The sequence below is a fragment of the Haemaphysalis longicornis genome, unplaced genomic scaffold (genome assembly GCF_048455015.1).
Source record: "Haemaphysalis longicornis isolate Haplotype H1 unplaced genomic scaffold, Haemaphysalis longicornis Haplotype H1 scaffold_9, whole genome shotgun sequence".
NCBI lineage: Eukaryota > Metazoa > Arthropoda > Arachnida > Ixodida > Ixodidae > Haemaphysalis > Haemaphysalis longicornis.
Window position 1 is genome coordinate 114,035,294 of NW_027526460.1, and position 72,089 is coordinate 114,107,382.

The 72,089-nt window shown below is 48.0% G+C and overlaps 1 long non-coding RNA gene across 2 annotated transcripts; it reads right to left on the reverse strand.

Moving 5' to 3' along the window:
* Positions 1-10,625: 10,625 nt before the first annotated feature.
* Positions 10,626-28,790, reverse strand: LOC144152162 (uncharacterized). 2 transcript variants are annotated; one of them, XR_013319079.1, is made up of 6 exons: positions 28,734-28,790; positions 26,076-26,214; positions 21,688-21,839; positions 17,472-17,539; positions 14,015-14,095; positions 10,626-10,955 (listed from the first exon to the last, which is right to left on the reverse strand). It is a non-coding gene; the product is annotated as an uncharacterized LOC144152162 (long non-coding RNA). The 2 variants fall into 2 exon arrangements; XR_013319080.1 differs by having other exon boundaries at positions 26,076-26,229; positions 28,734-28,781.
* Positions 28,791-72,089: the final 43,299 nt, after the last annotated feature.

Consider the following 72,089-nt stretch of genomic DNA (forward strand, 5'->3'; position numbering starts at 1 on the left):
GGTTCGGAGTGTAGTCACCGATTCCCAGCAAGCCTACTGGAATTACCAGTCGGGTTGGGTGTCCGGACCTGCACTGCGCGTGCTAAAAAACCACTCCCCAAATGGTTCCATTCATGTCATCTGGACAGCCCCTCACGCTTCAATGGAGGGCAACAAATACGTTCACCCAACAAGCCTGCGCTTTTACCTCCCGTGTTATGGAGCTGCACGAGGACAGTCACCCGCTTGTCACGTTCAGGGAGATAACCCAGCACTATCGCCATGTGAGACAGACCGTACCTTCGGCTTACCCTGACCTTTCCAGAGAACAACAAACTACCCTACGGCTCATACACTCCTTCCCACAGTCTACACGTCTTCACCTAATGTATCCGAATCGCTACGACGCTGAATGTAAATTTTGATTGATTGATTGATTGATTGATTGATTGTGGGGTTTAACGCGCCGACGCAACGCAGGCGATGAGGCGCGCCGTAGTGGAGGGCTCCGGATTAGTTTTGACCACCTGGGGATCTTTATCGTGCGCCGAAATCTCGTACACACGGGCGTTTTTGCTTTTCGCCTCCATCAGAAAAGCGGCCGCCGCGACCGGGAATCGAACCCGCGACCTCGTGCTCAGCAGCGCAACGTCTTAGCCACTGAGCCACCGCGGCGGGTGAATGTAAATTTTTTTTTTGCTCAGAAGTAGGAACACTCCGCCCCGTAATCAGGGTGTGCGACTTTAGCTCTGAGCCCCCTCCTCTCTTTCCCTCAACTACCCAACAAGAGCAATGGGAGATGCTGCTGTCCAGGCCCTCTCTCCCTACCCAGCTTGAGCGGGTGGACAGAACACAGGCCGCACGGACTGCATATGGCCCCACAGAAGAAGGAATCACTCCCCAGGGCTGCACTCTGGGCCGTTCATAAAACTAAACAGAAGTATTTCTTACTCGTCCTCCTCCTTCTCTGCCGCAAATCTCGTCGCCTCCGTCCGCGGCACAGAGACGGAGAAGTCAGATCGTATAACACCGGGTTGGAGCTTACTTTGATTTTATAAAAAAAGTTTCCAATCATGCGCTACACCAATACAACTCAACCAAACACCGTTCATGCATCATGCATTAATTTAACCTTACCAAGAATATCTCTTTAAAGTAATAAATGGTGTGGTTAAGTGCATTTCACTTATCTCTGGTTTTACTATTTGTAGAGCGATGTGAGTGAATTTAAGTGACGTCGCATGGGTAATCGTTATGGGTGCCGTTTACAGGTTTGCTTTCCAACCACATTCACGGGGTGGATTAGACCGATTTTTTTCCTTTGGCCCAGTGAAGCGCGTGCGGCATAAAGGGAGCGACTGGTATGGGTAGGGCGACGGCGACCGGTTGAAACGGGGTGGGCCACGGTTGGTTTGAGATAAATACTCGTCGATGTCACGTGGTCCTTGGCCAGGCAGAAGGCGAGGTGCGTTGACGGAGGAGTAAAAGCGTTTATTTATATTGGGCGGCACTCCACCGATGGCTAGTGCCACGTGCGACAGTTCCGGATGGGGTCAGCAGGGTGGTACGCTTGGTCCAAGGCTCCAACGGCCTCTGCTGCTTTGCGTGCCCGCTGAATCAGACCGATCTAGTCTTCACAGCAGGCGCTGCCAGCAGTGCCTCCCATTGCTCCGCATTAGGGTTGTGCTTTGGCATTCCCATGTGGTGTGGTAGAGGTTGTGTTTTTCTTCATGGCACAACGGGAATGCGTCTGCATATCGAGTTGGGTAAATTTTACTCAACACGTTTAGGTTTGGGGAGTGCCTGTCTGCAGCTGTCTCCAGTCGGTGGCTTCTGCTCGCGTCAGGGATTCGTGTGCCAATACTCAGCCATTATTGGCATACTACAGGGGTATCAGGACAAGGTACCCTCTGCGTCGACGGAGAAACCACGCATTCCGAGCCACTTGTAGGGGCAGCGACAGTTGATGTGGTCGGCCTCTCCGAAGTCGTAGCAAAGCGGACGATCATCGGGAGTTCGCCACACGTCGGTCTTCCTCGGCGTCTGGTATTGTACAACTGGGGGTCGGATGGGCGACAGTGGGCGGCGGTACGGCGGCGCCTCTTGATGACGGGTTGGAGCAGGGCGGGGTTGTCGAACAGCTGTGGAGTAGGTCATAGCCTGTGGCTCGCGGGGTGCATCGGATGGCGTAGAAGTCCCCAGTGCCTTTTGAACCTCTTCCGGGATGACGTCAGTCAGGGGAGCCACTAATAGCCCGTCACCGATCGACTCGGAAACCGGCGGAGTGATGGAGAGGTCGTACTGCCTGGTACGAATTTCCCCGCAGCGTCTTCTCCAATGCGGCAGCCTCTGACGTGAATTCGGCCACCGTTTCATGGGGTTGCGGATAAGGCAAGCTAAGAATTCTTGCTTCACTACTCGAGTCAGAAACCTGAGTTTTTTTTTCTTCCGCCATTTCGGTGTCCGCCCGGCGAAATAGTAGCTTCATGTCCTCAACGATCACCACCCTCCGTTATGTTGTTCCGTGCGCGTTTCCAGCAAAAGTGCAGCTCGTCCGGTGGCGAATGTTTTTAGGAACTCGCTTTAAAAAGAGAGTCCAGTCGGTTAGGGAGCTTTCATGGTTCTCGAACCACGTTCGGGCTGTATCTTCTAAATAGATGAAAACGGCAGAACGTTTCTTCTTCATCTCACCTGTTAAAAACGTTGCGCTGCTGAGCACAAGGTCGCGGGTTCGATTCCCGGCCGCGGCGGCCGCTTTTCTGATGGAGGCGAAAAGCAAAAACGCCCGTGTGTACGAGATTTCGGCGCACGATAAATATCTCCAGGTGGTCAAAATTAATCCGGAGCCCTCCACTACGGCGCGCCTCATCGCCTGCGTTGCTTCGGCGCGTTAAACCCCACAATCAATCAATCACCTGTTAAAAATGCGGACCCCTACACTTTCACCAACCAGTCCTCAGGGTCGTCACCGGGGAATCCGCGCAACGATGGTGGTTCGCGGGGCTGTTGCAGGACGATGGGAGCAGTGGCTTGTTGGAGAATGTTGTCGGTTGCAGCGGTGTTTCTCTTGGTTCGTTCCGGTAGGCGACCGAACTCGGCCGGTAAACCTTTCAGCTGGCGGCTGGCTCGGCTTGGGCTGGCTTGTCGGCTTCCAGAAGGCGTAGGGAGCATAAAGGGCACGTACCCAGCAACTACAACAAATGCCACGAAGCCAAAAATGACGCAGTTGCCTTGAAGGAAAAACACGTTTATTGGAGCGAACTTGTGCTCCCCTTACAATTCAACGAATACACAGGCGGTGAAGCAGCAGTCTTCAAAGTGACGTTCGCAGGCGAGTGTCGGCTAATAGAATACCGCGGTGTCGGGCGCTTCGACGCACCAACTGGCGGGGGCCGTGGGACGAGCGGCGCACAAATGAAATGCACGTGCCGGGCGGCGCCTTGGAACGCCGCGCATTTCGAACGCCTGCGCGCACCGGATCTCTTAACCACCACCATATGCGATGGCCACCGACGGAGACGACATCGGGACGCCGCAGCTCGCGGGTCGTCGTCTTTGGGCTCCGCCCGAGCACTGTTTCCGAGCCGCCCGCCGGGCTGTAAATAAATGTATAGTTTTTGCATCGGAAGCTGAGTTTGTCGGTTGGGGATACCCGGGGTCAGATCTTCAGCGCTACTGCTGCTTGGAGGAGAAGCCCCGGGGAAAAGAACACCACGAAGATAACTGGCGCAGTCGACAGGATCTTCAACAGCGATGACTCAGCCAGCCGGCGGGCGAGACGGCTCCTCGACGGACGGAGCGCGCGGAGAAATCGCGGTCTGCTGAACGAGATCGAGAGGAGCAGCGAGCTTCCCAGCCAGGTGGAGAAGCGGCTCGATCGGCGCTCAGCAGACTTCTCAACGGCCACCGAGGGAATCTCTGCGGCCTGCTGAGCGGCGGAGAGGCAGCTTGACCAGCGGTCAGTGGAGGCATCAGCAGCCCATTGAGCGTGGAGCGGCAGGAGCAGCGAGCTGTCGGCAGGCGAGAAGTCAGCGGGATTTCTTTGGTGGACACCTCGGCGGAAGGAGCCGCGCATAAATGGATACCCCATCTGCACCGGTGCGGCATCTCTACAGGCACCGAGCTATGCAGGTCAGCGCCTCACTTGATCCTGGGTGCGTGGCTCACCATGACATGTAGGGGGTGCTGCATGAGTAGCCCTGAGATAATGGGGGCCGGTTAGCTAGGTATGGTGAGATGGAGCTGACTGTGAGGGCTGACGAGGCAGCGAGCGTCAGAATTAGGTCAGCCATGTCTTTCGCTGACGAGATGGCCCTACTGCAGGCGAAATTAAAGGTCGCTGAGGCGGAGTTAGCAGCGGAACGTCTAAGGAGTGAGCGTTTGAGAAGCGCTAACAACGCCACCGCCTCACCGATCGGGCAGCGAGCACAAGGGTGCAGCGAGATGGATGAGAGATTAGATTGCATGAGCATGCTGCAAGGGGTGCTCGTAGATATGCCCTCCCAGGAAGCGCTTGTGCTTGATTGGTTCGCTGGTGCTGAGGCCAGGCTAGACTCCTACTGTGTTCCGCCAAAATGGCGAGCAGGGGTAATTCTTCCCTACTTGAGCGTGAGGGCTAGAGGGTGCCTAGCTGGACTCTCGGGGGAGCAGCGGAAGAACTACGCAGTTCTTAAAGCAGCAGTACTGAAGGGGCTGAGGCTGGCTTCAGTTGAGCGTGAGCCCGTCGTCGCATCGTGCGGAGACGCAGAACATTCCGGTAGCGTGGCCGAGCGGCCAGTAGCTTTGCAGGATGCGGCAGCACGGGAATCGCGCGAGGAATCGGGTGCGATTGGTGTCGCGCAAAGTGCATCTTGTGCTTCTGGAGATACCCAAATCTCGAGTCGCGAAAATGTGATCGCCATGGGGAGCTCCAGCGAATTTAGAGAGGAAAGTCTACATCAGGGTACGGCCGCGCATGTAATGCCGCCCAAGGAAGTTGCAGGTAGGACAGTAGGAGTGGCTGAAGACATAGCCTCTCCAGCATTGCATGTCACCGTTTATGCGGCCGCTGAGCAGCCCTCTGCTGCTTACGCTGACCAACGCTTTGTCGTGGAGAACGGCGTTCCGAGCGCAGAAGCGGCCGAACCCGAGGGTTCGCCTAGGAAGAGGCGACAGTGTCGGTCAGCTTTACCTCAGTGCAGCGTGGCTGCAACGCATGCTGACGAGCCAGCAGCGGTCCCTCCTTGAGCGAGAAAACGGGGAGGAGAGGGGTTCCCGATACTGTTGCGTAAGTCAGCTTTACCTGAGTGCAGCGTGGCTGCAACGCATACTGACGAGCCGGCAGCGGTCCCTACTCGAGCGAGGAAGCGCAGAGGAGAGGGGCCCCTGATACTGTTGTGTGAGGGTGCGCGGCGCATGGCAAGGGCGTTTTCGGACGACGACGGCCGGTGCGTACCGCCTTCTAAAGGCCGCTCGCTCTGAATGAGCTATGTGAGGATTCTGGCTACTTTGTCATGGTGATCTGCAGCCAGGGTCAAGGGGCACTGACCGTGCTCATTGTCGTCGCCAAATGAAGGAACGATGGAGGAGCACGCGCGAAAAGTGTGTGTGGTGTGTGTGCGTTTCGTGTGTGAAACATTCCTGAAGTTATGTTTCACAGTGGCGGTGGAGGTGTCGGGCGCTTCGACGCACCAACTGGCGGGGGCCGTGGGACGAGCGGCGCACAAATGAAATACACGTGCCGGGCGGCGCCTTGGAACGCCGCGCATTTCGAACGCCTGCGCGCACCGGATCTCTTAACCACCACCACATGCGATGGCCACCGACGGAGACGACATCGGGACGCCGCAGCTCGCGGGTCGTCGTCTTTGGGCTCCGCCCGAGCACTGTTTCCGAGCCGCCCGCCGGGCTGTAAATAAATGTATAGTTTTTGCATCGGAAGCTGAGTTTGTCGGTTGGGGATACCCGGGGTCAGATCTTCAGCGCTACTGCTTGGAGGAGAAGCCCCGGGGAAAAGGACATCACGAAGATAACTCGCGGCGTATGCTTTGTGGGCATTTATATCTCGGCGCAAGTGGTTATCGAACCATCGAAATGCATCCAGAACGCTATCGATCAAAGAAAATTATTCGAGGCTGGTGACGTTAGTTCGAAACACTCTCCCTATCAAATGAAATAACACGTGCGTCATAAAGAATGGGACACGTGTTTCACTTGGCCCACTGATAACACGGATAACAGTCCTGCACAGCCGATCGTCAAAAACAAAACATAAATAAACAAACGCAATGCAAGGTTCGCTGGAATATTTTAAGCTCTCTCGATATCGTATGTGAAAGCGGTCGAGTTCCAGAATAGGAAAACAGACACACGTTCTTGCATTCGCAAACTTCGACCTTGCATAGCCTCAATTCTCCAAGTTAGCGTTGCTACGTGATCATGACTGGAAAATGGGGTCTCACAGCATTGGCAGCATTGTCCTAGCTTTTGTACGCGATGCAGTTGTGTACAGAGAGTAAAGCTAACCTCAATACCCTTAGCCATAGCACCCATTCTTAATTTGTAGATGTCTTCATCAAGTAATGCGTTTCGTCGTCTATAAAACACATACATATTCATTACGCGTAGCGAGCAAAGTTTGCTATTTTCACTCACACCTGTCTTACTTTGTGACACGTTTGAAATCTTTATTTGGCCTTTATTCCACTGCCCCAATTCTATGCAACACAGCGTAATAACAAGGCTTCTCCGAAAATAGTTTGTATCCGCCGGCATGGCTCACTGGCTAAGGCTCTGTGCTGCTGAGCCCAAGGACGCGGGTTCGATTGCTTGCCGAGGCGGCCGTTTTTTTGCTGGAGGCGAAAAGCGAACACAGCCGTGTATTGGAGATTTCAGCGCAAGTTTTAAATCCCCAAGTAGTTTTAATTAATCCAGATCCAGTGCCCCCCACTTCGGCGCGCCTCATCGCCTGAGCAGTGTCGGCACGTTCAACCTAACAGAAACTACAAAAGTTGTTCGTGGTGTTTCACCACTCATTGCCATGACACACCGCTTGATTTAGCCGAGGCACTCTTCGTGTCGTTCAAATAGGTATTTTGTTACATAGCTTTTTATAAAAGAATGAATTATAGATATTTTTATGATTATGTCAATTATACAACAGGCTGGATTAGAAGCACGTACTTGTTTGTAGATTATGACATTTCCACTGCATGGTTGTGATTGCTCGTGCGCAACATATGGGTTATTTATGTAAGCTATTGACAAGCCGGGAATCCAGTTCAAGACACGACGGAGGGTCGTTGTATTTTTAGTAGTACCTCTATCGATCATTTTACGTGCACTAGGATAAGAGAGATTATATGAATAAATGTAATATCTTCGTGTGCACTGGTAACCAGATGAGTAAAAAAAGGAAACATCTGATAACAAATATTTTCCGCATATCTTCTCACTCTCTTAATGATTATCTGGTTACCCTCAATCTCACCTGTGACGCATTTCCACTACGGCCTCATTCGCCCCGCAATAAACACTTTGGGGGTTTCCTCAAGCAGAATGAAATTTTCCACGTTCTATTACTCTCGAAATCGGAACACTGCCATAAGAAGGCATCATGCGCGCTTTTTGTATTTCTAGGACAGAACATCTTTTTCGAGGCGCTTGTCTTTAAATTCTTCCAGAAAAACCACGCCCCCACTTATATTTTATTTAAAAGAACAATTCAAAAAACACTTCTGCATTGACGTCTTGCGTAAAATATGCCTACATTTTCTATTTAGTTAACATTGTTGATAGCTGCAAACATTTCCACTAGATTTACTAGTTTGGAAGTTTTGCCTATACATAAACGGTTCGTTGAAGACTTCTCTAATCTTTGGTAGGGCGATTGAATGCAGGGACGGACAAACCGACATATCGACCGAAAGTTTCGCGTTTAAGTAGACGAAGGACTATCGTCTGTCAAACGCGCAAACGTCGAGCCTCCATAGCCATTCACTTTGTTTATTGGTGTCTATTACTTTACGCCTGTCCTTTTAGCGTGGCCTATCTTAGGGCACTGTGCACTGAATGCTGTGCTAAACAGATTTGGGTACAGGGGGTATTAAAAGAAATACGAACAACGGAGCACACAACCACCGCCACATGCGTCACCGTCTGGCTACACTGTCAGTAAACTGCGCGCATGCGCAGTTCTGTCAGAGCGTTTGAGAGCATGGCCTGCTGTTCGGGGAAATGCTTGATATAGAAGCCAAGCCGGTCATTTTTTAGGCGTCTTTTTACGCTCTGTCGCCACTGAGAATCCTGTTATTTACTAAATTCGGGAGCCAAGCGCGCAGCAGGCTGATTACAGCTAGCATAATGCCCTTCAACGATCATCCTGCTCAGTGGCCACGCAGCGTGAAAATGCGCATCGAAATAAATGACCGGCGTCGCTTCTTGATCAAGCATTTACGATAAATGTCGACCACTGTCTCAAACGCTCTCGAAGAAGTGCGCATGCGCGCAGTTTACAGACTTTGCAACCACATGGTGCAGCATGAGTCGGAGGCTGTGCGCTCCGTTGTTCGCATTCTTTTTGATCCCCCCTATACCTATAGCAACCATGGCGGCAGCTGAAACCATGTATGTACATTTAAGAGCAATTTGAAAGGCAACACACGAACGCCGATAAAACACCCTCGGACCCAGCTATGGGTGATACGCAGCAGCCGCCATCGGAAACAAAGCGGAAAGGGGGTCGCTGTTTGCATTACCGTCGTACATTGGCAAAGTGGGGAACTTCGCATCGCCAGTAGACAGTGATAACACTTTTAGATACTACAGAACTGATAACATTTTGCGCCGAATCGTTACAAAAGGTAGCACTGTTCTTGACTTCGATATTGATTTATGGCAAACCTTCTAAAGCGGGAAAAAATGGGCTGTAAGGGTAAGTTGAAAATAAATTTATTGGCGCTTGCCGAATATAAAAATAAATCTGATGAAATAAAGCAATAGCGTCATCCCACCTCATGCTCGTCCTTTGTTTTGTTCGTTGGAGGCCTAATAACGCGGCATCGGTTTGAAATACAGGACGACCCTGGCCTAAGAGTACTATAAAATGGTTGTGCGAAGAAAAAAAAAGAATGAAAGAAAGGAAAGAAAATGAACCGGCGTAAGCCGCTGCAACAATTACCGTCTTATCGGCTGATGAACGATGCCGTGTTATCGGCGAAATGGCGGAAGCTGCTGCTTTGTAGAACTTCCAGCGTGGTGGGAGTGCCAAAAGTTAGTGGAAGAGCGCCCTGCTTTCCCTTTTTGTTTTTAACGGCACAACCCGCCCATCACTCCGTGTCTGGTTCGAGGATGTTTGCCACGCGTTCCAGTGTTACCTTTCATATTGCTCATATAGTACTCGAATGATTGTCATTGCGGTTGCCGTCGTAGAAGAATGCCGCATACGTATTTTGTAAAAGCAAAAAAAAAGGTGCCTGAAAGATTGTATAAATATCTTATATGTAGTTGCAGGCAATGTATTCAGCCACGTTGTCAGATTTCTTTTTTTGGAAAATGAGGGCTACAAATTCGATTGATGTTCCTGAGCGGGATTTCCCCTCGTGAATTCGTTGACACTCATTTAGGGGTAAACTCATGCTGTGACAAACATAAGAATATGACACATAAGAATATGACACAAATATGGTCCCCTTCTATTTTTAATTTATGTTAACGACCTACCTAGCAATATATCTTCCCAAATCCGTCTATTCGCTGACGATTGCGTGATCTATCGCCCGATTAACTGCCCTAGTGACTCTCAGATCCTTCAAAATGACCTAATAACTATTGAAACCTGGTGCAAAAATTGGCTCATGACTCTGAACATTAGGAAAACATCCGTAATTTCTTTTCATCGCAGGAAATCCCACCCGGCTCCTTCATACATTTTTTCTGGTTGCGAAATATCCCTCGTGAATTCCTACAAAAAATTAGGTGTAAACATTACTCCAGATCTTACTTGGTCCTCCCACATAATAAACATTTCTAACGAAGCAAACAAAGTCCTTGGATACCTAAGAAGAAATTTACGACTTGCTCCCCCTTCTGTTAAACTTTTAGCATATCAAACACTAGTCCGTCCGAAACTTGAATACACTTGCGCCGTCTGGGATCCCCACCAATCTAATCTATCGAAAACATTAGAATCTGTCCAAAATAGAGCATCTAGGTTTATATATTCCGATTACTCGCGCCACTCAAGCGTTACTAACTTAAAGATCAAAGCCCATCTTCCCAACCTTGAACTTCGACGCAAAGCCGCTAGATTAGCTCTTTTTCATAAATTTTTTCACTCACTGTCAGACGCATCTGTTATCATGCCCGCGCATCGCATATCTTGCCGCACGAACCACAACATCCCAGTTTACCCTGCGCATGCCCGTACAACTGCTCACCTTCGGTCATTCTTTGTTCAGACAGCGAAGGATTGGAATGACCTTCCGCCCCACGTCGTGCGCCACTCCAGCCCCATACTTTTCAAAACGCACATCGAAGAAACCCTGTATGAAATGCCCACCCCTCATGTAACACCCCGCCCTGGGGTTTTTGAGGTATAATAAATAAATAAACATATCACCGGGAGAGGAACAGTGAAATAATAAGCAAAGCATTAGATTTTAGCTTGTTCAGAAGTACGATTTTATTTTATGCAGAAGTTGGATTTTTACTTTCACAATTTCTGACAGCTTGGGAATACTCTTGAAGCACTCGCAAACACTTTTCAGGGACTTCGCCACAACGTTAGATGCATTGCAAATTTTACGTGTAAAAGACCGGGAATACTGCGGCGTTCATGGAAAATGCTTTTCCACACGAAGACTAATAGTCTCCTTCGCCGTCAAAACACAGGTCTCGGCTGTACAGTGGAACAACAGCGCCACAGTAGGCAACAAACTGGTCGATGCAGTGCTGCGGGACAGAGTCCTTCAGTTCTTTTTGAACCCAGAGTGTGCATTCTGGAAGAAGAGAAAAGCCAGGAAACACAACTGTTGGGAATATTTTATGCGTGTCTTGTCATCAGCTTCCTAATAGTTACTTCCGGGAGATAAATTTTAAGCATACCAATTATATTGGCAGATGGAGTTGGTAGAGTTTCATAAAGAAATCTTCTGAGAATCCTCAAAACTAACAGTCAATCAAGCCAGATGGAGAATGTTTTGTCCCAGTCGTCTAGGCAACTATTCAGTCACAACAGTTTGCCTACTACATGCGCTGATCAAAAGCAGTACAAGAAAGGGAAATATTCAATGGCTTTGTTTTTATGTGCGCTAGCAGCTGATTTCTCTGCTTCGCGAACGCCAGGATCACTGCGACGAGCATGCGGTGGGTTGGCTATATGGCGGCAATTGGACGTTTTACGACGTTATTCTAAAGTCACGCGCACCACCTGTTCCAACAGTGGCTTGCACTCTACTGGTGCCACAATCGTCACCCCTTGGTTACCCGGAGCGGCGTTCGCTGCCTGGAACTCTTACCATTGCTCAAAAGTTTAGGCCTTCTACCTCTGCCGTTCCCATTTCACCTCCCCCCCCCCCCCCTTTGGCTACTGCTTGGCCATGCACCCGCTTCACGCTCTTATTACTCTACGAATCAGCGGGAACAAGTGGGTGCGAGACGCTTCCGAGGGGGCGAAAAATTTAGGCCACCTGTGAGACAGTGATAGAGAATACCACTCCCCCTCTTTCACCCCCACCTCAGGTGAACGTCACCGTTTCCGAGGGGTGGCTCGTTGGCGTCATTCGCCCCATTTTGGGCCCGGGCGCTTGAATTGCGCTTCTCCAGCTCATTCCTTGTACCAAGACTCGCATCTGCTGCTTGGCGACCCGTACTGCTGTTACTTTGTGCACACTTGACACTTCTACACCTAACGCTGCATAAAACAAGAGTACAAATATTGTTGAAATGGACTTTCGGGAGTGTAATCAAGTAATGGGCATAGGTTTGCTTCTCGGACTAGAAATAATGGCGTGCAATTACAGCATTGTTTTTGGGCTAATTTGTGCGGCAGGAAGTTGGTGTACAATAACCACCTAAAACAAAAAAAAAACACATAGGGGAACAAAACGTGCTATTTCCAAAATATTTGTTGGGGGAAAGTAGACGCATGAGAACGAAAGTCGTGGATTTGGGAATTTTTACAGCCGATTCAGAAGCCGTAAAAAAAAAGGTATTACGAACCTGCTGCGCATCAAGTAGCTCTGAAACAAACCACGCGAGCGAAATATTTCTTTCTTGTGGAATGCCAAAGAGCTCAACAAATCAAATACAGCTGAAGGAATCTTGAATCCGCTCTTAGTGTTAAAATAAATGCTCAGCATTTGTTTTCGTAAGATTCGCCGCAGCGAGGCGAGAATTAACAGGGGTATTTCACCTTACACAGAGCTATTACGTTATGCTCCAATAGGCCGTGTTGTTCAGCCATGTCTTCAAGGCTTTGGAAACTACCACTAGCTTCAGGCATCGGCAGCCACAGTAGTACCCGCAAACATTGCTGCTTTACTACAGCTTGTCAATCTCAGTTTTGCTTCTACATTGAAAGTGATCTGTATATCAACGACGGGGGTTCAATGCAGTGATTCCAAGCTGATTACGTTATGATCAAGAAACAAGCATTACGGGGAAGATGTATGGCCACCGTTTCTTCCCACTAATGTGCAAGCATTTGCAGTATTTTGGGCAGCTCCCCCCCCCCCCCCCCTCTCCCGCTGCGTGTCATTGTTTCCATCGGTCTTGCACTATGTCAGTTCTTGCCCGTGCAAAGACAGCTGAAATCTTGAAATGCGGAATTGAGGCTGCACTGCGGTAGCAGAAAGAAAGCAGGTTTTATGGCTTTGACAGTTGGAGCTGTGCGCTGCCACAGTTTCAAGCTAAACATCGAAAAAGCGTGCGGAAAAAGATGGAAAGCAATAGCTCAAGTATAAAATAAAAGGAAAAGGTTTAACGTTACACGTACGGTTGACGATCTACTGTAGCGAAAAAAAAAATCACCCTGCCCAACCCAAGAAAAAAATGTCGGTTTGTGAGTAGCGATGTCCAGGCGATTCGGAGGGACGGCGTCGAGTCAAATTTAGCAAGCAGAACAGTCAAATTTAGCAGTAGATTCGTAAAACTTGTAAACGAAATGTGAGATATTTAACGAAGGAACAATATGAGATAAATACTGTTCTACGAACCCGTCAAGGGGAAACAAGAGAGAAGTGTGCTTAAGTGTATGTGAAACGTCTGCTATCGGCGGGGGTCAGCAGGGGGACAGCGATTAGTGGCTAACAAAACTAGTAAACCTTTTTTTCAAATTTCTGGCACTTAAAAGTGACGCACACAATACGCCTTACAAGATAAAAAAGCAACGTAGGTATTCCTCGCCGGTATTTTATTGTAGGTAACAAAACTGCGTCAGTTTCCGGTCCATATAAGAACACTTTTCGCCGTGGTACCAAAACCACAGCCTACTATTTTTCGCAGCAAGTAACGTTTATGGTTTTTAGGTGCGGAGTATAGGACCACACAATGTCCGTCCGTGTCCGTGCGCATAGCATTTATAATCGAAAAAAAGCACACAGACACCGGCAGGATTCGAGCCTGTGTCTGGTACACCAGACAGAGTTAGTGTCAGTCGTCTTACGACCGTGAGGTATACCCGAGAGTCAAACGGCTTACTCCCTCGCCTGTCACGGTGCGGCATACCTTAGGACCTCCCAATGTCCGTCCGTGTCCATCCGTGCGCACACCACCATCAAGCGAAAATCAGGCGGAATTCGATTTGGTCCGTGAGTTGCACTTTCATTTATGGATTAATCAAGGTGCAACTCATGGCTCAATTCGAATGACGGTCAGGGCGCAAATCGGATGTCACTCATGGCGCAACTTGGATGTCATTTCGAGTCCCCGTACTCCGCACATCCTCGCCATCATCCACGGAGTGGAGATGCTGCCATTTTTATTTACTGCGACTAGGGGAATCAAAATATCGTGCCCCAACACTGATGCAACATATAGCTGCAGCATAAATACCTACGGTTTCCATGGTATTCAAATTTCCAAGTTAGGCAATTTTCGTAGTCGGTGTAAAGGTACACACTTGTTTTTGGAGTCGGATCTGAATTAAGAAAAAATAATTTCCAGCTATAAAGACACATCCCCACAAACAGGCGGAAAACTATTGCACGTAAAACATGGCCATGCCCCACCTCGCATTATCCGAAGAGAAAGACTAAACTATATTGTGTGCCGGATTACACTTGCTTTTATTATTAGACGCCTAGATCAAGGGCCGGTAACTTTGAAGACCATCTTAGGACCATGGACTAGCCCCTCGCAGCAGCGTCAGGCCCTAAAAAGTTTGTTTTCATATTTGGAGGACATTGGCCACATTTCAAAATTGTAAATTCTGTAACACAATCTAAAAAATAGTCCGCCAAGCCCGCCAAACCACGCCAGTGTTTTTTTTTTTTGCTTCTTCGTTTTTTTCTCTCTCTTTTTTTTTCTTTTCTGCCCACCTCTCTCTAGGGCCTGTTCTCCCTACATCCCCGACCCCTAGCAGAGAAGCATGTAGGTGATCACAAACGCCGGCAAAACTCTCTGCTTTTTCAATAAAGAGCCTTCTCTCTCTCTCTCTAGTGTTCAGATTTCCATTCTACGAAGGGTACGCACCTTCCACGCCGCGTCATTTGGTTGTATTGTTGGAGAGTATTTTACGCCATAAAAAGGAAGGATATAACGAATTCTGAAACTAATAATTCCAGAAGTTAAGTCTCCAAATTATTTAAATACAGTAAACTCTCGACAGACGGAACTTCAAGGTACCGAAAAAATAGTTTCATTTAACAGGAGTTTTGTTTGCTGGGATAGATGTGCAAAAGTGCAAATTTACGTGCGTACACGCTCTTAAGGGCATTTCATGGAACTCTAAGCACTGGAAGGTAAATGTAGGTGATAGTTTTTCAGAAAGCAAGAAAACTACAATAGGTTTAGGCACAACATTCACAAAGTTTATTTGGCAACAATGAGACTTTGTGCCTTAAAAGATGCATGAAAATGCATCAAAGAGGAGCTTTCGAAGTCGATAATGATGTCCTTTCTTTTCTAACATAAGCGCATGGTGTGCACTCCTCGGGTCTCGACTGCGCGAGTGCTTATGAGCCACCGAATGTAGAAGACGGCAACGCGGCAATTAAGCATGAATGGCACCACGATGGCACGAACAAGGCAGTAGGAGCTGAGCCCTGCAACCTCGGTGACTTGAATAGAGACCGAACGACTAGAACAAGAACTGCGATGTTGCATTCGTCGCGCTAACGAGGCGAGGCTTACGAGGCCAACGAGGCTAAAAAAAGAAAACAAAAACTAAACAGCCGGGACCGGGAAAAGCTGATGCTATTGGCCATGGGTTTGACAAGAAGTTTCTTTTTCGGTTCCGTTTACACGGTGAGGCGGAAATTATAGTTCCGACTACCGAAAGCTGTTTTAGGGGCGAAGCTCCTAAAGCCATGGGTCTGTCCATACCTTGTGTCTCGTGGTACGTGACCGCCGCATGCTTTCGGAGATGTCGCAAAGTGGGCCGCGTTGCACTCGCAAGAACCGGCTGCAACCGGCAGCGCAAACTCGGCACCGGGAGCGCGAGCTTGTCTGTGTTCGCCAACGGAGGCGCGAGCGCATGTGCACTGCGAGGGGGAGATCACGCAAGAGATCACGCCACGAACGCAGGCAGTCGTTCTCGGAGATCGAACTAGACGCAAGCACCTTTGCTCGTTTCCTCTCAGTGTACAATGTACGCACACAGTCTTACATCTTTCTTAATGATGTAATGGGCGAACTTTCACGGGAGAGTTACGGTTACCGATGATCTCCCCCTCTCGAGCTTCGCCCCACTTATCATCATTCATTCCGTGGATATGGCGTGTTTTTTTTTACTTTATCTGTATACGAAACCAACCAACTTACAGGCTACAGCTCTGTTTAAGCGATTTCCGTTTATCGAGCTTTTACTATATTACAAACGTTCTTGTTGGAAAATTTGCCTTAGCCTTCGGTCATTAGTCAAGCACTATGGGTTTGATGTAATAACAGCGCGGTAGGACGAAATACACGAGGGAAAAAACCAGACAGGACGAGCGCTCGGTTTCAATGTTTCAATGGGTTTCAATGGGTTTCAACGTAGCGAACGAAACCATTTACTCATCCATGATATGGCATTTTTGCAGCAGCGAGATTGGAGGACCAGTAATGCTTTAAGTACATTTTGCATCAAAAATCACGTAGATATCTTGTTTACATTTTGAAAACGCTAAATTTGCAGCTGTGTTTTCCTTTCAAAAATAGCTATCAAGCTTCACCACCGAAGCTTATTAAAGGATGTTTAGTAGCTATCTTGAATTAGGTACAAAGTTGTTTAATGCCCAATAGGTAGCGTTTAAAAGGGCATTAAAAGATAAATTGTGGCCCTTGTTACAGTACCAGCAAGCTTATCTGCAGCATCACCTCAAGACAACGAAAAGAACTAAACGTTTTCAGGGAGAAAGCACTCTGAAATTCGAAGCAGCGCAAAAAGACGGGACAAGAAAACGACGACACAAGGCGCTGACTAACAACTGCTTGGTTTATTGCGCGGGTTGCGAAATATACCCAGAAAAGAAGGCGAGAAGGAACACGATAAAAAAGGGGGAAGCACGGAAAAGAGCACGAAAAAAAAAAAGAGGTGCATCGAACATTGCACACAAAATACAAGATTGATACACGTGCATTGATGAAATGGTAGCAACGCTGATATGAGACGTGGCCAGAGGCGCGAGGCAAGAGAGACATCCTGAACAGTTAAGCTTTTTATGAGTCGAGATAGCGGATTTCCTTTTTTAGTAATTCAATGAACGGCTTACTCACACAATCGCTGCCTGCGTTATGAATGAGGTAGGCTTGATAGATCTCTCGCTCACGCTGACCCTCATACGTTCTTGCAACACGGGTATCGTGGAATCTGGGCGAGCAGCCGTGGTCCTTACAATGTGTGGCAAGATTGCTGCCAGTACCCATTTCCAGTGTGTTTGCATGCTCGCGGAGACGATCGTTCAGACAGCGCCCGGTCCGACCGATATAGGTCTTCCCGCAAGAGGAACTACTATTTTACTCCTGCGAGAAGCTTGGATGAATGCACAATTGCGGCACGTGCGTTTTTTTCTGTGCAGAGTCTGAGAACGTCTTTGCTTATTCTGTTTTTATGGCGTTCAGATTTATAAGGCCAATATTAATGCGTAAAGTTGTGTTTACGTGTACCAACAAATATATTCCGATACGAACACGTTTTATTTTTTGGTACGTTGATTCCTGGCGGGTTGCGCCCCAGGCCAGTATCAGAGCTCGTTGCAGGACTAAAAATACTGATACTATAGCGAGGCAACGACTTCTCTAAAAGATACAAAATTTTCACTCGAATCATGCATCTGCCCTTTTTCGGGAATAAAAAAGAGACAAGAACAAACCTTCGCTTGTGTAAATGGTAATGCCCCCGGGTGTCGCTTCCGCTTGTGCATAAAACAGGACGTTCTTTCTGAAAAACGAACAAGAATTGTTGGTCCGTACGTTGGCTTATGAAGATTTGCATTGTTAAGCTGCAATAAATCGTAATTTATATGCCTAATACAGTTAAACTTCACTTGAATGAACTTCAAGGGACCTAAGTAAAAAGTTTGGTAAAGTGAAAGTTCACTCAACTGAAACAAGTATGTTGCAACTTCGTACCGTAAGCTAAAGGAAGCGTCGGGTGTTTACAAGATATTTCAACCCATTTATTTTTCATTCTGCTCATTTCCAAGCGTGTATTCGCTATTTCGCACGTTTTGTAAGGTGCTGTAATCCTTTGCTGCACCTGGGCGGTTAGGACTGCAGTGGTCATGAAACGAGTCACTGTGTCCAAGCTGCTGAATCATGGATCCTGAAACCGGAATGTTCCTGGGTCGTGAATCCTGTAGCCATGTGGCAATGGCGTCGCCCACTTTGCTGAAATAACCAGCGCACAGTCTCTTGCGCGTCGGGCTGAGCTGTACACTTTCCGATGTGGCCGCGATCGCGTGGCGCTGGTTCTTAATCGTAAACAATGATGATGCCGGGATCCCAAATGCCTGCACAAGGTCCACTTGACGCCGCCTGAAGTACAGCCTACGCAAAACATCCAGTTTTTCGTCTACAGACAGGGGATTTCGTTTAGTACTGATGATTAACAAGCACGCGAAAGCCTTTTCTTTGTGACTGTAGCGGTTTGACGGCTAAAGCTGTAGCTGTGGCCAAGGCTATCTCTTAGGCTGGCGACGAGATTATCTATCTAGCCAATCCAGTTGAAAGTTCAAATTGGGCCCTTTATTCGTGGCGCGGTAATTGAAACGCGGTTCTGAAAAGTATGCTACCAGAAGTGCGGTGTGTACTTATTGAAGTGATCAATATCACCTGGGAGACATAGCATGGTGCAGTGAAATATGTTCGCTGAAATGAAATGCGCACGGCTTTGAATCTCGTTAAAGTTACTGGCATTTGCATTGCGTTGGATGGCGGTTCTGTGGGTTTTTTTAAAAAGTTCGTACAACTGAATAGTTTGCTAAAATGACCTCCGTTAAAATGGCACTTTCCTGTATTTGTTTCATTTGAAAAACATCGGTAAGATGCTGAACAACTAGAGTTCGCCTATTATGGCCTCCTTGTTATTCTTCTTATAAGTCAAAAACACCGACTCTTCGCCCTCGATTACTTAAACAGTCTCAGGGAGGCGCGCACTATGCCGAAGTCAGTACCAAGATTTGTACGTAGAATCTGAGTGTAATTTTATTGTTACGACATTACAGTATTTACGTGATAGCATTACTGGGCAATTTAGTGATTTTCCCTGTGCAGTATTCTGTAGCTTCAGTGCTCTTCAGCTAATACTCCGTGCTAACCAAGCGTCTTGCGGGAAGGCATCAACACCGGCAACAGGAAATGACGACTGAAGCAGCCAGAACCGAGTGCCGGCCAAAAGCTAGAATGAGGCGTAGCGCCAACTGAAGCACGGAAAGGAGGTGGTGCAGTGAGTCCCGCTCACACCCGTACGACGACAATAAAAACAAAAAAACAGAATTCGTAACTGCAGCCAGCGGCGCGCATCCGCACTGAACTTCCCCACCCGTGCGTACTGGCAGGGATGAGTTATTTGTTTTAGTGGGAAGCGGCATGATGCACATTCCTCTGATATTTCCCGGCCGAGCATTAGCGCCAATTTACGCTTTGTATTGGTGTGGGCCATAAGTTGTAGACCGAAAGCTTAAAATTATCCAGGTACAAACCCATCAGACGCCTCGTTTTGTCAATTCCCCGTACCCTCAATCTCACCTTAATGCTAAGCCGATGTCAAGCCAGCACCTGACACGGTTACGGAGTCAAAGCATTTTAGGGCTCGTTCTTTTCAAGAGAAAGGGGTGTGAAGAGGGAGATTGAATAAAAGATTAAGGCCGCGTGCACCAGAAAAAAACACAAAGAGGCGCTGGCTGAATATAAGTTTACTCCTGCTTCATATCTACAGCAGCGGCTGCCCCGAGCAGCGTCTGCGTGCCTTGCTTCGTAATGTCAGGGCATTCAGTGTGATCTTTGGGCGGAAAATTCAAATTATCGCTCGGCAAACCTGGTTTTAACGCGTTTAATAACAGCAAGTTTTTATATAAACAATCGCGCGCTGGACGCTTTCTCTGCTCTGAACATTCATTGCACTTAAGCGTCATCGGCAGCACGGCATCTCAACAGCCATCTTTACTAAGCATCAATATTCCTATACCACATGGACAAGGTATCTACGGCAATGGAGTGCCAGCGAAAGGCATGAAAACGTAGGGGATTTTTTAAGTGATGGAGGTCACCAGGCGTAAATGGCGGATTTTGTTAGCAGTCATTCAGGTTGTAAATAAATTAGAGAGAGAAGGCGGCGATAAACCCTTCAAAATAATTATTTTTCTCTTGAGCTTGCCATTTGATGTGATACTTTTGTTCCGGTCACAAAAAACCATTGTCACGGCATGTGGAGAATTTGGGTGGCAAAGAAGCCACCAGTCGTAATTGAAGCTTTAGCCTGCATCACAGTTAAATATAACACAAACGTTTCTCACTCATAGAGATGTCTGTGGGGGGCAGGGTTCCTCTTACGATGTTTCCGATATTCTTGCTCTGCTTGTCAACCTTTATTGCTCGACAGTGCGAATGGTGAATGCGGCAGCACCGTACAGAACTAATCACTTCGCAAGGAAATCACGCTACTCTCTTTCGAGCTGTAGGACGCAAAGGTAACAGACTTCGGCTACTTCGGTCAAGGCGAGCGTGTTGTCTTCACAAATGTCTTTTACAATTCACCTACTTATCCGCCGCGGTGACTCAGTGGCAAAGGCGTTGTGCTGCTGAGCACGAGGTCGCGGGTTCGATTCCCGGCCGCGGCGGCAGCTTTTCTGATGGAGGAGAAAAGCAAAAACGCCCGTGTGTACGAGATTTCGGCGCACGTTAAAGATCCCCCAGGTTACGCCGAAATTTTAGCCCACTACCGTCTCGACCGAAGAAAATACCCGGAACCGCACCCAAGACTATGCAGAGATGAAGCCACCACCCTGAGAAGACTTCAGACAAATACATATCCCCACAGCACCCTTCTTCACGCCATTTACCCAACTCAATACCCCGCCACCTGTAATTTCTGTCCTTCTCCTGGCACCCTATATCATCAGGTATGGGAGTGTCAAAGAACCCCGCACCTCCCTCCCAACCCCACCCCATCCTATGAGCAGTGGATGGCGTGCCTGACTAGCCCGGACCTCAGGATCCAGCAAGACCTGGTGACCAGGGCCCGGACAGCCAGCCGCAGCCAGGGTATCCTGGACTAAGGATGCCCTCCACCAGGCGGGCGCCCTAACATCTGCGCCTCAGGCTCGCAAATAAAGATTTATCAATCAATCCCCAAGTAGTCAAAATTAATCCGGAGCCCTCCACTACGGCGCGCCTCATCGCCAGCGTTGCGTCGGCGCGTTAAACCCTACAATCAATCAACAATTCACCTACTTCTAAGATTATCGCAGTTTACTACAGCAGTTCGTTATTGTATTTTTAGGTAGTGTTGCAAGAAAAGAGCAGCTTTCTAACTGGCTGAACAGCTGAACCTCTATAAAGAGCAAGCATGACTAGCAAAATAAGAACTGATTCCGAACTCCTGAAATTTTATGTACCTATCATTAATAATCACCAATAAGGCGCTAAGCAGCAAGTTTTCCTTGGGTTTACCTGTCGGTGCGAGGAGGCTCCGCTACAAAATATTTGAATGGGCGTGACATTACGTGCGCTGAAATCTTGCGTAAACGCGAGTGGCGGTTTTCGCATCCGTCCGAAAGGCTGCCGTAATAGCAGGGAATCGTAAAGGAATCCGCCCGACCACTATAAAATGCTTTAGCTGCGGAGAAAAGGTGATACGTGCCGAATTTCTGCGATGAGCTCTACAAACGTCCAAAATATAGCGTGTTCAGAGTGGAGTGCTGACAAAACGCATCACTGTTTCTGTTTGGCTTTTTGTGCCACTGGAACTTCATTCGAATAAACCAGAGGAAGTGTTGTTACAAAGGCCCTCCGTTTTTAACATCCCCACCGCACCTACAGTAATTGGTGTTCGGGCATGCCCGAATATAGAAGCATGTAGAAGCATACCCTGGCCCGCCGTCTTGGGATTTCAGCGTCCAGTTGTAGATTGCTGTACGTGCATCGGGATCGAGGGCAATTCTTTCTACCACCACACAGTCTAGGATAGTGTCGTTGTTGTCGTCGAATATTGCCGCAGCACTAGGAAAGGCTTCGAATAGCTGCGACAAACTTCTTATTAGTAAAGAGCATAAACAATGTTGTTCATTGTATAACGAACTTACACTTCATAGCACTCTGTCGCTGATATGCAAAGGCTATCATTAAGAAATAATTTCAGGAAAAAACATTTTTCAAAGTGTGCTGAAAAGGAGTTATTGGGGCTGTAGCATAGATGTGTTTACCCTTGCAGGTCTCTATTGTAATTCGAAGCCACAGACAGTGAATGCGGTCCCAATGAAGGATAGGATGAGACGTGAGTTGAGGTATGAGGCAACAATAATGATAGCGGGAAACACTTAAGTATGTTTTCTGAAGTGTAGGAAGATTAGTTTTACAGGAAATGTGCATATGAAGTATGGAGAGAGAGTGTGCCGCGGCTATGACGCAACAAAATCCAACACAATCCACTTTAATCCAATCCAATCCAAATCCAATCCAATCCATATCAAGCCAATCCAATCCAATCCAATCCAATCCAATGCCCCTCGCGAGAGAGTGTTCGCTATCGGAGAGGAGAGGGGGAGAGTGGCTGCGGACAACAACGGACGCACGCGGACAACAACGGACGCACGCAGGAAGGACATGGCCGCCGACAAGAGATGCTCGGAGCGTGGCATCTAAAAAAGCAGGGCGCGCTCATTGCCCGCGTTGCAGCCACGCGTGGCTAGTTTTTCCTGGCTCCGCCACCCAGGCACTAGCGGTTTACGCTGCGGGAACGTCCCGAGGCTCCATCAGTTTTTGGAGGGAGATGCTGAGGCTTCATCTGTCTTTGAAACGAGGGGCGTTGTCTAGCGTGAGGCGTTAGTGTGTGGTGCTTATATGTTTGGAGGATGATCCCGAGGCTTCCTCTGTCCTTGAAACAAGGGGCGTTTTATAGCGTGAGGCATTAGTGTCTGCTCTTGTATGTGTGGAGGAAGATCCCGAGCCTTCATCTGTCCTTGAAACGAGGGGCGTTATATAGCGTGAGGTGTTAGTGTGTGGCGCTTGTATGTTTGGGTGTTTGCTGACTCATAGGCGAATGCTGCCAAAGGCTGCGTCCTTCGGGGCGCGAAACGTCGATCTCCGAGGCAGGAACCGAGGTCAGGGGCCCCACGCAAGGGTAAAGACACCTTTTTAGGAGTGAATTCTCCTTTCAAGGGTCCGCACTCGACCAGGGGCGGCTGTTCCTATTTAAGAAACCGGTGGGTGCCCGGTGGTACTCGGATTCCAACCCGGTACCTCCTGCATACGAGGCGAGTGATGTACCTCTGAGCCATTGCAGCGCCCAAGGAGGACTCTAAGAATTGGTGACGGACCGTAGAGCGTTCTGGACGCCCATTTTATACGTCCAAAAGTGGGCACAGAGCTTTATTCTAGATAACTGCGGGTTTCTACGCCACATGTCCTAGTCATGGGAGGGAAACACCGAGGAAGTATTCCGCGGCGAGGAAGGATAGATCAGAGCAAAATGCTGTTCGTCGTAACTACCTTCTGCACGAAGCGGCTATGAATGAAGCTGTAGTTCAAGAAAGTTTAACAGAAACTCAAGAGCAGTTAAACAGAACGTTGAACAAGGATCTTGCCTACATATTCTACGAATCTGCGGAATTTTGTGTCATCGGCGTAAGTTTATCCACGCACGTTTTGAACGAAAACCTTGTAGGTTTTTTATAAACCACGTGAAATGTAGGCGGGCAACTGTTATAGGCCTACACTTTCAAATATTTTGTTTTATTTATTTTATTTATTTATTTATTTGGATACCCTCAGGGCCCAAAGGGCGTTACAGAGGGGAGCGGGTTACATCTTGTATAACATAAAAGAAACAAAAGCAGCATCACAAACAAAAGCTGAAAAAAGCAACGTAAAGATAAGAAATCACCACAACAGGTTGCTTACAGCAGATCGGAACGCAGCCTCATCCGTTATCGCAGCAACAGATGAAGGAAGGCGGTTCCAACTAACACAAGTGCTGGGAATAAACGAATTATGAAAATGCTTCGTATGGCCGGATGGAACGTTAACTTTGTACAGATGATCAATGCGTGCCGAAGTGTAAGATGGAGAAGATAGTAGCTGTTGTTTTAGAATGGGGTTTTTGTGATATATTTTATGAAAAAGACACAACCGAAATAATTTCCTCCGATGGTCCAGCAGTGGTAAAGAAAGACTTAATTTCATGGCCGTAACGCTTGATGTGCGGTGATAATTAGAAAGAATGAAGCGCGACGCGCGATTTTGAACTTTCTCTATTTCTGCGATGAGTGATTCTTGACCGGGGTCCCACACAGAAGCCGCATACTCTAATTTTGAACGAACGAGACATTTGTAAAGAAGTAATTTTAGGGAACTAGGAGCCATATAAAAATTTCGCCGGAGGTAGCCTAACATACGGTTAGCATTACTTACTACATAATCAATGTGAAGCTTCCACGATAGGTTAGATGTTAAGTGTACACCAAGGTATTTATAACACTGGACTGTTTCGAGAGGGACGTCGTTAAGAAAGTAGTTAGGTGCAGCAGAGTTAGTTCGAGAAACGCGCATGCATTTGCATTTAGTAATGTTAAGATTCATTTTCCACAACTTACACCATTCCATAACTTGGTTAATATCGGACTGTAAAGTGTTAATATCAGATGTATTAGTTATTTCCCGATAAATTACACAATCATCAGCAAAAAGGCGGACTGATGAACGGATGTTAGTTGGCAAGTCATTAATGTAGATCAAAAAAAGTAAGGGCCCCAACACAGAGCCTTGAGGAACACCTGAGTGAACGGCAGACAAAGGAGAATCAAAGTTATTTACAGTAACAAATTGTGAACGGTTAGTTAGGAAGCAGCGTAACCATGCAAGCACGTTAGTATCCAAGTTAAGATCACTAAGTTTAAGAAATAGAAGTTCATGTGACACAGTATCAAACGCTTTCGCAAAATCAAGAAATATGCAGTCCGTAACCGACCCGCGATCTAAAACGGAGTGAAGGTCATGAGTGAAACATAAAAGCTGCGTTGAACAGGAGAATGATTTTCTGAACCCGTGCTGCGAGTGACTGAAAAATGAATTGTCTTCTAAGAATTTGGCAACGCAAGAATAGATGACGTGTTCCATGAGTTTGCATGAAATGGAAGTTAATGACACTTGGCGAAAATTGTGCGGGGAATGTCTATCCCCAGACTTGTGCAAGGGAACCACCCTCCCAATCTTCCAATCATCCGGAATACAGCCAGTTTCAAGTGATTGCGTGAACAATTTTGTCAAAAACATAGAACAATACAATTTTGTGTTGATAAGAAATTTGGAATTGATGTTGTCTACTCCACATGATGACGTAACTTTTTGTTTTTTAATTAAACGTACAATGCCAGAGATGTCAAACATAATTGGTTCCATAGAAAGTACGTCAAGTGGTTGGAGGGCCGGATAAACAGTGACTGTAGATGTGGAGAACGCAGTAGTGAACACATCATTAAATACTGCAGCACACTCATCACCAGGAACCGTAGCTCCATCTGGGGTTTTAAGAGTAATCGTTGAGTTATACTTATTTTGGTTAATGATATTCCAGAATTGCTTGGGATTATTGACCAACATACACGGTAGCGTGGTATTGAAAAATGAATTCCGAGCCTCTTTCAGTGCAACTTTGTACTGGGCGGCGGTTAACCTATATGCATCCCATTGTGATTCAGAATTGGATAATTTTGCGGATCGGAATAAACGTTTCTTTTTGTTGCACAATCTTTTCAATGAACGGTTATACCATGGTGCCTGCCTGCTAGATGTGATTGTTTTAATTGGAACGAAGTCACTTAATAAAGAAGCCACCTTTCCTTTAAACAAGTTCCAATTCTCATTAACCGATCTGTCATCGAAGCCCAGTAAAAAGCTGTCGAGAAATGAAGCAAGCTCACAATTTATTCCATCAAAATCTGCCCTTTTGTAGTCCCGGATGTGCTTTCGGTTGTTTGTGCGACGAAAAACGGGAAAATTTGCTGTGAAGTGCAGAATTGAATGGTTTGAAGTGCAGAATTGAATTGAATTGCTTTAATGAAGCCTGTATTTATAGAATATAAAAAAGATAAATGTGGAATGCCTGTACAATTGCACACACACGTGGTCAGTTTTTGCAAGAGGAAGTGACGCTTTCCCAAATGCAACCCTTCAAAGAAAACGGGAGAAAATGTTTTTACGTAAGGATGTCAGTAAAATAACAGCCTTTATACGTATACAGCAACGTGACCGGAGCTCACTTTAAAGGCGTCGGGAAGATTGGTTTCTTTCAAGCCAGAACCTCCAAGTACTCCATGGATCTCGGTCGCTGTGCAGAGCCACACAGCAAAAAAGCAGGTCGCATGTAGCCATTTCATCTTGGTTCAACGTGCTCTTTGCCTGCAGGAGAAACACCTGTGTAGAAAGATTTTTTTCCGTGATAATATGCAAGTCAAAATTATGCCACATCGGGTATGTTGAACGAGAGCGGAATTCTTACTGCTATAAATTGATTTAACAATACTTGTGCGCTTGCCCGCTCTTATTTTGAAGTGTGCTTCGTGCTAACTGTACTTGACATCTACACAAGGATAAATAAATAGTAAATGCCAAAATTAGATTCACAAACCAACTACGGCGTGTTGAATATATCCTAGGCTGAGCAATGCTTCAACAAATTAAGAAATACCCACTCGCGGAACAGTGTCTCTGTGACTTACATGCTTGTATGCAAGATAGCCTACGCCGTGCTACGTGAATGAAGCCCCACTTAGCGAGTGACCACTATTCCGTAAACGAAAGAGCCATACAGTAAATGATGGCTATTGGCAGCGAAGCAGTTCGTTCTTCTGCAGTGAAAGCTCTCCTAAAGGCACTTCACAAGCACAAACACTCACGGACAAGACAAAAGTGGAACAAGAACAAAGTGTTATTAAGAAAGAATATAGTGTCTTAATTCAGGAAGTTCGATTATTTCAAGCACAGTTTGAAAGGCTATTGATGACTAAAAGAGGCAGAAAAACCCTAGACAAGCTCGGTATACGATACCACGACCAACAAGGCACCAAGAATCCGATACCGGGCGAAATAAGAAGTGGCTAGAGAGTTGACCCTAAAAGAATGTGCATTCAGAATACAACCTGGGAAGAAGAAAGGCGAGAGCCAAGGCACTCACAGACCTACATGCCGGCGACGAGGGCGTCAGATACGTGGACGCGGCCGAATACGCCGGCCCCAAAGGCCTCGCCGTAGTTGTAGTAGACGCCAAAGGGACCACTCCAGCGGCAGCCAGCACCCTAAACACTCAAACAGAAGAGGCCGAAGAGATAGCCATCGCCTTGGCCATCGCGGATCGGTACTGCCAGGCCATCCTAAGCGACTCCAGGCAAGCCGTAAGGAACTTTGCCAAGAGCAGGATCGCGCCGGCGGTGATCCGCATACTACAACAAGCAAGAAAGGACAAGAACGCCCGCATCAAGTGGTTTCTGGCGCACGCAGGAAAGGCATCGGAGGGAAACGAGAACCACAACGAGACGGCACACGCCGCGGCGCGAGAACTAACCGACCGCGACCACGACGGCTGTCGACCGCTGGGGTTCAGCACCAAAGACCGCACGGTGAACTACAACGAGATGACGAAGTCCTTCAGACTGAGCCGCAGGCTTCTTCCACCTCCCTGTAAAGGGCTGGACAGCGCCCAGACTGTTTTGTTCCGACAGCTGCAGACGGGCACCCTACCCAGTCCATCATTACTAAACAAGATGTTCCCCGAGACATACCAGAGCGAGAAGTGTGCGGCTTACCGCGGGGAGACGGCAACCTTGCCGCACATGCTGTGGGACTGTACCAAGAACCCCAGCGAAGCAAAGTCAAGAAGCATACCGCGGGGACTGGAAGCCGCAACGATGAGTGAAAACCAAGAACAACAACTTTGGGCCGTCCAGCAGGCCCTCTAGGCACTGGCCAGGCAGGGGCTCCGCCAACCGGTAACGGCAATCGGGGATCCACGCCAGGAGCCTGCCTCGAGGATGACGTAGGCTCAGTCTACGCGCGCGCGCGCGTACTGCAGGCACCAATAAAGTTTTTCCCATCCAATTCAATCGGACGCCCTAATTGGCTCCTTCCCCAAACGAACTAGCATCGCGCGTGTCACTCTGCTTTCCGCAAGTTGCGCCACTGTTCCGCATTGCTCAAGACGTTTAATATGTATGCATGTCTTTGAATGGGCAAAGTTAATTTTTGTTCTCAAAATAAGCCGGTAACTGCGGTACCCGTTCTCGCTGCTAAACATGCAGTGGTTGAGCGCTAACGGAGACTGGGTAGGCTGAGAAATCTTTAGGACAAGACGCCTATTTATCGTCGTAAAAATCTTTATATGCTCTTGCACGGCAGACATAAGTTGTATTAAGACTCTCCAAAGTGTTTAAAACTGAAGCACATTATTTTATACTCTTCGCACCACCGGCGCTTTTTCTCACTGTTTTGCACTTACTACGCCCTGCCGTCCACTTACGACGACGACACCGAATTTATTTTCAGCGTTTTGAGCCTTCTTAGGCCTTCACATATCGAAGTGGAGTGTGTGGTAGCCGATAGCGCCACACGGACCTAATTCTGGCAACGTAATGAGAATACAGGAAAGACAGCGGAGTTGAAAAACAAATATGAAACAAAAAAGAATGAATTTGGAGATACACGGCAGGAGATATTCCGTTGCAAGTTTGTGGGAGAGGCCATCGTCCCGCGATAGCTATCAATGGGCTGCTAATCACATTCAAGCGGCTATTAGGGCTCTTGGCATTGAACTGAGAGTCTATTCTTAACACATTTACTTAAGCGGGGCGAGCAAGTGTTCCAAGTTTTGTTCCACTGTGGCGGCAGCTGTGTGGAAGAACTTATATGAGAAAGGAAAAAGTTACCTCAGAGCAGGATGACTTCAGTGTCCTTGGCGAAGCGTGACAACCTCCTGCTGTCTAATGAAAGCAGGCGTGTGTGGCCGGTATATAGGGTAGACTTGGGGGCTGTCATAGTCATCTCGCTCCTTTTCAATTGGAATGCGCTTCTCTTTTTGCTCAGGCACGTGCAGCTGCTGAAGCAAAATGTCATGAGCCGTTCCCGCTACCAAACCAGCTGTCCATGTCGTTTCAGGGCACCGTAACTGCTCTCCGGAAGCCTACAGCTACAGCTACACTTACAGCGTTCCCATGTTGCATCCATTCCACGCTGCTTTAATGTAGAATATTTCATTCTGATTACAGCTGCCACGGTATAGATATTGCAATCCACGTATAGCGGGCGAAACGTTCTTGGGACAGTGAATCACATTGAGTGAAAATACTTGCCTTGATCGCTGCTTTTTCCTTTGACAGCGGTTATAATTAAAATTTTCATATATATTGGTAACAGCGAGACATCTAGGGCAACGTCTTTTATGACAATCGTAGTAAAGCTATTACTGAAAACTTGGCATTTCGCACGCAATTTTTCTTATTGTGACCATTGCAAAAAACAGTTTACAGAATGCTAAACAGGTCTTCTAGTTTCCCGTGAGAAGATACTGCCCACACACTTGTTATCAGATAAAAAAACCGCCTGCACTTGAAACTGCCCACATGAAATGCTATCCTCCACTACACACCTGACGAGTGATTTACCGAACACTAAAACCACTGCAGTAATCTGCCCCGTAACAACAGTGGCAAGCCGGCCAGAGCATTACACCATAGTGCTCGCATCAAGGACACATGGAAGGTTCCTGTTACTTTTGTGTCCAATCTACCTTGAACTTCGTCTCCTCATCATGTCGTACCTCATCTGATGTTCATACCCATCCACATAATCATTCCGCAGGCTGTAGTTCTGGGTTTCCGCTGAGAATAAACGCGCTGTTCCGGCTGCCTCTGCAACGACCCTTCTGTGTGACGGCTGTTATTGACGTCTCCATCAAGATATATGTCTTTAGAAGTTGCGTAATCGCAACTATACAGCCAGCCATACTTGTGGCGGCGGAGTGGAGTGTGCGAACGCAAGCGCGCGACCGCTAAAAGTTAGGCCAGCCTTAAGCTTGGTGCCCTGACGACGTGAAGCGGAATCCGAAGTTGACGTGCAATGATTATGACGCTGCTTGGCCCTTCGTTGGCTCAGACATTAAGTATAACTGACAGAAATTCAAAAGATAGGGGTACCCATGCGTTTATCTACGCATTCAGTGAGCTTGTGGAGCGAGGGCGGCTGCCCTGAGGACATTCACAACCCATTGAGAAATTCGCGTTTGGCTGTGATGTCACCGTACGTACCCATTACTCTCATATACTCACTCGGGACGATTGAACTGCAGCGATCACAGTTGCCTTCGGAGGCGTAAGGCGGTTTCAGCGATTTTTATTCCCCACTAGTAAAATGATTCTTATGGCGCTTGAAGGCGGCAAAGCTTTAGTTCAGTGTCCTTAGTATCAAGCAACCACCTAGTCCAACATTCTGTCCATATTCATTGAAAACTATCGCTACATACCCGCCCATGTCTATTATTGACCATTGGATAGAATTATCTTCAGCATTATTTGGAGGCTCTTGCAAATTTTTGTACAACGACGGTACCTTAATTTGACTGCCTTTGTACCATCGACGGTTTTGTCTGATATCTCTCGCTTACGAAGCTGGATTTCTAATCTACAATCACGATGCCCAATCGTTGACCCACGAGGGAATCAACTGCTTTTGTATTCGCGTGAATATGAACACTGGCCCAGGACATTCTACAAGTGAAGAAATAAAAGGCCGAAACACAAAGTGAACTCGACGCTAAGAGAAGATAAGGAAATTCAGCGGGAAAGAATCAGTTCGGTAAAGCATGCCACGAACTGTAGTGGTTGAACTCTTGTATGCCATCAAGACTCTTTGACTGCTTTTTTTCTAGTTTCACTATTCTTCATGTTTTTTACTGTCTCGGTTCTAATTTTTGCGACCACTTGGGTAGTTTTATTTATTCCATTATCGAGCAGTCGTTTAGTACTTCATATCACAACGCATTACCCTATTTTTTTCTGAAGTGGCCTTTTTTCTCTCAAAGCCATTTCCCTGAACCTGGGCGGCAGTACGCAAAACTGACCAATGAGTAATCATAATTATTTTATAAATAAATAAATAAATAAATAAATAAATAAATAAATAAATAAATAAACAAGCAAACTTCGCTGTAGAGGGCTTCGGCGTGCGTTAGGTATGAACGGGCTGTACGAAACAAAAAGGCTGTTGCTGGTTTTGATACAGAGCATATAACGCTTTATCATTGCACATCCACTTGTCAAACGCATATAATTACGCAAAGAACTCTTATACTGTACCTACCTGTGCGGCAAATTAGCTGTCAAGGCAGAATGACTTACGTGTGCTCGTGAACCATAGCAACCACTTGCAATGAGCCCCCGCTTGTATGGCCTGTTATGAATACATGGGCGTAAGGGCTGTGATACATAACAAAAGATCTACTTTTTATATTAGAAAGGGCTGCGTTTGCTTTTCCCAGGTGGGCACAGCTGCCTCAGGGCAACTTGCATTCCAGGTTGCCCTTAACAGAACGGCCCCCCTAGAGTCCTAGCAGAGCACAGTAAAACTCGCCGGGTGCTCTCAACGCACTCGCAGCGCTCACATATCGCACACAAACATTTAGTGCACAAAGCTTCTCTGAACATTGCTGTATCAGTCCAGACATCTATAACACACATCTAGCAGGTTCCCCTGTGTTTGTACGTCCACATACAGAATCAAAGAATGACAGTTACCTGCCCATGTGGGTGTTCTTTTCCTCGGTGGAGGATATGATTGACACGTGCACAGGTTTTAATAATTTAAGTTACATACAGAAATTGCTGCCAAAAAGATGGTTTTTTGGGAAATGGGTAGCACAAAAAATGTAGTATTTATCTTAGTACAAATATTACATTTGATGACGAACATTGCAAAAGTACTCCATAGAACTATTAGAAAATGTTTACTTGTTACCAAAAGTTACTGCCCACGGGCTACGACCTATTGCGTCTATGCCTCCTCTATCTTTTGTGAGATCCTGTAGGACTTGAAACTTCCCACCGGCCAAGCTTTGCCGGTAAGGTTGTGTTTGCAAAATCACTTTCTATAACATTCAGCAACTCAACAGCAAAGTACCTGCGAAGAAATGACAGCAGCGACAGAAAAATAGCACTGACCACGCCGGCGGCATGATTGGGATTTGTGGTTCTATACTTTGCACACCCCACTGTTATAATTAAAAACGTCACCGCAAATATGAGAACGCATGGCTCCGAAGTACGTCCCGATACAATTCGGGGTATCAAGAAAACTATGTAGGTGGTTACGGGGAACTATCGTAACTCCTGTTCTGAAGGCGTACACCAAAGTTATGGAGAACTGCATTGTCACCTCTAATTGATGTGTGGCTTAGTAGGCTCTAGGTTTGGGTAGGTTGCTCTGGGCCGTGTCGTCCCGCTTCAGTCTTCGTCTTCTCTTTTGCGCAAGTGATGCGCAGCATGAGTTGTGGCCATGAGACGTCCTGTGCCGTTGGTTACGTTAAGAGGAACTTTAAGAAGAATTTGGAAAACGAAACTATTTCTTCCTTAGATCTACATTAAGTAACTCGGGCATAGCAAAAAGCCGGTCCTGAAACTTTGTACTAATGGTCTAGGCGTCTTCGGCATAGTGACTCATAACAAAAATGCCCCATAAATATGTTAATAAAAACTTCGATTAGTAGCTTGGTACGATTTGCTTCCCGTCGCGTTTGCCGAATCGCTTGTAGCTTGAAATGCACTCGAGCAGTGTTTTCCCCTCATTTACGAGTGAGCAGCCGAGCAGCCAAGAAGCTGTTGGCATTCACAGTATCCTTTACAACATATACCAGAAATGCTACTAGAATCAACCTTGGGGAATGATCAGCACGCTATAAAGCTGTTGCTGAACACCGGCCCAATTTCCATCGCTCCAGAGGTAAGTTCTATTTGTGAAATACCATCTTGCGGCCTAGGCCGCAACTCCTGGAACCGAATTTACCCAATCCCAATGGAAACCTCTTTTCCAAAAAAGAAATATGGCTTGAAATTGCATGCGCGTTCGTTTCGGATATAAACCGAAAAGGCCCCACAGCTGCACATCGTCTTCGCCATTATGAAGTTTGTCCGCTCATTTGGTGCTGGCAACCAAGAGAGAGAGAAGACTCTTTATTAGAGGAGAAAGCCGAGCTGGCAACCAAGGTCACTGTAACCATGGTAGGAAGTTTGCTTGCCGCTTTCTGCGTTTCTGAGGCCATTTGCAATCGGTCCCGTGCAGTCATCGTGCGTTGTGCGATTTGTCAGACCTCTTGTCCGGGAACGGATGCAGCCGCCACGAAGCGGCACCGTGTCCACCACGAGAATAGCTTTGGGTTGAAAGTTATTCTGCATTCGGAATAGAGCGGCAACAGCAGTGCAGCCCGTCGTTTTGGCGTGCTGGAGAAATGTGTTGGCGACGGCCGAAGGCTGAAAAGTCGATCTTCGATTGCAAATCTTCAAGCAAATGCCACCACGGTCCGCAAGAGGGGAGATTTCCAGAACTTGAAGATCAGTTGGGTGGCTACACGCGGCAAGGGGGGGTGGATCGCCTCCCATTGACCTCCGAAGTGCTCAAGCTGAAGACCCTTGAGCTTGCGATAACTCAAGGCTTGTCAAGAAGACAATTCAAGGCAAGCCGGAATTAGATCATAAGATTCAAGAAGAGCAAATGCTTTAGTCTTCGTAGGCGGACTGGTGTATCCTAGAAGTGGCCGGAGGCTTTCGAAGAGACGCTGATATTGTCACGAAGACAAGGACGATGCAGTGGTGTTGAATGAGAAACACGTTTATTGGAGCGAACTTGTGCTCCCCTAACAACTCAAAAGAATACAGAGGCGGCGAAGCAGCGGTCAACAAAGTGACTTGCACAGGCGAGTGACGTCGAATCGAATGCCCCGGCGTCCGCACTGCAGGCTTTTTATCTTTTGGCGCGCGTGGTTCTCGAAACGTCGATTCGCATCGAGAACATAGTAGATCCAAGAAGATTATTCTGGGCTGTTCACGTTAGATCGGAATGCTCTCCCTATCACAACAGATAACACATGCGGCACAGAAAGAAAGAATGGAACACGCGCTTCCCTTGGCGCAGAGATAACACAGACCGGCGCAGCCGGGCGGTAAAAGCAAAACACAAATAAACAAACCCAATGTATGGTTCGCGGCATTACCCCCCCTCTAAGAGTGCATCGACCCGATGCTAACATAAGCGACAGTCCGAACAAATGAAAATAAAAGTTCGTCATCGTCCGTAGAAAGGTTTTAAGCGAACCACGTGGACGACTTCAGGCCGCGTGCGTCGTCGTGATGTGCCGGAGTCACCATCGGGGATCACTTCGTAGGTAAGTTGGCCAACACGTCGTAGAATCCGGTAGGGTCCGAAATACCTTCGCAGGAGCTTCTCACTGAGTCCGCGTCGTCGGATGGGAGTCCAAACCCACACACGATCCCCTGGTTGGTACTCGGCGTCTCGGCGTCGGAGGTTGTAGCGGCCCGCATCCACCAGCTGCTGGTCCGTTATACGAACTCGAGCGAGCTGGCGGGCCTCCTCCGCACGTTGAAGATATCCGTGGACGTCGGCGTTGAGGTCGTCGTCTTCTACGTGCGGAAGCATGGCGTCGAGCATCGTAGTCGGCCTTCTACCGTAGACAAGCTCGAACGGCGTCAGCTGTGTCGTCTCCTGGATAGCCGTGTTGTACGCAAACGTGACATACGGGAGCACTTCGTCCCAAGTCTTATGTTCAACGTCAACGTACATTGACAGCATATCTGCGATTGTCTTGTTCAGACGTTCTGTTAGTCCGTTCGTTTGGGGGTGGTACGCCGTCGTTCTTCGGTGATCCGTGTTGCTGTAGCGTAATACTCCTTGCATCAGCTCCGCAGTAAATGCCGTTCCGCGGTCTGTGATTAGGACTTCCGGGGCTCCATGTCGCAGCACAACCTGGCTTATAAAGAACTTCGCCACTTCTTGTGCAGTCCCCCTCGGAAGAGCGGCGGTCTCTGCGTAGCGCGTCATGTAGTCTGTCGCTACGACAATCCACTTGTTCTGTGATCGTGACGTAGGGAACGGGCCTAAAAGGTCCATTCCAATCTGTTGAAATGGTCTCGATGGGACGGCGATCGGTTGCAGAAGTCCGGCGGGTCTTGTCGGCGGCGTTTTTCGTCGCTGGCAGTCACGGCAGCTCCGGACGTAGTGGGTGACGTCAGAGGTAAGGCCGGGCCAGTAGTACCTCGCCTTGATTTTTCCAATAGTGCGGGCTGTGCCCAGATGTCCGGAAGACGGGTCGTCGTGGCACGCTTCCAAAATTTCGTCACGAAGGTCCGCGGGGATGACGAGAAGGTAATTCGCTCTTGTTCCGGGGCTGAAATTCTTCTTCACAAGGACGGAGTTTCTCAGGCTGAATGCTGGTAAGCTGCGTTTGAAGGTCCTAGGAACGGCAACGTCGCATCCCTCGAGGTACTCGATTATGACGCGTAAGTCGGGGTCTGCACGCTGCTGGGCGGCTAGGTCGCTCTCCGTCACGATCCCGAAGAACGCGCTGTCTTCATCAGAGTCTTGTGGTGGTGGGTCGACGGGGGCGCGGGACAGGCAGTCGGCGTCGGAGTGTTTCCTGCCGGATTTATAAACGACTGTAACGTCGAACTCCTGCAGGCGCAAGCTCCACCGCCCAAGACGGCCAGAGGGGTCCTTCAAATTGGCGAGCCAACACAGCGCATGGTGGTCTGTTACAACCTTGAATGGCCTTCCATACACGTATGGGCGAAATTTTGAAATCGCCCATATAATAGCCAGGCACTCTTTCTCAGAGGCAGAATAGTTTTTCTCCTCCTTCGACAGACCACGGCTAGCATAGGCGATTACCCTTTCGCAGCCGCTTTGCTTTTGGACAAGGACGGCACCCAAGCCTATATCACTGGCGTCCGTATGCATTTCCGTTTCGGCATTTCCGTCGAAATGAGCGAGCACGGGCGGGCTTTGCAGGCGTTTTTGCAGCTCGCCGAATGCTTTTTCTTGGTCGTTTTCCCAGCTGAAAGGGGTGCTATCTTTCGTCAAGCGCGTGAGTGGCTCTGCAATGCGTGCGAAGTTTGCGACGAAGCGCCGGTAGTATGCGCACAGCCCGAGAAATCTCCGCACGCCCTTCTTGTCTTTCGGCCTAGGGAAGTTCGCGATAGCTGAAGTTTTTGCCGGGTCAGGTAGGACTCCCGCGGCGTTGACGACGTGGCCCAAGAACTTGAGTTCCCCGTATGCGAAACGGCACTTTTCAGGCTTCAGCGTCAACCCCGACGTACGAATGGCCTCGAGTACAGACTCCAACCTTGCAAGGTGTTCGTCGAAAGTCCGGGCGAATACCACTACGTCGTCGAGGTATACGAGGCAGGTGTGCCACTTAAGGCCAGCTAGCACAGTGTCCATGACTCTTTGAAACGTCGCTGGTGCTGTGCACAGCCCAAACGGCATCACCTTGAACTCGTATAGGCCGTCTGGGGTTATAAATGCAGTCTTCTCTCGGTCTCTCTCGTCCACTTCAATTTGCCAGTAGCCGGTCTTCAGGTCCATCGATGAGAAGTACTTCGCGTGGCAGAGGTGGTCGAGGGCGTCGTCGATTCGGGGGAGGGGGTACACGTCCTTTTTCGTGATTTTGTTCAGTCGCCGGTAGTCAACGCAAAACCTTAATGTGCCGTCTTTTTTCTTTACGAGTACGACGGGCGCAGCCCAGGGGCTTTTCGATGGCTGTATAATGTCATCGCTCAGCATGTCGTCGACTTGAGTCCGGATGGCTTCCCGTTCGTGTGAAGAGACGCGGTACGGTGACTGTCGGGTAGGTCGGGCTCCATCTTCGGTTATTATTCGGTGCTTCGCTAGAGGGGTCTGACGTAGTTTTGCGCTCGACGAAAAACATTCGCTATAGCGACGCAGCAAAGCCAATAATTTTTTCCGTTGTTCTTGCGGTAGCGCCGGATTCACGTCGAATGGCTGCGGGAGCTTGAATGTTTCTACGGGTGTGCGTTCAAAGTCGGCGACTGCGATCACATCACTTGCTTCTTGCGTTTCTTCGAGGAACGCAATTGCAGCTCCCTTGTTTAAATGCTGGTACTCTTCGGTGAAATTAGTGACCAAAACGTGAGATTGGCGTTGCTTAAAGTGCGCAATGCCTCTTGCGACGGAGACACCGCGGTCGAGAAGCAACCTTCGATCACTCTCTACGATAGCGTCGATGTCAGAAGCAGCATCCTCACAGTAGACGGCGATCATCAAGCTTGCGCGGGGTGGCAGGGTGATGTGATCGTCGGCGATCCTGACAGCAGCACGGTGATCGGGGTTCGGCTGCGGCGTCGTGGAGTGATTGGAGGAAAATGTTATCGATTTGGTCTGCAGATCAATTATTGCGCCGTTGTCCGTCAAAAAGTCCATTCCGAGAATCACGTCGCGGGAGCAGTTAGGCAGAACGACGAACGCCGCAGGGTACGTTGTGCCGTCTATGGTGACGCGCGATGTGCACGTTCCACTTGGCGTCACGAGGTGGCCTCCTGCTGTGCGTATGTGCGGACCGTCCCATCTGGTCATAACTTTCTTCAGTTTAGACGCAAATGGTCCGCTCATTACCGAATAGTCAGCACCCGTGTCTACGAGGGCGACTACGTCAAAGCCGTCGATGGACACCTTGACGTCAGATGCAGTCGTCCTCGAGTTGCGGGTTCGTCGGGGCGTCGTATCTCTGCTTGTACGTGTTGATGGTCGGGCACTGTGCATCGTCGTTGTCGTCGTCTTCTCAACGGACGTCTTGGTCAGGTCGGGTACGCGTCGCGCCGTGTAGCTGTCGTCGTGTTCAGGAGTCTCGTTAGGGCTAGGTCGGGTCGTCGGGATGAGGGCATGTCGTGAATGATGGTCTTCAGCTAGTCGCTGCGTCGTTGGAGGGTTTTCATTTTTCCGCCGTTGTGCAACTTTACCTCCCGAAGTTGCTGCTTTTAGTTTCCCCCGCGTGGGCTGGGGGACCTTCCACGTGAGAAGTCAGCAGTGCTGCGGCGGTTTGGTGACTGAGACGGGTAGGGCGACGGTGAACGGTTGAAGCGGGCTGGTCCTCGGTTGGTGTTGGAGAGGTATTCTTCGATCTCAGCAGGGTGCTGGCCGTATCGGGGGCGCGGGGCGTCGACGGAGAACCCTCGCAAACCGAGCCTCTTGTAGGGACAGCGACGGTAGATGTGGTCGGCCTCTCCGCAGTGATAGCACAGCGGGCGATTATCGGGCGTTCGCCACACGTCGGTCTTCCTTGGCGTCTGGTATTGGTCTACAGGGCGTCGGGCGGGCGGCGTTGGACGGCGGTATGGCTCAGCCTCTTGACGACGGGTTGGAGCAGGGCGGGGTTGACGAACAGCCGAGGAGTAGGTCATGGCTTGTGGTTCGCGGGGTGCTTCCGACGGCGTAGAAGTTCCCAGTGCGTTTTGGACTTCTTCTCGGATTACGTCGGTCAGGGAAGCCACTTGAGGTTGCGGCGTCGTTGGAAAAAGCTTCCGAAGCTCCTCCCTGACCACTGCTCGGATGGTCTCTCGCAATGTATCGGAGCTTCCATTTGCAGCACCGATGGTCTCCGAGAACAGCGCGTTGACGGGGCGGTCGTACTGCCTGGTTCGAATTTCTAGCGTCTTCTCCATCGCGGCCGCCTCAGACGCGAATTCGGCCACTGTCTTCGGAGGGTTACGGACTAGACAAGCAAAAAGCTCTTGCTTCACTCCTCGCATTAGAAACCTGAGCTTCTTTTCCTCGGTCATTTCAGGGTCCGCACGACGAAAAAGTCGCTTCATCTCCTCAACGAAAATCACGACTCCTTCGTTGGGGTGCTGCGTTCGAGTTTCAAGCAAAAGCGCAGCTCGCTCTTTTCTCACCACGGTAGTGAAGGTCTTAAGGAACTCCCTCTTGAATTGAGTCCAGTCGGTCAAAGAGCTCTCATGGTTCTCGAACCAAGTTCGAGCAGCATCTTCTAAGTAAAAGAAGACATGCCGGAACGTTTCTTCATCGTCCCACCTGTTGAAGATGCGGACGCGCTCCAACTTCTCCAACCATTCTTCGGGGTCTTCAGCGGGGGCTCCCCGGAACGATGGCGGTTCTCGGGGCTGCTGCAGGATGATTGGCGACGTTGTTTCTTGCACCATGGTGTTGGTTGCAGCGTTCCTTCTCTTGGGCCCTTCTGGCAGAAGACCGAACTCGGGCGGTAAATCTTGCAGGCGGGGGCTGGCTCTTGTTGGACTGGCTTGGCGGCTTTTCGAGGTTGTAGTGGGCATGAAGGGTGCGTACCCCTCACCTCCACCAGATGTCAGGAAGACAAGGACGATGCAGTGGTGTTGAATGAGAAACACGTTTATTGGAGCGAACTTGTGCTCCCCTAACAACTCAAAAGAATACAGAGGCGGCGAAGCAGCGGTCAACAAAGTGACTTGCACAGGCGAGTGACGTCGAATCGAATGCCCCGGCGTCCGCACTGCAGGCTTTTTATCTTTTGGCGCGCGTGGTTCTCGAAACGTCGATTCGCATCGAGAACATAGTAGATCCAAGAAGATTATTCTGGGCTGTTCACGTTAGATCGGAATGCTCTCCCTATCACAACAGATAACACATGCGGCACAGAAAGAAAGAATGGAACACGCGCTTCCCTTGGCGCAGAGATAACACAGACCGGCGCAGCCGGGCTTTAAAAGCAAAACACAAATAAACAAACCCAATGTATGGTTCGCGGCAATATCATTTCAGCCATATGTTCTATCGTTGCGACACAGCAACGCATATAAATTTGTACATATTGGCAACGCCGACCAAACTCCTAGCTATTTTGATATGCCCGCCAATACTACAGTACAGTCTACAATGGCGAAGCAAGTTTGCGTGCTGACGTCCAGCAATGAGAAGACCCGGCTAACAGAAATGTTGGCCCGCACAGCAGGCGGTAACAAGCTGACCCCTTTTCTTGTGTTTAGACTCAAGACGGTTCCCAAGTCTGTGAACTTTTCTCGAGGTGTTATAGTGGGTGCCAGAGAGAAGGGTTGGATGGACACGGACCTCGTTGTCGACTGAATAAACTGTGTGTGGCGCAAGAGGCCAGGCGATAGCTTGGGGTTCGTCTCCGTGCTTGTAGGCGCTTTCAGGTGCCACCTAGACAAGTATGTCAATGATAAACTTGCAGCTTGCCTCCCGGATCTTCTGGTGGTGCCAGTTGGTATCACCTGTCAATTGCAGCCACTGGACGTATGTGTCAACAAGCACGTGAAGGACCGCATTCGGATGCTCTAGAGTGAGTGGCTGGTGAAAGGCTGCCACAAGTTCACTTCCAGCAATAGGCTGAAGCTTGCCGCTATTGAGGAAATAACCAGGTGGGCGGCCCAACCTTGGCTCGGCATTATATCAGGTATGGCTGTGAAGGCGTTCAAGAAATGAGGAATTTTAATGACGTTGATGGCACTGAAGACGAGATGCTGTAATACAAGAGCGATAAGGAGCTGTAGGAGAGCGACAATGGAGGAAGTCCTGTAAATAAAGTCTGTTCCCACCTGAAAATATGAAAACGTGTGCACATTTTGTTCGTTCGTGGAAATAACGTGATCGTATAAAACTGGCGCGTGCAGTTTATTATTTCTCCTTATATTGCTCAAGGAGAACGGGTTCGCGTTAGATTCGGGGCTTGCAATGTTCTTTCTTATCGGTCACGTAAATCAGGTGCGCGTTGAAACGGGGGCGCGTTGCAATTCGGTAAATGCGGTACTAATTTATGCAGTACAACGATTACATCCGCTATATATTCAAATGAAATCGGGAGAACCGCTAGAATATCCCAGATTTCCTCTGCATGACCCAATAGTCTCCTTCGCCGTCAAACTAAAGGTCTCGGCTGCAAAGCGGCCCGACAACGCTACAACCTTCCACAAAACGGTCAATGGAATGCTTTGGCCACAGAATCTTTCAACTCCCGTTGAGCCGCACAAGACATGCTGGAATAAAAGAAAAAACAAAAAACACATCGCTTTTAAAAACATTTCATGCTCTTTTTTGTTAATCAGCATCAGCAAAGAGTCGAGAAAATTACCCTTGGTGTCAATAAAATTCAACGTACAATGGCCGCGTGTAAGCTCACTTCGCTGCAAACGTCGCCGAAAGACGATAGCCTTCTGCCGTAAACGCTCGTAAATGTTTCTCTTCTCCTTGCCGCCCAATATTCTCGGACTCACCCTCCCGCATCGCTTCTCCCACAACACAATAAACACGGTGGAGGTGAGCTGCAGTAAATTCAGTTTTGCAGTGTTCTACTGCTCACGCGCCATTTTCTGGAATGTCCTTTTCTACTGGTGGACTTTCTAAAATGCCGCCTCAAGAGGGCGCCGCAAGCGCTGCTGCTGATGATGATGATAATAACTGGAAATATTACCTATGTAATGGTGCGTTGCGTCAAATATGCTTTATATTTCCTTTTGCTCAACAATTTCGAAGTGCATAAATATTGCCACCGGATTTATGAGTAGTTTCAAAACGTTTTGCGGATGTAAACGTCTCATTTAGGAATTCTTTCATCTTTAGCTCGGGCGGCTGAGTCGAGGAACCCACAGAGAGACCTACAGCCAGACCAAAACAAATTCACCATCTTCTCGTAGGGGAACCCTGAATAGTATGCGAAGCAACAGTGGGGTAGACTAAAGTTCCAATTAGTTTTCAGTTCCATCGCGGCGTTGCGGGAGGATAATGAGGGGAGCGCAGCGCGGGCGCGCGTCGTTAATACCGCGGAGCTACAGTGGCGCCCCAAGCGGAGTATGCAGCGGCTACCGTCGCGTCTCTGACACTAAGCTGCTTCGCATTATCGCGCACGGAGCCACATGTATTGCCATTCGTTGCGCAATCCCAGAGAGGAGAGGAGCTTCGGAGAGGAGAGGGGGAATGCCGGAGAAGAGAGGAGTGTCGGAGAGGAGAGGAGAAATGCCTCGCATACTACTTAGGGTTCCCCTACGGGAAGATGACTACGGTGGTTGAACGCGAAGCTATCTCGTGATAGATTCTTTTGTTGGCCAATCCCTAGGAGCATCCTGCCAGAATCACCATCAGCGGTGCCTGGCCAGGCATGCGTAGTTGGTGTGCGGACGGCGGACAACAACGACAAGGGAGGCAGGGACACAGCCCCGAGCATAATACGCTTCGCATCTGCAAGACTGCGGACTCCAAGGCATTATTTTAGCATTTAAAGGCTGGACATTAGTGGCGTCCTCTCTTCCCCTTCCTTTTGCGGCTTTAGGCCTTCCTTTTTTTATGTGGGATGGTTCCTTCCTCCGTTTTTCAACGGCAATAAAATTTGGAACATAACAGCATAGACATTTGCGAGGACTTGCAACGTATAGACCGCACAAGCTCTGGTCCTGAGTGCTCCTTGTGTGTCTCGGTCAATTTTTTCGCCCTCCTATTTCTTTTCTCGTCGAGTAAAAACTTGCGCAGAACACATTCATTGGCATCGTTGGTGTTGCGGAATAAAATTCAATTATTTTTACTGCCTTCACGTATTTTCTATTTAGCTAGTTGATAAAAGCCTAATTGTCAGCATTAATGACGACTATTACGAATGAGCTAACACGGTATAATCCCAAGTCTTTTAGGGAGAGCCCGCGGGCATTACAAACACGTGTGATAGGGTACAGAAGATACTGAGGGACTTGTAGAGATAGTATGGACAAAATTGGTGCGGAGGGGAAAGTCAAGAGTAGCGGCCACCGATGAGGAGAAAGAAGTCTGTGATAGAAGATTGGAGGGGAAGGGAGTGGCATTATGTGAAAGTGTTAGGGAATAAGGATGAGCCACATAGTAGGGAAACCAGAGGAATGAGGAAGGCAGAGGATTCGCTGGAGGGCATTTGCGCTGGTGGTTTAGCAAAGGAACAAAGAGGAGAGTTGGTGGAGACGAGAAAAAACACAATGGCAACAGTGAAGCTCCATTGGGGCAAGTACATGCGGAACAGGTGGTAAAGAGCGTGAGGGTAAACGGGAGAGAAAGGGAGGGCATAGATGGCAGGGGCGGAAAACCTTTTCGTCTTTTGGCGTCATATGTAGCGAATCCATTAGAGACACAGCCATCTTTCCTAAACCTGCCGCCTTAGAAAACGTTTTTCCCGACGCTATGTCCCTTGTTACGAAAAACAATCTTTGAAAATACTAATAGCGAAAAATAGTTAGCTCTGCTATTGGTCGGTGGCGGTGTTGATGTTCAGCTTGTCACTGATTCGTTTTCTTACATAGATCTATTTGTTAAGAAGGGTTGTTTGGCTTGATGTTTAAATTTGTAGAAATTAATGGTTGTCATTGAATTTTTTATTTTGTGCTAGTGCACTGTCATGATTTGCTTTAACTGTAGGGATCCGCCCAACAGTACTTCTTTGGAAAATTGTTGTCTGCCTTCTCCCCTTTTGCAATACGTTTGGGCCTTGAAAAGTACAATGAACTGAATAGAAGTCTAAAGTGTGTAGATGTTTTTTTTCGCAAGGTTATAGATGAAGCAGCGCCTGCAAATAAGCTGATTGAAGACAACTGCTTCGCCTGTCACCCGCCCGCAGAGACAGCGCATCACATTGATAATGAAATGAAAGGAGGGAGCAGCAACAGCAAGTTTCGCGGGACGCGTGTGGCAGATGAGGTGTAAATTTCGTAGCGATTGCTGCTTTCTTTCTTTTCTTTATTACATTCTGGATAAATCAGAGGCAACCTGTTTGAGGGCGTTGCTTTACGGCACGGCTGGAAGTGCCGGCACGTGGTACATTTCATATTTTAGTCAGTATAAATGAGTTCGCCATTATTTTGTCGCTGAAAATACCGCAGTTAGATGCCTTTCGTGAGTACCCAGTAGTGCCTCAATGGCACTGTAATAATTGGGACAGTACTTCTGAAGATCAATAAATATTTAGAATTAATTAATAAGGCCTATTTGACGAACAAACTACTGTCTGCTTATACATAGTACAGCAAACATTATGCACTAGTTTTTCTGAGAGTAACGCCATTTCTATCTTTTTAAATCTTGGTGCATGGTAGCTGGTACACCCTGTATATACAGGGTAGGTGATCCAAATCAAGTCGACAGGTTTTGTTTTAAAATTAGGTGCTCCGATTTACGTGAAGACCACCTCTACAGTGAGGGTATGCGTTCAGGTGGACACACAATTAAGTGGTAAATATTGATGTGGGTGGCCTATTTACTAAAATTGAACAATTACCTTTTTAGCAGCTGCAGTAAGGAGGCAAGTTTGTATTTAGAAGTTGGACGCAATCGTGTTACTACGCAGTTTCATTTGGCAGAGCTCTTCTAGCACATCCGCACCCCGAGACAGAACTGCGAAGTTGAATTGTTGTACACATGATGACGCATGCTAGACAGCAAAGACCGGCACGAATCTCCTCTCTTTTGTGATGGGCCTGCGGGCCTGCTGTGTACCGTGTTTAGTTTGACAGCGGGGTGGAGGCATAGGCAAAACAGATAACTGGCACCCTTCCGGTCTTGGCTGGTGCTATCGCAATCTGCAGTACTCGCAACCACTAACGAAACACAGCACAACAGAGAGGCGCTTTGCACCTGTTTTCGCTACATACACACAAACACATATATAATTACTGGTCGAAAAGTACACCTTCACCAGTTAAAGCGGGAAGTCAGTCACTCCTGCCGAGCACCTCAGAGGTGATTGCTTACCAGCCATAGCTGAGAGAACTGGAAATTTTCGCAAGTTGTTCGGCACTAAAGCGGAGAAATTTGTGCCTTTTTCTCTTTCCCGCGTACAACAGCAAGGCGCGTGTGCAAAAAACGAGTCTTTCGTGTCGAACACGGTGCAACCAGAGCCCATTTGGGCTGTAAATGAGCAACAATCTCGGAGGGCGCGTGCAACGGAAGCCCCCAAAACGGGATCCCATCTCTTGGGCCGGAAACGAGTTGCCCGGCTTACGCTGCCGAAGCCTTTCGGATTACTTGCGTCCCGCACTTGTGGAGGATCACTTTCTTCTCTGTCGCAGTCTTTCGCAACGAACCATGTATTCCCGCCGGCGTCCAGACGTCGCTTGTCCCACGCGGGGGCCGAAACCTTTCGTGGGCGAAGGCTAACACCGACGATAAGCTACCCGGTTCTACCGATAAGGCTGGCTGAGTCAGAGTTACTTTTCGTATTTTTTATCCCTGAACTATTTTCTCAACTTCCCCGTAACAGCACGGAGGCTGCTAATTGGAAACCGCTATTTTCTGCGCGGCGGATATATGGCGAGAACCACCGCTATGGCTCAGTGGCCTAGATGTTGCGCCACTGACGACCAAGTGTAGGGTGCGGTTACAGGTTGCGACGGCTGCTTTTTCACAGCAAATAAAAAGTCCTGCGTTGTCCTGATATTGATAATAATATATATCCCTCTTCTAAGGAGTACCGTATAACCCAGGTACACGTGCTGTCATGAGCAATTAGAACAAGGATTTGTCAATATCACAAAATATTTCTGTTACTGTCTTTATGACAGCCATTACCGGTTTGCAGCAAGCTTTTTCTATTGGGGAGGATTCCTTCAAACGCACAGAAATGCAGCCAGGCAGTTTCTGGAAGATGAAAATCCCTAAACTTACGAGACCATGCTCCAATTAATTTTTACGGCAGCTGTACGGCTTCAAGACACAAAAGCACCAAGCTGAACCTTAATTCTATGCCAGAGTGAAAAAATAAAGACGGGCATATAGCACTGCCGATCTTGCGTCGTGATTTCTGCAGAATGCTGATTGATGTTGCCTTAAGGAAAGGCGCCTCACAGCGATGGCTTAGACCTCGACGGAAAACTGTTAGCACGCACGCACGTGCGCGCGCGCACACACACGCACACACGCACACACAATCGGGATTAGATTGAAAAAGCGGGCAAAGAGCTCTCAAAAATAGTTTGAGTTAAAAGTCAGGCACTCGTGAAAAATAGTTGTACAACGTTTAGGACATGTGTTTCGGTAACTAGACTTGCCTAACACAGAGCAGATTAGAGATGGACCTCACTCTGCTATCTGTCATGGAGACAGCGAGGGAGTATATACGTAGTTATCATTTCATCTGTAAGGAAAGCAATAGTCAACGGCTCCAAGAAAGGCATAGGGGAGGTATATTGCATCTCGTTTTGGGTGAAAATATGAGTGCCGGGGTGGTAGAAAAAAAAGAATCATGGCTGCGGCTGAGCTCAGCTAACCTTGGGTATGCAAAGCTTGGGCATAGTCTGGATGAGTCTTGGTTTCGCTTGTTTAACCTTTGATGTAGCTGTTGTGCCGGTCACGGCTCAAAGCCGTTCAGTCTCACGAAACGCTCACAGAAGGAGCCCCGGCCTCGCTTTCATTCACGGCGAACGCGGCATTCCTCTTCGCCGGGCGCAATCCCGAGATGACCCAGTGGTGCATGCGTTGGAAGCTACGGGGTTGGCCGGCTGCTTATCAGCTGATCAGCCGCATCAACCGCAGCCACCGCTGCTATACTCAATTTCATACATCAACTGCAACGCTGTGAAGGCTACACAAGTAGTCCGCAAAGAAAGAAGGTGTATCGCTCCACGCGGTTTCAGCGGACACTAAAAAAGGACATTGACATCACCCCGTACACCATTTGCTTCCTGCCATTTGAAGATGTAAATCGGGTGCCATATGACGTTTTCGTTCTCCTAGGATTGTTTAGCTTGTGGAAGTGCTGCATGACTGATCGGCATGCGGAACCCCCTAGGCCGACCAAGTGCATTTTAAGTGCGAATGCACTTTATAAGCGACCCCAATCCATCCACCGCCGGCGGCGGCGGCGGCGGCGGCGTCGGCGTCCGCAGTGCTCCTCTATATTTAAAAAAGAAACAGCATCCGGCGCCAGGTTTCGATCCGAGGACTTTGCGGCCGCAGCGCGACGCTCTACCGACCAAGCCACGGAGGCGACGCTGATATCAGTGTTCGGAGGCGACGCTGATATCAGCGCTCGGCCCCCGAGCGCTGATATCAGTGCTCGGGGGCCGAGCGCAAGCGCCGCAAGCGGGCCGACAACCGTGCATTCGCACTTTCACATTCTCCCCCTCGGGGAAACGCGGGGGAATTTTTTCGGGAAGAGGTGGCGTTGGTGCGGAGCGTTTATGCTGCGCAGAGTGATCCACCAGAGTGGCTGCCTCTATTGGATGCGTGCGTTTGCTTGCCTGAGTTTTGATCTTTGTTCGACTGATGTCCTTGTCCTTTGCTGTCTGTCAGTGTTTATATTGTGTGTTAAGTGTCTTGTCTTTTGAAGTGTTCTAACATTTCCATGCATTAAAGAAAAAAAACGTTTTGTAGCCGTGTGGTCTAACGCGTCTCTCTGGAGAACAGACGCTTAATTTTGAAGTACATGGGTTCGAAACCGCGTTCCGGCGTTTCTTTTTATTTTTTATCACATCTTCTGCGAGTTCAATTCTACACCTTATTTCGTTCCCAGTGACTTAAACACTACGCGCATGCGGAAATGAACTGCACGCATGAGTTCATTGGATGCATACCGTGCTCATTTGTGCGGGCTGAAACAAGCTCACACCGTGTTTGACCAGCAATGGCAATTTTGTCGCGATTCTGCAGCATTGTCTGTTTACCTCGTTGATTCTAGCGAGAACTTTGTGTGAGAAAAACACGTTAATTTATTGATTAGTTAGCACAGCTGCTCCAACCAGGGTAAATTACCAACAGGTGTTCCCTTTCAACTTTCGTTTTCGCCGTTGCCCTGATGATCCACTTCTTTTTGGGCCTCTCTTAAAACACTCAGCATGTTAATGATTATATGGGGCCGCCAGCTGAGCAACGGGTTCAGTTTTTACGGAAACAGTTTGGAACTGACTCTGGTACTGCACTGAAGAGTAGCCCGAAGCACTTGGGGCGAACAACGTATCATTTGGTATTCATGGGAAAGGCCAGAAAGCCGATTTCTTTACCTTAGAATACTGATTTGTGGCACAGAAACGCATAATACATATTTTAAATTGGTTACTCAGCCCTTTCCAGTCCGAATATATGCAACATTTTTGTGAATTCTTGTGCGTGATTTATTTATTCCTTGACTACAATGTTTCACCATGAAACAAGAGTTATATTTTCTTTTGTGATTGAAAAGAGAGCTCTTTAAGCTAGGCTCTTATTCGCAAGAGAATCATGAATAGGTCAGTTGTTTTTACATACGGAACCTTGGTATGCCCTGTTTTTCTGTGTTAAGGCAATGTCTATGGTCTAAGTTAATGCTGTGACTCAAAACAGTACCACCTCATGAGTTGGAGATTTGTTGCCATACATAAATGCATACAGGGGCAATACGGATTGTGTGTCATACACAAATATTGCAAGAGCAGGCTGATTTCGCTGTTTAAAAAATAAACTTTATTTATAGGAGAGCACCTCTGGTCGATTTCCTGGTAGGTTCCGACTTCATTTCGTTCCCTACTTCCACCCAGTTTTTGCAGAAGTAATATGACTGTTCCGGCTGTATACACTTCACAACCGAACAGGACAGCACTACAATGTAGTGTCTTTCATAACACGGGTCACTTGGTGACGTTAAACGCCACAAACAAAACCACGCGACGAGGAAACACAGTTTGCTTTGTCACGGTAACAAAGCAGTTTCGGGAATGGGCTCAGCATGAAGCAGCGCGAGCAGGCTGGATAGAAAGGTGTCCACGCTCCAGCTCTGCCAGTTGACCCTCGTGAACGAAGCCGCCACAGACAGGTCACACATTCCTGGGAAGTTCATCAACGATTCCCCCTTGCGCTGTCTTCGGAATTCCTTGACCGCCCGCAGGTACCTCCGGCGCCTGACAATGATGCCAAGATTCCGTATTCTTTTATTGTAGGTGAAACCCATGTCCTTCATTAACCTCCACAAGGTGGTTTTCGTGAAGTTCGGGAAGTCGACGTCTTCGTTGACAGCCTTTCGCACACTGTCCAGTGTCGGGATCTCCATCTTGGCGTACATGCTCTGCACTTTAAGACGGATGGCATGGACTGTGAAGCTGTCATGCTTGACGGTTCGCGTGCTTGATACCGTCACGTCGCGAGGTCTTCTCTTTGGAGACACCAAATATCCACGCAGACACTCCGCTTTCAATTTCGTCACGGTACGAAGAGATACTCCGGTGTCCTCGCTCACGAAACTGAGTACTTCCTGCACAGATTTAGCCGGGAAACGCATCCTGGAACGGGCATACACATTTGCATTACTTGCTTGGCGTTCTTTGACAACTTTGATGTGCAAACCCTCGAAAAAATGCGTACAGGAGACGTGGTCGAAGCCCAAGAGCTGGACGCCATTTTTTCAACGCTGCCTCAAAGAATTAACAAAAAACGGCGTTCAAGGTTGCGCGGAGAGCGAAAACCCGATACGAAAGCGACAAACATAAAATACAAACTCGCGTATTTCGGTTGTTTGTCCGGCAAGACGGGCGTTTTTTGTGAACCTGATGATGAATATTTATGCTTTAAGGTTGCCGGCGAAGCATTTATTGTTTCTGGGTCACCGCAAGGAACCCACTACTTTTGATCGCGGAAGCACACAGCGCAAACAAGAGCGCTAGCTTTGACAGCGTTGCACTTGATGTATGAAACGGAGTATAGTTGATCAGAACGACTGAAAACGGGGCCGTGCGCGCAGCGCCGACAGCGGGCCCGGCGAGTCCCGTGATGCCCTTCAAGGGGTGTGTAGCAGGGTTTGTGTCTGCGGTAAAATGGTGAATTTGCGCGTCCGTGACGAAACCGCTGGACGAAAGTAATAAAGCTTTGCTTTAAAAAAATTCACCCGCGTTTCCCCGAAGGGGAGCATGGGGAAGTGCGAATGCACGGGTGATGCGAAGGAACTCTTCTTGGCCAATCGCCCTAAGTGGGTATGTGGTCGGGTCGCTTTCGCACTTAAAAACTCTTCTTGGCCAATCGCCCTAAGTGGGTATGTGGTGCGGACGGACGGACGGCGGTGGACGCGTGATTCAGGGTCACTTAAGAAGTGCATTCGCAGTTAAAAGGAAAGTGGGCAAAATATGCGTTCGGGCAAATATCATAACCCGAAACACCGGAATAACACCTACGCCTTTCCACCAACTGATCTGCAGAAGCGGCCGTATACACCCGTGAATCTCGTGGAATATTTACGTGTATCCAAGCGTACCCTGCATTTACCGGTGGTCACCAGCGCTCCTCCGAAACTTTGTGGGTGAAGGGGAGCTTCCAAGCACATTTAGAGCGCTCACGCCGTGTCAAAAGCGGGGGACAGACAACAAAACCTCCTACGCTGCATGCCACAACAAAACTGCGATTGTCCAGGCCTTCGCTATGCTTGTGGCATGTTTATAATGAAGGACTGGGTCGTTGTGTAAACGTACAAAAGAAATCCAGGAGCCAAGGGCACCAAAAAAAGGGATTGCAAAGGTAGTTCGTTTTCTTGTGTGAAAAAATAGGAACTTAAAAATGCAAAGAAAAAAAGAGAATGTGGGTATCTGTGTGGTTCAGGTGGGATCCAAGCCCTCAAGCTTGGAATAACAACCTCATCTAAATCAGCTTCGGGCGAAAAGGAGGGGACACGTGGGGCCAAGCGCTTCAGATTCAAGTGCATCGGAAGGCATGGCTGGCTATGCTTTAACCTGGGCTTTTCCGGAAAGCGTTGTGGCGTCGCACGACATCTTCTTCACTGGAAATCCTATCGCATCGCAGCCGCAGCTGTGCTCTGAAAACACTGTCGCATTCGTCGATGAAAACCTCAGCCTCGTGCACAGTAGCACCTCGCCTTAGCAACGTAACCATCGTGACGGGATGACAGCATTCCAAAGTTACTTTTTATGCCTGGCTTTTGCTGCTAACCTTAGTAATACTCCCCATTTTCCCCAAGGCTTCCTTATTTAAAATCACGACCTGTCCCTTCCCTCGCAGAATACTAATACAGAAAGGGCGTATGCCTTTGTCAACTTATCCCAGAAAGAGGGCAAAGAGGGACGTAACCTTGTTAACACTCCCAAGGCTTTCAGGGCAGACCGGACCTGGTCGATTAAGCGTGGGAAAAGGGTGCGAACAATATAAAGAAACTAAGACAGAAAGCGGACAAAAAGAGACGGAACAGTTGAACTCTTGGTACGTCCAACAATTACCCTAATTTCCTTGCGTATATGGGCAACGAAATACCCAATAGGGAATAAAAGCAAGACGGGGAAAAGTGCAAGCAGTCGCAGAAATATCGCAAGAGCAAACACCTGGAGCTGCGCAGGGGTCTCAGATTAACGCTGGCGTTGGGTAGGAACGCGCGATAACGAGACAGCATTAGATTAGCTTCCCAGGCGCAGGAGTGGTCTGCAAAATAACATTCCGCGGCAGACTTTTCGTGGCTTGTTATTCCTTTATTTCTTTTTTGGGGGGGCTGGGGTAGGATGAGCGGAATGTTTGGGCTAATGAGTATTTTTAGTTGTGTGTACACGTGCGTGTTCTGTTGATCTAGCTTTTAGTGTATCACACCATTACCCTCCCGCCTCCAGTGTCGAACGCCTGGATCTGTTTTGTTTGAATTAGGCTGGGTGAATTAGGGTGCCGCCAGGGCTGCTAACAAGATTGCCCGCGGCTGACGTGCGCCCACCTGGTGTTATTCGTCGCGGTCGGGGAGCCCTGCCGCAGTCGCGGTTATTACGTCAGCATGCCCCCGCGCTCAGGCCACTAACTAAAACCGGGTCACCGTGTTTAGCGCTGCGAGCTTGCATGCCAGATGGTCTTTTCGAAGGCTCTGGCACGTTACCTCCAATTCATGCGAGAGGTAGTTTTCGAGCTAGAAAAGAGAACATCCCTTAGGATGTCACTGACCTAACTCCTTGAAGAGGAAGCGTACGTTGATTGCCTTGAACGCGTAAGCATTTCAATGTGGAGTCAATAAAGGAACCGTCTGTCTGTAATGCTTGATATGCCATAGTTTCGCCAAGAAAATGTCATTAATGAATCCCCGCAAAGGCTTCATGTATTTTTGTGCGGAGCACTTAAGCGCCCACTAATGTGGTTTCACGGCGCTGTCGTCCCTCGTCGTAACCGAGCGAATTAAGGGACACTGAAGACAAACGAGATAGAACGATCAGGAAAGCGGTAGAGGAAAGTATGAGGAAAGTGTGAGGGGGACAGCGGTATGCCGAACGGCGCGAGAAATACCCTCCGGCGGCGATGCGCTAAGAAGTCACCGGGAGAACTAAGAAGCAACCGAAGATGGAGTGAGCGGGAAAGCGGAGTATGGCCAGAGTCTTTGCCAGACATGGTCCCCTATGGCGACGCGCTACGGATCAACGCCAGAGTATATTACGCGCCATCGCGTATCACGCGATCACTTCGTGAGATGCAGCAGGCATGCATCGTCACCCCGAAGACTGCATATCACACTGCGCACAAATTGCGTATTAGGGAATATTGTAATCGTCAGCCTTTTTTTTTTTTTTGCATGGCAGCTTACATTGTCTTCCGAGCAATTCACTGCTGCTTAGTAGTGAAGCAAACTTTTTCGCGCCTGTGTGTTGGGTGTTTTCTAAATATACATGTATAGTTTACGAGGTACTGATGAAAAGGCTATACGGCTTTGATACTTTGCAGGGCCAGACAGCTGTACTGCTGGAAGAGATTTTTGCTGAGGTTTCATTGTAATTTCTCGTAGTGTAGTAACCAAACTGACATTAAACTAGATATCCTATCACGTGCGGGGGTCTGATTTCCTTCACTATAATTAAACAGCGCAAACTGAATGGGACGAGAGAGAAGTACACAACACGAGTGCTATAGTTGCGTACTTGTCGCGTTCTGTTTAATTTGCGCTGTTTAATCATAATGAATTTATACCGAATAGCCTACTTTTCGATTTCATTTACTTCCCCATCTCATTTCTTCTGACACCGCCGTATAAAATCACCGGTTATTGGATACTGCACTACTGCTATGACAGGAAATTATGAACGTTCACCAAATCGCCCAAATCACAGTCCTCTTTCCCTGCGGCCAACTTCCTCGTTGTTGTCTTAGTAGCCTCATTACGGTGGAATGATGATCTATTTCAACTTAAGTGCTCATATCGGGTGCTTGTAAAAGTCTGCCTTCATTGACTAAACAAGCAAAGACTTTGAGGGTCCCCGATTTCGCGAATACGAGCTGCGCGGCGGCCGACGCCTGTAAAAAAAAAAAGCACGGTGAAGGCGAAAGGTCACAGTTCCCAGCAAGAGCTTGCACGAGAAGACGAAAGTAGCGCTGGTGAGCAATGTTTGTCAGCAGATTGTGTGCCGCGTTGACGCATTTTTGGAAGGGGGAGGGAGGGATGCCACAAGGAAAGCAAAGAGTGCGTCACTGGTCGTTGAGTGGATACAGCGGGGCACTCATACAGTCTTGATGGGAGCAACTTGCGGCGCAGGTCGTAAGGCGCCTGGTGGAAGTAGTTTTAGCTATGAAGCCACTGCACGTTGCTTCTGGAGACCATCACTCAGAGAGTACACTGGTCCCGTAGGCCTAACAGCGTCCGCAACCCATTGTTACTTTGGCGAAGGCGACCCCGTTCCCAGGTCCGACGTCTCCATCAGGCAGTGGTAACATGGTGGATGAGCGGCGAGCAGAAGAGATGCCTCCGTGTTGACGACAAAGAGCTGAGACCAAAACTACACAGGTTTACTCGATGGCGAGAGTTTAACACCGACGATACAGGAACAGCATGGCAGCTGACGGCCAGAACGACGCTCTCAGTCTAGCCGCCAATGTCGACTCACCCAAGTAGCCGAAAAGGCGAAATTTGCTAACAGAAGTGCCGACGGACAAACAGCCTTTCCAGCGCTTTGTTCCCGGCATGAAAACAGTACATCCACGAAAGAACCTGTCTCGGGATGTGTTCGCAGACGCCGGTGTTTACTGTTGCCGAAGAGAAATAAAAAGGAGGGGATCCGCGGCCGACAACGGCCGTTCGAAGGGATTCTGGCCAAACCGAAGGGATTCTGGCCAAACCAAATCAAGTCGTTCTCCTCTTCTTGCACTCATGCAATGCGAAAAAGCATCACGGCGCGTGGTGGTCTTTTTAAACCATTTAAAAATGATGTGTTCCCACCTACCCCCAAGAAAAAAGAAAAATCAAGTGGGCAACAAAACATTGGCTCCAATCCACACTGTGAAGTTGATTGGAAAGCAAAGCTTTGAATGGCACCCAGAACACTTGCCCATGCAACGTCACTTGAATTCACCCACGTGGCTCTACAAAGAGTGAAACCAGAGATTCTGCCAGCCGTTAGCATAAATTCGCCTGGGCGGCGTCCCAAAGGTAGCAGCGCTGGCCACGGCCGAGCTAGAGCGGCGGACGCCACCGCTGTAGCGCGGCCGTGCGTCGGGGGAAAGAAAACTGAGAGGAGAGCCTTTTTAAGGGTGAGACAGCGGAACCTTGCCATCCTGATGTGCTAGTTCGAGGCTACACCATCGCGCGACACAAGCGCAGACACCGAAGCAATTCGGCATGTGAGCTCAGTGGTTCCCATTTATTCCGATTAAAACTACCCAATTTAGTAAGTTTGAGAATTGCGAGAAAGCTGAGCAAACTTTTATAACCGCTATTTGTCAGAACCAGTTGCTTCTTTCGCCTATTCTAATACATCTTCAAACACAACTGAATCGGTATTCACCAATTTAGAAAACGGAGTCCTATTCTTGGCAAGCAGTGCACCAAATGTAGCGTATCTCTAGCGGCTATATGTCTCCGTGTGTTCTCTACATTTTGTTTTCTCGCCCTGCAGACTAATCCTGAGCGTATCTTTGCTGTACGACCACTTAATCCTGCTGGGTCCGGGTTACCCAGGAGGTGATGTCGAACAAGTTAATCAAGCCTTGCAATGAAGCTGCGCCAAAACAGGCCCAAAAGAACCTTCGCTTAAGCAGACAAAGCCGTACCGCCGACGCGGCCGCTGTCGGGCAGGCACCTCGGCGCCTGCCGCGCCATATACAGTGTGCTCCCTAAGTAAAACCCTCCCTCCACCCCCCCCCCCCCCCCCCCCACCCAACACCGCCGCCTCCTCGTATGGAGTTTACTGTCCCGCACGCCGCATAAGAACCGTTTGCCGGTAGATGCAGAACGCTTTCCTTTAATACCCGCTACAGCAAGGTTATAACCGGTTTATATTGGCTTTAATCCTGCCATAGCCTTGCTGGAGCTGGGCTGGAGCTAGAGCGCTGGAACGGACTGGAGTGCACAGGAGCTTGAGTAGGGCCTGTGCACCCCAGGAGGCACAGAAAGTGTGTCCCAAGACCGGCCCGTCTATGGCCGCTTTCTGGCATTTCCGACCAGCATCCAGGTTCTGGCAGCCACTGATCATGCGTTGAGCGGCCAACATTCGGCAACCAGCGCTTCGGTATTTCTCCGGCCGCCCGTGTTCAGACACACAACGGCAGCTACCCGGCTGTCAGATATTCAGTTCACTTTCGGCTGCCAATGTTGACAAAGAGAACGGCCGAAGTACGGCTTTAGGGCATATGTTTTTTCTTCGGGAAGCGGTGTTCAGCCGAAGCACGTCAAGCGATCGGCCACAGAATACCCGTATTCTCCTGCCAGTTGGTGTTCGAAAGGAGACCGGCCGGAGCGCGGCTGCCTCGCATTCGCTCTTTCAACGGTGAACCGCGCGCCGGCGGCAGAATATTCGTTTTCTTCGGGTAACCGCTGTTATACAGGAGACCGGCCGACGCACGGCCCCAGAATGTAAATTTTTTATTCGGTTAGCGGTCCTCGGCCGAATTACGGCAAGCGAACGGCCGCAGAATGTTTGCCAACCGGTGTTCAAGAGGAGACCAGCCTACGTAGGGTCTCAGGTTATACATCGTGTAAGTAAGCGCGAAATGATCAAGAACGGACGAACTGAACGGGAACGGGAACGAAGTGAACGGGCGCCATGTCCCGTTCACTTCGTTCGTACTTGTTCATTTCGGGCGTACTTCCGAGATGAATGACCAACTCGCCCAAGAAACCACTCTGATGACTCAGGTTATACGTCCTTCTTTCGGTAAGCGGCGTACAGCCGACCAACGGCACGGGTCTGGGCGCCGAGAATTCATGCACAGACGTGTTTGGAAGGAGGCCCGCCGGTGTAGGACCAGTTTTTCCCTGGGTGAAGAAAGAGCCATTAGTGAGCCGAATGACGCAGAGGCGTTTTTTATCCGCTCGGTGTTTCTACGGTTTAAATGAACGAACTTCGTGTGTCAAACAGAATTGAGTGTTCTAGGTGAACGGGCAAGGTGCAATGACTCACTGGACATTACCAGGGAACCTTTTACGCCGTCGGAATGCCATTTATTGACACAAGATGACTGTGCCACACCGACGGGTGAGCTAAGCCTCGCCAGTCATAGCCGCTACCACGCTTCGCCAGCCGGCTTCGTCGATGCATAAGCTCGAGGCAGTTTGCCCCCTCAAGAAATAGAGACCATCGGAGACATCCACCCGGCAGACATGTTCGACCCGAGGTGGCGGTGATTCACCAAAATATGGGGCCTTAAAAGGGCGTCGAGCAAGCGGCCGCCACACAGGAGCTGAACCGGCACCATGTCAAGGACTCCCCACCAAAGAAAGGCAAGGGCGCACAAAAGCGCATGTTTGCGGCAATTCTTCTTACTATAATACTGCGAAGAACAATGTTGCACTATTTTGTTGGTGATAAACGTAGAAGAGGCTAAGCTCGTGCATTGGTAGGCTCAACTTCGTGCCCTGCTTCATGATATTTTATTTCTGTCTATTTAGAAACACGTGTTATTTTAAATTTGCCTTAACAACAGAGCCTTGTGAATAACGAAGCCTGGATGTTAATTTAGGTGCGGTGTTTGGAGGTGAGCTTAGAAACACTTCGAAAATGACTCATTTGTTTGAGCATAATTGCCAGCATTCTAGCAAACACGGATTTCGTCGGGTTGTTCTTGCTGAACGCAGCTGGTTGAGTTCCCGCACGATTTGGCTCTAGCAATAGATAAGCTTAAAGTAGCTGACTGTATTTTGTGTACTGAAAAAAAAAAGCATTTGGAGGTGTTTCATATCATCTTCATGTTAGTACATTGCGGGCTATAAACTGAATGAATCGTTTATTGCATGGATAGCCGAGTATATCTCTCTAAGACAGCAGTCGGTCGCCCTCAATGGTTGTTCGTCCGGATATGTTCCCGTGACCTCAGGAATTCCCCAAGGGTCAGTTGCGGGCCCTCTTTTGTTTCTGATATATATAAATGTTATTACTATTGGCCTCAAATCTTTGTTCAAAATTTCGCGAATGACTGTGTAGTTTACAGGACTATAGCAAATGAACGGGATTCCGAATACTGGCAGCATGATTCTAATTGAATAAAATCCTTGTGTGCTTATTCAGAAAAGTCTTTGAATGTTAAAAAGTATGTTAACGTCCCCTTTACAAAAAACCTTCATTCCAATTGAACACGTATACCGGAAATTACACTGCTTTAAGAACGGCCGGGGGATATAAATAACTAGGAGTTTATTTAACAAGACGTTAGAGGTTAAATAGGCACGTTCACAACACAAAAGTTACGGCTGCACGTGTTTTTGGCCTTCTGAGATAACATTTCAGCGAACCTCCATCTACCTTAATAGAACAACCGTATTTTACTCATGTGCGCTCAATGTTGGAGTACGCATGTGTTTTCTGGGATCCCTACACCAAAGAGCTGGTTGATACGCTCGCAAACATACAGAATAGGGCAGTGCGATTCGTATTAGGTAAATCTCACTGTCAACTAAGCATGAGGGAAAGTAAATGTAAACTTGAATGGTAAGACGGGAAAGATCAGAAACGAAACCTCAGGTTGAAATTTTTTTGAAATATCTATAATTCGAAGGGGAGAAGTATATCCAAGCGCCATTCTACATATCCCAAAGTGTGACCGCTAGCTTAAAGCAAATTATAAACTTTCCTTTAAAGGTGCCGCCTTGCGTGATTCATTTTATCTTAGATCAATACGAGAGTGTAATTATCTTCCACGTATGATTGTACCAACTCTTTATAATGCCGATTTCCAAGGCAGCACAGGACTGGTCGGCCTTACTCAAGACGGTGTACTTTGGCCGGTGATTTTTACCCGCCGCGGTGGCTCCGTGGCTAAGGCGTTGCTCTGCTAAACACGAGTTCGCGGGTTCGATTCCCGGCCGCGGCGGCCGCTTTTCTGGTGGAGGCGAAAAACAAAAACGCCCGTGTGTACGAGATTTCGGCGCACGTTAAAGATCCCCAGATGGTCAAAATTAATCCGGAGCCCTCCACTACGCCGCACCTCATCGCGTGAGTTGCGTCGGCGCGTTAAACCCCACAATCAATCAATTGGCCGGTGATTTTCTGCCCGGCCTTTCTCCGGCAACCATGTTCGCCCCGTGTCCAAATGTGGGCCCTTTGGCCGTATACGGCCGTATTCCCATCACTGTCCAACGGCCAGTGTCCGTCGGCCAGTCGACCGGCTTACGTTCATACGGCCAGATTCCAGCCGTAGGGCTCCGGCCATCCCAAAGCCACCCCTGTGCGGCCGATGTACGGCCACCGGAGGACAGCCGAGATGCGGTCGTCGGACTCCAGCCGGACTAAAGCTGCCAAAAATTCGGCCGTGCTACGGGCATTGTAGTTCAGCCACAGTACGTTAACTGTACTGAGGCAGGTGGACGACCACTGCATGCAGCGCAAGCAGATGATTCAATCGCGCTGTACAGCAGCTCAAACCCACCTATTTGGGTCAACTCCACCCACATCAAAGTGAGCCCGTGGGCAACCAACAGCCGTCCAGCCTTCAGCGCAGCCTGGCTTAATTATCAGCGTCAGTTTACACCAAAATTAATTAATTCAACAGTGCTCACAAATGGTACTTCCTTTAATTGCTGCGCCTCTTTTACTGTCGAATACAGCAAATATTCATTTCTTTGCAGAGCCTGAATAGATGTATTGTCCAGGTCCTGATATCTTCTGTGGGGCGGCTTACCTGTAATAAACAAGAAAGGATGGGGGGGGGGGGGGGGGGGGGGGGGTGCGGAAGGCGCATACTTTAGTGGGTTGAAGTTTACAAAGATGAAAGTGCCGCTTTTAGGCAATTTTGTTTAAGACAACACTTTCATGCTCTGACTAAATCAAGTCTTTTTACAGCAGCTGCTTGACCAGTTTTTTGGTGTATAAAACCTGCGCGAATGCCTTAACGAAGCGGTTCGGTACTCCACAAAACACTCAGCAGCATTCAATATAATTAACTTCATACAAAAAGTATGTCCAGTAATTGACAATTTTTCTTGCAAACAAATTTTCTACTCGATCAACTTTTCTGATGATCTTTCACAGGGCTGATCCTAGAAGAGATCAAAGAAGTACTTTCAGTTTCAATATATTTTTTATGTTGTTTTCATGAGGTACTTTCACACTCCTTAATAGTCCAAAAGAACTTAATTTTCCTCTAAAGTCGTACTGCGTTAAGAAAATTCTAGACGTGTTGCGAATGACGCCCTTCTTCAGATGGCTGCAGTTGTATCCCTCTGTGTTCACGCAAGGAAAGGCGTAAGACAAGAGTTTCATATTTTCTATCAAATAAATAACTTAGCAATTGTAGTATTCATACAGCAAACCTTGCATACTGCAACGAATAAAGCAATAAATATTTCATTGGTCAAGTTTGAATGCGTACGGGTCTCAACCCGTCGGAGGCGAACTTGCGGCTCTGTAAGTTTATTTATTTATTTATTTATTTATTTGTTTGTTTAGTTATTTATTATTTATTTATTTGATACCTCCTTGCCCTTGCATGCATTACAGCAGGGAGATACATAACACTAAGCATCAAATATGAGACTAAATAACAAAATAATTCTACAAAGCGCGGTGAAAATCTTCATTATAAACAGTGGATAAAATCATACGCGTGGAAGATAATTACGCTCTCATCTTGATCTAAAATAAAATGAATCGCGCAAGGCGGCACCCTAAAGGTAAGTTAATAATTTGCTTCAAGCTAGCGATCCCACTTTGGGATATGTAGAATGGCGCTTGGATATACTTCTCCCCTTCTATTTCAGTTTTCGAATGATAGATATTACGGAAAAGTTCGACCTCAGGTCCCGTCTATAATCTTTCCCGTCTTACCATTTAAGTGTACTTTTACTTTCCCTCATCCTAAGTTTGACAGTGCCAATACCTAGTACGAATCGCACTGCCCTATTCTGTATGTTTTCGAGCGTATCAACCAGCTCTTTGCTGTAGGGATCCCAGAAAACACATGCGTACTCCTACATTGAGCGCACATGAGTGAAATACGGTTGTCCTTTTAGGTTAGGTAAAGGTTCGCGTGCCTATTTCTCTAACAACTCGTTAAATAAACTCCTCGTTATTTATATTCCGCGGCCGTTCTTAAAGCAGTGTAATTTACTGTATACGTATTCAATTGGTATGGAGGTTTTCTTGTAAAGTTGACGTTAACACACCTTTTAAGATTCACCGACTTTTCTGAATCAGCACACCAGGATGTTATTAATTTTAATCATGCTGCAAGTATTTTGAATAACGTTCATTCGTTATAGTCCTGTAAATTACACAGTCATTCGCGAACATTATTGATAAACATTTGAAGCCACACAAACAAAATAGGGCCCGCAACTGAGTCTTGGGGAATTCCTGAGGTCGCGGGAACATATCCGGACGAACAACCATTGAGCGCGACCAGCTGCAGTCTTAGAGAGATATACTCGGCTATCCATGCAATAACCGATTCATTAAGTTTATTGCCCGCAATGTACTAACAAGACGGTGATATGAAACACCGTCAAATGCTTTTTTGCTGCACAAGAAAATAGTCAGCTACTTTAAGCTTATCTATTGCTAGGGCCAAATCGTGCGTTAACTCAACAAGCTGCGTTGAGCAAGAAAAACCCGAGGGTGGGGCGCGCAGTTTTACGATTCCGGGGGTTTGAGTGGGCTCCGTAACGTGGCGCTACGCTCGCTAGCGATTCCTGTCTACATCGCTCTGGCACCGGAGACGATCTGCTGGATCCTAGCCATTTACAGCTTTGCTGTAATAACAAAGCAGGTCAGCAGAGTAGACGCACCCCACATCTTGTCGTTAGAGAATCCGCTCGCGCAATAAGCCCAGCCGGTTGACGCATTCGTCGCGCAAAAGCCTCCGCACATCATCGCCGATGAATCAGCCGTACCACACATTGCGTGCCCCGACCTCTCCACTAAGGCTCGACGAAAGGAAGTGTTTCTTTCTGCACATTTTGAACCCTGCATGCACTACCGGGTGTTCACCGCGGAATGGCTGAGCAGGGTGGGCCGTAAACAGAGACGATCGATGAGAGACAAAGGCAGCCAGAGGCGTCGATCTGGATCAGCGACCAGAACCGCCGATCTTCTTTCTTCCTCTTATTTCCTTCTTATACCGCGTCCAGGCGGCTGTGCAACTTTAATCTGCTTCATCAAAGCTTCTGTGAAGGGCGCTCTGCATTGAAGAACGCATCGCATTCCCTCATCTTGTCTTTCGTTGTTTTCCTTTGTGTGTGCTTAGGAGCAAACGTGCGTTTGCTGGGCGTGGAGTATGAGGTCACGCTATTTGGTTTAAATTACGGGTTTTGAAAACAACTAATAGGGCTTGTGGTTGCACCTCGCTTCGGGGGTTATACGGCACTGCACGCTTGCAGTTTCGAAGCTATATGAAGACACACTGGTGCGGTCGCGTTCTTAATTGTCCATCTATTTTAGATTAGCAATATACGCGTCTAGGATACTTGGAAGTTCCGGTCTGCACAGTGCCACAGTGAAATTAGGTTATAATGTATATCCTGACGAGTTTATTTGTCGAAACCTACTGTTCGCTAAGCATCGAGTCACGTTTAAAATTTAAATGTACCTGCCTTTCCTAAATAAAGTGGAGAAAAGCGTGAAATCTTAAAGTGCTTCCAATCGTTTGTCAAACCTTAGAAGACCCAAATCGGAAACTAACACTGAAGCCATGCGGTGATTTTTGACACACCAAGTAGACGCATGTACGAACGGTCTAAACGTATACCGATACGTGGTTTTTGAGATAAAGGTATACTGTTGTACTCCTTCACGATCGATGCGAGTATTGTCTTATTAAAAAACCATTCCTTTCTTGTGATTTTCCAGTAACCGTTTTGACACGATGGAAGGCCGGTTTCACGCACACACCGGGTGTCCAGAGATCCTATCAGAAGTTTTTTGGGCGACTAGGTGGTCTATTGGTAAATGCATTGGTTTTTTCACAGGACGCCATCGGTCTCACTTAGAAAGCTTTCTCTTTCAACGCCTCCGTGCCACTGGGGTGACGCGTTGCATAGCGAGTGGTTCGCAATGGTAAAACTCGAAGAAGCGTTAGGCAACGCCTGGGCAACCTCAGAGCCGCGCGGAAAGACGAATAATGAGGCGTGGTTGCGCCCGACATTCGGCGTCCGGTGGCAGCTGTCCCACTTGAAAATCGCTTTGGCTTCCTCCGGCGGCACTCTTTTACGTTTCCAGAGCGAAACGAACTTGTATGAAAGACTATTGTGCCCGAAACGGGACTAAAGTGCGCGCCGTCCCACTCCTATCTCTTCCCTTTCTCCCGCCCTCTCTTTTATCCCCTGAACCTCATTACCCCGGCGCAGGGTAGCCACACGGGCTCTACACCAGGTTAACCTCGAGGCCTTTCCGTCCTTTCTTCTTCCTTCCGGCGGCGCAGAAGTCCCCAGCAAGGTAGTGGGCTGTGCGCGGGCTGTAGAATTTTAATCAATTTCGTTTAAATGATCGCAGTTTACCGTCAACGCGGTAAAGTCGAAACTTCGGAAAATAAGTCGCACTGATTTGATAGCGAAACTCAAAAGCATCTTCACGAAAACGACTACGACATACAGCGAACATGCCACTTGAAAACTCTAAAAAATAGCTCCGAATCGTTTGACAGAACAACTAAAAAAAGACAGCACGCGGCAATACTCCTAAACGTGGCTCGCAGCACAAAGCTGTAAGGAAGACTCAGTGCCGTTAATTCGGTCCTTCATTTGTTCGCATTCACGTTTCTTAAGAGGTGCTCAAGTGTGCTGCTATTGACTGATTGCAAAACTTTTTATTGGCCAAGATTTGCCGCTTAGCCGTCGGTCAGGAGTCCTTGGTCCCTGGCGGCGGTCGTGGCCATCTGGACGAGCCGGGTCTGGACACCCGGGCCGGAGCTGAGTAGCGCGGTCTCCCACTGCTCCTTCGAACTTATGTTGAGTGCAGGCTGCCCTGCCTTACTGTTTTGCGTCATGGTGTTCTTTTTTTTTTCGATGGCTACCCTCACACTAAAGTGTCCCGGGAAATGAAAACATTGATGCTTTACCGGCAGTTGCACGACGTGCCTACTACCAGCTGCTGCCTATCAAACTTCAAACAACGAGCCCAAACACTTGCATTGCCTGTCAGACAGCTTTCTGGTGCATGCAGTATTCATTCACGGCCTGCGCGGTTGCGGCGCCCGCACCCTCGCGAGTCTGCGAAGATTACGCGCTGCTACGTTATCCTCTCGAATTCGCGAAATCCCAAATCTATGTGCCTTTGCGCCTCCTCATAAGTCGCGCGCTCACGGAATCCAGCCTCCACACTCTCTCCAGCTCTGTTGATGCAAAGCGCTAAGTGTTGTGTGCTAGAAACCAGGGAGCATATATTCGTTGTGTGTTCATAACACAGTCAAGAGCGTTGCGATACTTTTGGGGCCATTCTAATGCATCGGCCTCCCTCGGATGTTCTCCTTGTTTACGTCTGCAACTAGCAGCTTTGGATCTGACGCTTTAAAATGTTTCCCCTGTTCTTTGCACAAGCCTTGCGCATTGACCTTGGTGATGGCTTTCCACTTTTTTTCATTTTTCTTTTTTTTTTCATTTTTTCGTTTTTTCTTTTCTGTACAAACCCTTCTCCTGGTAGCAAAACTCTCCCCTAAAAATTCCCTTAATCTTCTAAATCTCAATCTGAGTCTGGAATTCTTTCTCATTGTTTATTTCCGCTCACTATGATATAACAGGTTGCTATTTGCCTCGGAAGATATTTTTTGCAGCAAATCACATTTCCTCACCGGCTGATCAGGCGCGCAAGGTATCACTAGTTTTTTCCCGCACAGAAAAATTTGTCATCCTCCCTTGCCCTATTATTAGACAATCGCAACCCTCTTAACGGGCAGTATAGTACCTCTAACGGATCCATCTTTATTTGAGGGCACTTTACGTTATTTATTTTTATTTATTTTATTTAGTAGATACTGCAGGCCCAGTTTGGGCCCAAGCAGGAGGGGCGGTACAGCGCATACAGCACACGCAAATAAACAGCACAAAAATGTAGCCGCACATTATGGCAAACAAAATATCAAACATGGAAACAACAAAACATAAAAAAACAATTCGCTACACAAATCAAGCAACCTCTAGTTAAATAAAAGGAACTACACATGGAAACAAGAAATACCAAGAAACAAGAAATACTTAGAAATACCTTCACGTGGAAAGTGTTTTTAATCTCTTTTGAGGAAGTTTTCACCGGCGAAATTTGTTCCTGCTGTGTCTCCCGCCTTGTCGGCTGCTTGTGTACGTAGGTTTTGGCAAGCTTTTTATGCACTGCTATTCATTCAAATGTACTTTGCTTTCTCTACCTTGAAATGGTGTTGTGTAACCACAACCCACGTATGTTAAAGGAGTACTGACATGAAATTTCAAAGCTGAGATAACAATGTAAAACGCTTCCTTTTTATCAGGAGATATCTCCCAGCAAGTTTCAACAGCAACCGTTCAGCGAAGCATATTTCAAATCCATTTTAATCTTCGCCTGCACGAGAAAGCCCAGAGCGGGCCGACGTGACATCATCTGCTACGTGCCCCAAACTGCCGACGTCGGGGCTCCCGTGACGAAGCCGACACGCTGGCTGTGGTTGGCGTGTGCTGCTCGGGCGTGTGTACACGTCATGGTTTTGAGACTGACGTCATGCTGCCCGGGCCGCGTATTCCCAAACCATATCCCGTAGGGGCCCAGGCCGACCACACTTCCTAAGCAGGTGCGCAGTCAATGAGGTTTAAAAATTGCAATTTTTTAACCTCCTTGGACGCAGCACCGTGACGTCTCTACCTATATGGGCGCGACTTCATGCGAGGTGGATTTTTTCTTTTTTACCCCTCCCCTCGTTTCGGCGCTTTGGGGGCGGCCGATGGTTTCGCTCCGCGGGCAACTTGTGTTGTACTATTTATATTTTTATTCCTGCTATTTCTTGTTTATACATTTGTATACTTTTTTTGCGTGTGTGTGGCTTACAGTTGAGGCATGAGCTGTGACACAATGCTGGCGAATTAAAAGGCCAGACACTACAGAAATATATATATGTGGTAGCTAAAAATGCGTCGCAGGGAAGAGACACAAACTGCTCATCTATACCCATCAGTGGATCTCTAACAGTTACAATTTTTGCCGCTATTTGGACTCCGAGGTCACTATCGCAAAAATAGTGCGCCAAGGAGATAACTTTTTTACTAAGTTTTATCTCTGCTGCGACTACTGTGACTTCAAGCTCACGGGCAACTACTCATTAGTCCCAGCGAAAAGAATATACGTATCTGAGTGAGTGTAACACTGCATTAAATTAGAGGCCATGGGGCCCTGGGGGAGCAAGGATGAGGAGAAAAGGGGAAGGTCAAAACTCGCACAATGAACACAGTTGCAGTCTTTGGGTCCTAATCGCAAAATGAACACATTAAAGTCAGTCAGTGGCAGCAAAACGCACAGTTCACACTGTGGACAATGCGGTTCACACTGAAAACAGTGCACGCTGCAGACAGTTCACACTGTATACCGAACGGGGAAGTCGGCCAGGCTGCTACACCAATTTGTAGAGTCTGTTTTCAAGGGCGTACTCGGTAATTGCTTCTAGTGCTGTGGGATCGTCACGGACCCGACTTACATGTTCCTGTTCAGTTGCAGGGGCGGGACTAGTAAGCTGCTGGCGATTACGGTCGAATAACGGGCAGAGCCAAATTAAGTGGTAACGATTTGGTGTGCCTTCCCGATTACAGGGGGGGGGGGGGGGGCATCAGCGCCATTCGGATGCTGCTGGAGCTGTCTATTTATAAATAACGTATCTTATGCAGCAAAATCTCTGTGTGCATGAAGCACAAATTGTTAAAAATAACTAATCGACATTGGCAACAGCGTGAGTGGTAGCACGCATGATTACTGATAACAAACTCGGCCTGATGGCTTCAGTGAAGTGACTGTGGTCAATAGCCCTGTACAGAAGACATATAGCAAACTCCTCGAGTACTTCAGTTGCTGTACAATCCAACTATTACTTAGCCCTTGGTTGGTATATATTTTCGATATTGTTTCCCTAAATTGTCATGACCAGCAGTGCAAATTATGGAGAATTCATGACCGAGTGTAAAACGTGTACCTTTGAGCTGGTGTCTTTCTTATCAATGTATCACCCTTGCAAGAACGATTCACACCTTCCATTGCTGTTAACAAAATGTCAATGTTTTCCTTAGTGGCACTGTTCCTGATAAAGAATAATGCAATGAAGGTAATGTTAACGAAATGCAATATAATAGTGCTTATGAAAGTGCCAAAATGTAGCAGCTCATGCAGCTGTAATATTTAGCAAGAGTAGGACAGTTTGTAAATGTAGTCATGGGTAATTGGCTGCCTTTCCTGTAATCCTTACCTGCAGCACCGAATCGTGTTTTGAGCTGTGTATATAGTGAAAGAGCACCCAACTCAATTGTATACCCTTCTGTGTGCTGTAGAATGAGCTTTCAATGAGGGTGTTTGCTTTCCGGGCCGTGTATAATTGCCACACGCACGTGAAAGCGTCCATCCGCGCGCGCGCACTTCGAGCACCGAGTCGAGTGCTTATTTAGGAACACGATCGGAGGTCAGCGTCAACTTGCAGGTGCGCAAGAAGAGCGCGGAGACATCAGTGGCTCAGGTACAAAAGGTTAGCTTCTACCACATGTGCGTCAGCTTCCCCAGCGACGCAGACCAACCCCGGCCACGGAGCGAAACCATTGGCCGCCTGCCAAGCAGTCGAAACGAGGGGAGGGGGAAAAAAGAAAAAAATCCACCTCGCAAGTCATGGTGCTGCGTCCAAGGAGGTTAAAAAATTGCAATTTTTTAAATCTCTTTGGCTGCACCCCTGCTTAGGGGGCGTGGTCGGCCTGGGCCCCTACGGGATATGGTTTGGGAATACGCGCCCGGGCCTGTGGGGATGGCGAAGACCTCGGCCGGTCTGGGCGCGCGCGTGCGCTCGCTCGCGAGCGCTTCCAGAGAGGCAGCGATACGGCAAGAATGGTGACGACATGTGATACATGCTGTCATGGCGGCCGCTCGGCGTTTTTTTGTCGAAACCGAAACTGGCACGAATAAACGACGCCGTAAATGAATGTTTACGCTGCGCTCGACCGTCTAATCTGTCACTCTATGATTAGTGGGCTGGTAGGCACGCATAGCAGCGAAAAAAACGTAACATAAAAATTTCGTGTCAGTACTCCTTTAAGCCCTCATGGTCACTTAAGGTGATAAAATAAATAAATAAATAAATAAATAAATAAATAAATAAATAAATAAATAAATCTCAGCATGCCTTCACCTTCTCCAAGAACATTTCGTGACCTATGTTTGGGAGACAGCACTTTTTCATACTTTGTCTCTTTAACACTGTAATCTCTGTATTCCCTCTCGACAAGGTGGACACACACAATTACTATGGCGATAGGTAAAACAACTCAAATATATACTCTCTTTAACTTCGCTTTTTGTGGTGCACTGTTGCTCAAAAGCTCTTATTTTAAGCAGCATGTCCTCTCCATTTACAAGCAGTTATTAGTAACTTCCACACCAGTCGCTACTACAGCTGCGAATTTACACGTTACCATCGTCCCGCATGCATCCGATATTTCCAAAGACTGACGAAAGCTAGAACAAAAGCAGTGATGAGACGACCTTCGTAGTTTTTCTGACTAAGCTCCGAAAAACGCGCAGTTATTCTAATTTATCTGGTGCCCCGACCTTTTGGCACCCTTTCGTAAGAAGGAGAACAAGAAAGTAAACTCCAAATAAAACCATAACTTATTAGCTGCGAGGAGTGACTGCGGGGCCAAACGACGTGCTTCGGATCAAGAATTCAAATAAAATCTAATCCAACCCCGGTGCACAGAGAAGAACTGAAGCCCGCTGAAAGACAGCCCGTCCCAGGCGGCACTTTACCGAGCCCTCGACGTTCCGCTCGAGCGGCCTTCAGCGCTGAACAAGTTTCGGATGGAGACTCGACAGTGGCGGAAGCAACTGTGTACGCGTATGCTGAAGGGGTCGTGCTTATCTCGCGGAAAAGAAAACGAAGAGCGAGAAAGGAAACATCGCGAAGTGAGAGGAAACAAAATAGAGCGCCGCAAGAGACAATGACGGGCGTCGGCGAAATGAATGCGTTCATGTCCGCTTCGCCGCTGACAGCGTAGCAAACATCCATGACTGGCGACGCTAACTTATTGTGGGAAGCTCTGCGTATGGAAGTAATAAAATAAAATAGCGAGTGCTGGAGACATTGACAAAGAGTTGGAGAAAAGAGTAGAGCTCACGCGAAAAGATGGGGCCTCGGAAAACTGCTATAAGCCCCTTCGCGCGCGAGTCCGCATGCGAGATGCGGAGGTTTTCTTCGAATGCTCTTCGTTTCGGCGACGGATGCAGCGCACGGGAATGTTCATAGATGCGCTTCGTATGACGGGAATGCGTTCAGAGAAATTGGGGTTTCGGTGTGTGGCGCCTAAATAAACATTTAGGAAAATGGGACGAGGGGTGAAAAAGCTAGCGAAGCTGTCGCTGACATACGTGGAAGCCCGTCGAATTGAGTTAAACCTGCCACGGAGATGTTAGGCATGCCGTTGTGAAAAGCCGCGGACCAATAGCCCCTGTGCGGAAGACTTAAAGTGTGATGGAAAATTGTAACAGTGTTCGTTTTTTTTTTTTCGTTCTTTGTTCGTGTTATAAAAACAGCCACCGTGGCTATAGCCATGCCACGTCGGGCTGAGAGCGGAACTTCAACCGCACGGTGTTATCCCGTGCGTTGGAACACAGCGTCTTAAACAAGTCGATGAGTAACTGAGACCAATTCGAGTTATTTGGAAGCTCGTATCTCGTTGGCGCCTGCACCACCGAGAGAGCTCTTTGTCTCGCCTTTGTGCGCTGTCTTATCTTCTCTGCCCTCTGGGCGTGTCCTGTCTCGCAAAAGGCAGTGGTTTAGGCTGATGTTAGTACCATGTTTTCATTTGCAGACGTGGAGTCAAGTCATAAGAACAGGTGAAACAATTCTCATACCGAGTGCGCCTGTAAACTTGTTCAATAACAACATTTCACAGCGATTGGGGAGTGCGCGCCTGACTCTGAAACTGTGGCACATTTGAAGAGTCGTAGACTAAATAGCGTGGTTGCTCCGGTCCCTTCCAGGAAAATAAGGAGACGCGTGCGCCTAAAGTAGGCCTACTTAATTATAAAAGATTGCTCAGGCTTAACCCATCTAAACCTAGTTGATCACGAGAGAATGCAAGGAGTATATAGAGAGTGTTTCGTGAAAGTTCGCTTGTGGTTTAGATTTCGCTATATTCCGTTTAGCTATGTCCACCGGGTGAGTGAATTCAGCGTTCGCTTGCGTAAGTGCAGGCACAGATCGCCCAGTTCGTGCGCCATCGATACGAAGAGTGGGCAACGAAACAACGGCAAAGCAGCATTTATAGCCTTGCCTAGTTACGAGGTTCGCATGGGCTGAAGTGCATGCGCAGACGGCGCAGCCGGCGCTGAGCGATCAAGCGCAGGCGAAGCAGCAGTTTAACCCTCGCCTAATCACGTGGTACAGGAGAGGCGGGGGTACGGATCAAGTGCAGCGATAAGAAACAAAGGCGGAGCTTGCCCGCCGGCGTCTGAAGGTTACTTTCGACGTGATGATGGACATAAAAAGATGTTCTGTTGTAGAGCTTTCGTTGTAATGACACTTCGATATGCATTAAGCTATAAGAATAGGCGTTCATGATTTTGCGGTTTATATAAAGCTGTACAATGGGCTCCAAAAATGAATGAACGTCTTTACCGCTGTCCTAATTTGCGCCTCTTGTTCGTTTGCACTTAATTGTTTGTCGAAGGACGATTTCTATGGTACGAAACTTGCTGGTTGTTTATAAACTGAATACCATCAATTGCTTTCCAGGGAACAGTTCCTGACATGATAGAAAAATGACCGCTAGTCGTATAATAGAAAAAAAAAGATCAGGGAAGCTTTCACTCTCACGGAAGACTTGAATGTTGAAGCTGTTGTTGGTGAGCACTGCAGGACACAGCTAAGTTTCAGCATCAATGTTTATTTGCGTAGTTGCAGTGCTAGTAATCGTCGTCATCTGCATCGTTGAGGTCGTCGTCTTCGCGGCGAGTGGTGGATGCAAAGCCATCCTCATCATTGTAGATATTCAGCAGTTGTTCGTCATCGATTCGAGGCAGCGGCGGCGGGATTAGCGAGTCGTCTCGGGAAAGATTGGCACACTCGTAGCCATGTCTACTCGCCATTTATCCGCAATGCCTTCTAGAGAATGCCCGGGAGCGGTGACCTTTCCCAAGCAGGGTGTCTTTTAAACTTTAGCATTAGCTCTGGAGTTAGTTTTTACAAGCGCGGTAGTGCTTGGCGACCGCGCTGGAGTTTTTGTTTTCGCTAAACCCGTTGCACGTGCCGAAGACGCTCTGCGGTCGCCGCGAGGCACGCGTTCACGAGCGCTAGGCATTTTCTTGGTATTTTTCTTTAAACGGCGAACTCACGGCTTGTCAAACAGCACCGCTGTTAGAAACCCTTTACCATCCGCCTGATAATTGCAGTTGGACAATAAAGGTGGCGCCGTCGTTTAAAGGTTGTCATTTTTTGGTTGTTAATGGATAGGTGAGAATCGCTTGTGTACCCTTTCTGATAAGCGAAAAAGTCACCGCCACTGATCATAATGTTCAACGAAGCAGAAGTTAACACGTGATCTTGGCGAAAATTTTCAGCGTAAATAAACGTTCGGCTTGATCAACGAAAAAGCTTAAACGGACTCTTCGTACCTGTGCATATACTAATTTCGAAAGTGCTTCAAACATGATCTTTAGCCCCCTACGCAGCGCTCTAACCCGTAATACGTCAAAGGGGGTTACTCAGATTACACCAACGCGAGGTTGCTGAAATTTCCCAGCGTTCCCCGAGATTGTTCGAAACGTCCCATTCTGCATTATACATGGCTCTATGCCGACAGACAGTCTGCGTAAAACGGATAAGATATTCCACCGCATATCGTACCAGCGTAACGTGCGATTCTTTCGACTTGCCTGCGTTGTGTAAATTCTCTTAACATCCTGAACTCGTCCTGAATCTCGATTTTTGTATGTCTGTGTCCTTTAAACCACGAATTCGATATCGGCCAATACCATTTTTCTTTGGTCTTCGGCTCCGTTTTTCTTCTTCGGATTCTGCCTTTTAGAAGGGATTCCACAATTGCAGTTTCATCTCTCTGTGTGATTGCGATAAACTTGATACCTTTCAACATACTATACATCTCAGCCAAGTTTGCGGTATCCGCCAAGTTTGCGGTATCCGCCACCTTTGTATTTTTACGCCTTGTAAAACGTTTTTTCAGCGGACATTTTTCAGTGTGCCGTTCTCACTTTTTTTCGTCCTGCTTGTATTGTTGATTGTAATCATTTTATGAAGGGACGATGAAACTGATAGAATATACGTAATACTAATTTCGTTAATTGAGTGACACAACAGCTTTCCATCACGAATATGCCTGAATTCACTGGGATAGAAAACTCCTCCTCTTTCTTTAAACCGTCTTGACCAGTCGGGAAGCTACAAAAACTGTTGGCGACACCTCAGTCTGTTGATAGCGAAAGCATAGTTGTGCTGCCCTAGACATGCGACCAGTCGATATCGAGGCAGAGACGAGAAGAACTGGCCGGGTGGCGCTTTTGCGCTTAATGTTACGCCCAAAATAGGGTCGGGGCATCACCCTGCTCGCAGCCAATGTGGATGTCCGGCCTGCGCACACATATCGTCGCAGCCAAAGCGCAGACGAAATTAGGTAGCACATCAAGGAGTCACCTAGAAATTAAAATGAATAACAGATGACAAAAGCTGAATGCCACCACTGT